At 29.4% G+C, this 72,089-nt stretch overlaps 2 protein-coding genes across 3 annotated transcripts; one reads left to right on the top strand and one right to left on the bottom strand.

Annotated features, from left to right (window-relative positions):
- Nucleotides 1–19,196: 19,196 nt before the first annotated feature.
- LOC113389048 (G-protein coupled receptor moody-like) lies at nucleotides 19,197–58,369 on the top strand. 2 transcript variants are annotated; one of them, XR_003368202.1, is made up of 12 exons: nucleotides 19,197–19,351; nucleotides 30,199–30,300; nucleotides 31,225–31,365; nucleotides 33,308–33,538; nucleotides 35,836–35,938; nucleotides 37,449–37,627; nucleotides 42,590–42,691; nucleotides 43,552–43,694; nucleotides 44,964–45,128; nucleotides 52,858–52,941; nucleotides 57,874–58,024; nucleotides 58,232–58,369. XR_003368202.1 is itself a non-coding variant. In XM_026626097.1 (11 exons), the coding sequence occupies exons 2-11, from the start codon at nucleotides 30,206–30,208 to the stop codon at nucleotides 55,916–55,918; spliced, it is 1,311 nt and encodes a 436-aa protein (XP_026481882.1). In that variant the 5' UTR covers nucleotides 19,197–19,351; nucleotides 30,199–30,205; the 3' UTR covers nucleotides 55,919–56,220. The 2 variants fall into 2 exon arrangements, 1 of the variants encoding a protein (XP_026481882.1); XM_026626097.1 differs by lacking the exons at nucleotides 57,874–58,024; nucleotides 58,232–58,369 and adding an exon at nucleotides 55,851–56,220.
- Nucleotides 58,370–64,004: 5,635 nt separating this feature from the next.
- On the bottom strand, nucleotides 64,005–71,092 carry LOC113389050. Its single transcript, XM_026626099.1, has 7 exons — nucleotides 70,932–71,092; nucleotides 69,606–69,718; nucleotides 68,923–69,126; nucleotides 68,733–68,836; nucleotides 68,308–68,448; nucleotides 67,144–67,291; nucleotides 64,005–64,061 (listed from the first exon to the last, which is right to left on the bottom strand). Exons 1-6 carry the CDS (start codon nucleotides 71,071–71,073, stop codon nucleotides 67,165–67,167), a joined length of 831 nt encoding a protein of 276 aa, XP_026481884.1. The 5' UTR covers nucleotides 71,074–71,092; the 3' UTR covers nucleotides 64,005–64,061; nucleotides 67,144–67,164.
- Between the last annotated feature and the right edge of the window lie 997 nt (nucleotides 71,093–72,089).

Here is a 72,089-nt window from a genome sequence, read left to right as displayed (position 1 = left end):
CTGGAAATAAATTGATTTATGATTTACATTTGATTTGCTCAGATATAACAAGATAGCAAAAATAATGAAAGTTACACTATTTGTAATGATGTATTTGAAAACGTTTAAAATTTCTCGAATATTTCATTACGGTACGGGAAGTTCCAGCAATTTGCCTTAAGGCACGATGCCGTACACCACTAATTTATTTATCAATTCATTAAATATTAATAGATCGTCAGGCGCTAAATGTCCAAATGATATCATCTGGTCGGAATATTTTCCGCCGGCAAAGAGTTTTGCGTGGCTCCGACTTAATAAGGATGTGCCACATATTAATTTGCATACAAGTTCCAGCAAATTAAATCGTTTAAAACAATTGCTCATCATCAACATCACCAACATCAACAAATGCAGATGGAAATTCGGTTCACACATTATTTTGCAACACTTTAAACGGGTCACAAATATGCTTTAGTTTCTTGATTTTATCGAATACTTTCTATTGAAGAATGTACTTTCCATGTGTCTATATTTAATAATATTATTTAGAGTAAGACTTCTTAAACTATGGGTCGCGTGGGAAAATTCTGGCGTCGTTGGAGATTTTTATATCAAATATTTATATCATTTTACAACGTCAGGTCTTGATTTTTGTTATGTTCTCAACGAATTCCTTAACTATATATTTTCATATGTATATTGTTACCAAATAATGAAATTATTTAAAAATATTATTTAATTTTTTAATATTTGTGTGGTCGTCAACAAACTCGCAATCATAAAGGGGGTCGCCAAGAAATTCTCAATCGTAAATGGGGTCGTAAGGACAAAAGTTTAAGAAGCCCTGGTTTAGAAAATGAAATATATGAGATCTGTTATTTAGTATCACGCATACTTTATTAGACTCGCAATCTTCAAGAAGAAGAATAATCATAACATTCTAGATCCTTCCCCCATAAAGTAATGCCTGACGGAGGTTTCTGTGGAAATATGAGACAAGACATGAGCGTAGTTTTTAGTTGCTATTTTACCTAGGCTGTATTTAGCCCGACATATCCAGTCAAAAGACCTAGTTTGATGTGTCTAGCAGTTTCTGTGAGAATATGAGACAAGAGATGAGCATAGTTTATAGTCCGTATCATACCGAGGGGGTGTTGAGTCCGACATACCCAGACAAAAGACCTAGTTTGGTATGTCTAGCAATTTCAGTGGGAATATGAGACAAGAGATGAGCGGAGTTTTTAGTCGGTATTATTATACCCAGGCGATATTGAGCCCGACATACCCAGACAAAAGACCTAGTTTGGCAAGCTTAGTGCTTTCTGTGGGAATATGAGACAAGTGATGACTTGAGTTTTTAGTCGGTATTATACCCAGGCGGTGTGGAACCCGACATACCCAGACAACAAACCTAGTTTGGTATGTCTAGCGGTTTCTATGGGAATATGAGACAAGAGATGAGCGGAGTTTTTAGTCGGTATTATAATCAAGCGGTATTGAGCCCGACATATAGCCAGACAAAAGACCTATTTTGGTATGTTTAGCGTGTTCTGTGAGAATATGGTACGGTATTATACCCAGGCGGTATTGAGCTCGACATACCCAGACAAAAAACCTAGTTTGGTACGTCTAACGGTTTCTGTGGAAACATGAGACAAGAGATGAGCGGAGTTTTTAGTCGGTATTATACCCAGGCGATATTGAGCCCGACATACCCAGACAAAAGACCTAGTTTGGGTCAACTTTTTTTAGGCAAAGGTAACCATAGGAGAAATGTTAAATTTGATAATATTTTGATATCCTTCTCTTGACCTACATGAAAAAATTCGATCCTCAAATTGTGTTTGTGATTGTTTGAATCTCTATATAGGTGTGTACAATATAAAAAAGGTGGGCTTTTAAATTGGTCAAATTAGAATTGAAGGCAATAGCAATAGCTCGCCGGAAATTAACGACACACATTCACACATCTGTACACACGTCGAAACAAATTCATGACAATTGAAAATTATTGCGCAATTCAATTACCTCTACAAATCGTTGTTTACATTCATAAATCGTAGAGACATTATTTACAATTGGAAATGTACTATACTGTTTGAAATATTAACTTCCTTGTAAATTACTGTAGATTTAATCAGAGGTTTCAATTTCGATCAGACAACCTGATGTCAAGCAGTGGTGACATATATTTCTATTTAAAAATTTAGATAGCAATAGGTTTCTAAGTGCAAACAATCTTTGGGGGTATTGCTGCACCAACAAACAAACTCATCAGTATTATAGATATTTTGTATCATATTTTAGAACATATTAGTTGCATAATGATCTTAAATTATCAATAATAATTAGGATATTGCATCGAATTTACTATTTTGATTGAATTGAATTGAGTATTTAATATCAGAAATAATTACCAAAATGTAGAGCATTCAAATTATCATTTACAAGTCATTTTTCGTCGTTTCCAACATCTGGTCCCTAAAAAACTTCAAAGTTCGTATTGTAGCTTTATATTTTGTATCAAAAAACATAACATCCAGACTCATGATGAATATTTAATTCATCATGTTTTATATCTCGCTTTTTTCTTGTTTGTAAGTACTTATGAGAAAAAAACTTCTACATTTTTTGCTGATGCTTCTGTCAAGTAAAGAAATATACTAATACTATAATAATGTGAATTAATTTTTTAAAATTTGTACTGAAAATTTAAATTGTGAATTTATAAATAAAAGAAAACTATGTCTTTCGCTAAAACCAATAATTTTCTCACACTGTCAACAGTAGCAAAATGTTTTTATGAATCGTTCAAATCTTTTGCTGTGTTCTCTCCAAAAATTTCATTTGGAGGTTAGGTTTTATGTGTAGAGCGCCTTATCGCACAGCAAATACATAGCTTTTTGACAGTTTATGGCCACCAACTCATACGAATATAGACCCCTTAACATATCTTTATCATAACCATACATAAGGTTGACTTTTAAGAGTAAAAAATTTTGAAAACAAGGTAACTAAAACACTAGCTTTATATTGAAAAATAATTATCTTTTAACGAAAAATATTAAATCAATATCAATAACCTTTCTCAACTATTATTATTATCATCTGAATCAATTGAAATTAATATCTTCATATCATCAATAATATCAAGTTTTGCCTTCTCATGTAAATCTATTTATGCAGTGGTAATAAAGTGACATTGCAATTTAATGATTGAAGCGAAGTGAGATATTGATTCTAATCATTTTACTTATGATATTTCTGAAGTAAATTTTAAGAACTATTACAAAAAAACAACTAGTTAAACTTTAGGAAAGAATATAAAAGCTTTAAGAAATGAAAAATCATCCTTAAGAGTAAAAAATTGAGAAATAAGAAAACAAGGCAACTAAGAACACCAGCAATAATTCACTTGATATTGAAAAATTATTAACTTATATGACGGAAAATTAAATCAATATCAATAACCTTTCTCAACTACTATTATTATCATCTGAATCAATTAAAATTAATATCTTCATCACAGGATGCCATTACAATACAATATTATCTGTCCTGGCATTATTCATCCATATCCGATATAAAAATGATATTTAATTGCGACATTCAGTCTGTTATTGTCGATCTCATTTTTTTTTACATTTGTATGTAAAGAAAGATATAATTTAATGTCGACCAGAAAGATCAGAGGTCGTTTTCTGGAACATCTTAATGTCGTGTGAGTAATAAATGTTACAATGACTCCAATTGTAGGAAAGGGCCTCGGTCGTTGATTGGCCTGGATGTAATTAAGTCATCAATAAAATGAAATTTATGTTGGATAGAAAAATTGTTTGAAGGAGAGAGATATTGATTGTGGATGCAACTTTGTATAGGATGGATATTTATGATTTATAATTAAGGGGCACAACTAGTGTAACCGCCTTAAAAAAAGTTGATTTTTGGGAATTTATATTAAAAAAAATACTTTATCAATCATTTCAAAATTTTAAGACTATATTTACACATGTTTTAAAAATACATAGAAAAAATTTTGAAGAAAAAAATTATATATTTTTTAAGTTATCGTCGATCTCTAACGGCGCGAAAAAAAGGCTCTTCACTGCTGCAGTGATTCTGGCCTTCTCCGTGGATGAAATTTAAAAAAAAAAAATCTTATTGAACTAGATAATATTCTCTGTAAAATAACCTACGATAAGTAAAAACAATCAAAAATTGACAAAATGGCGGCGTATTAAAAAAAGTCGAATTTTACCCAAAATTTTGGTCGTTTTTGAACTGCCAAAATTCGATTTTTGATCTGATCAAACAATCGATAGTTCATTTTACGAAGAACTACTTATATATAGAACATGTAAAAAATGCACCTATTTGATAGTGATCGGAACATTTGTTTTTGAGTAATCGCTGCAGCAAATTCGGAAAATTCCGTTTCGAGAAAAACGCGTTTAAAGATAAAATGATCGTTATACAATATACTATATATACTTTTTAAATGGCTGTAACTCAAATACTATTTAAGATATCGATTTAAAATTTCGGTATGTTATTTTTATATGTATAACCTATCAAAATATAGAAAAATTTAAAATTCGATTTTTTGAAAATTTCACACTAGTTGTGCCCCTTAACACTGTTTTCCAAAAAAATTAATAAACAATACATGTTTATTAGTGTTTCAAAATATCCAACTAATATTGGCCGATCTTTGTCAAAAACTAATTAGCACGATTTCTAAATGACATTTTTCGGATTTTTCAAAATTTATTCATGATTTTTAGCTAAAAAGTGGACGAAAAATTTTCTGCTTATTAAAAACTGATGAAGGAGAATTCATATCGAATTACATTGTATGCCTTTTAATTTTGTTAAATCTGTGTATTCTGATTGTCTATTAAATAAACAAAAAAAAATGGTTAAATCTATCTAACCGTTTTTGAGAAAACGTCGATGAAAGGTCAACCTACCCTATATAAATAAAATCCTTTATTATTTCCATATCAATTTTTATAGAATTAACAAAAATTATTCGGTTTCCTTGATATACATTTTCTAAGATTTTTCGAAAGAACAAATTTTTATCCCAGTTGGATTTTAAATATTTTTGATTTTCCAATGTGGATCTATGTATTACTAAGGTCGGCCAGTTTGTATAAAATTCAATCGCAAATAATATTTTCTATAGTACTACCCCTACTTCAAAAACATAAATACTAAATAAAACTGTTTTATACACAACATTATTATTTTTTTGGGTTTTTAAGTATGATATTCTGAAAGTGCTCATCAAGACCTTTCATTTGATACCCCTCATCGATTTTGCCCATACAAAAAATTCTTGACCCAAATTAGACAAATTTTCATAATCTATTCAGGATTTTTGGTTCTAAGATGGACGAAAAATTTTGCACTTTTGTGCTTATTCTAAAGAAACTGCTCAGCCGATTGTCTCGAAAAATTCATAAACGAGTTACATCGAAAAGCTTTTAAATTTGTCAAATGTCAATTTGTAAAGGACAACCTACCCTATATAAATAAAATCTCTTATTATTTTGATATTTATTTTCATACAATTAACAAAAATTATTTATTTAGTCTCCTTGATATACATTTTCTAAGATTTTTCGAAAGAACAAATTATTATCTCAATAGGATTCCAATAATTTTCGATTTTCCAATGTGGTTCTAAGTATCATCAAGTATGACCAACCCTGATATATGTGACTAATTGCCCCTTTTAGCACGAGTGCAAATAAACTAATTATTTCATCAAAGTGGCTTAATTAATTAACTCCTAACGAAATAGACTTTAGTTATATTATCATTAATAGTTTTAGTAATTAAAATTAATCTTGTAATCATATTTATTAATAGAATAATTTTAATATTAGAGTAACTTATAATAAAGCGAAGTTTATATGTAATTAAGATAAACAAAAAATCAAAAGTATTATTTGAACTTAAAAAAAAACATTATTACATTTGCTGTGATTGAAATAATTTTGTTTTCAAGCAATTAATATAAAATTTAATGATATAATAATGATGAGAATTTTTTTAAATTCAACTTCATTTTAATTTAAAAAAATAATTCATCTTCCTTTATATCAGTTTTGCATCGCTTTTTTTCAAAGTTAGCCAATATATTTTTTTATTATAACAGAAATTTACATGTGTTAGAAATTAAAATTAAAGAAAAATTTATTATAATGTGTGAGTGTACAAAATGAAAAAAAATTAGGGTGAAAATTATCATAAATATTATTTTTAAAAATACGTTAAGAATTAATTTAAAACGAATTTTGATAGTTCAGCCACTTATAATATTTTATTGTGTTTGTATAGGCTATGATTTTTATCACTGTGCTATGTTTTATTAAAATTGTAAAGCAAAGTTTACAAAAAAAATAATTAAAAATATTCAACCCGTCCAAACTTCACTTTTCATAAAATAATTAAAATTAGAATCATTGAAGTATAAATTAAATAGATGTAAGAAGGATTTTGTAAGTAATTGGCTTAATAGTTCAATTAATTCTCTAAAATTTGCTTAAATTTGCTAAAAATTGTAATTGTTTATTTCGAAAATTAATTAAAAAATAGGGTCGTTTCTCAATCAAAACTAATCATTAAGGAGTTTATTAAAGAGTATTCAAATTTTTAGCATATACACACATACTGTTTTCAATTTTGGTGTCGAAGGATTCAGAATGACTTGAAACGTCGAGAAAACATAAAATATTGCATATTGGATATTAAAATAAGCATATTTTGGATAATTTGGAAAAAAACAACTCTCTTCTTCGAACAACTCATACTTAGAACTAATTTTGAAGTAGTAAATTATTAAGGAATGCTTATAAGTTTTATAAAAGTTTCTACCTTACAATTTGGTACATTTAGGTCATGTCGCCTACATAAATTATTTCTCATATAACCTTTATCATTTATTTCGAAGAAAATAACTTTATATTAATTAACTTCCCGAAGGAGAAGTTTATGTTTTCATCAAAAAATCCGAATGGCTAATTTTATGTTTTCTCGACGTTTCAAGCCATTCTGAATCGAATGAGACCAAATTTGGAAAAAGTGTGTGTGTGTGTGTGTGTGTGTGTGTGTGTGTGTGTGAACAGATTTTTTGCCGTAAATCGACGTTTTCTCCAAAACGGCTGGAGCGATTTCAAAAATTTAAAAGCCATTTGATGTATCTCGATGAGGACTATCGTCTCTGAGTTTTGTGCGGCGATCGGCCGGGCCGTTTCTTTGTAAATTGCAGAAAAGTGAAAAATTTTTCGCCCACGTTTTAGCCCGCAATTCTGAATCGATTCTGAAAATTCAAAAACCATTCGATAGATATTGATTGGGAATCGTGCTGATTAGTTTTTGGTAAAGATCGGCCGGGCCGTTTTCTTGTAATAACGTTTTAAAAAAAAAAAATTTGACGATTTTTATGATTTTTTTTTTTTGACGGTAGATACCATAGTTTTCTAGGTCATACTAAAATATTACAGCCCTACGACAACTCGTTTAGCTTTAAAAATTCGTCAAAGTTTGCAAAAATTGGTATAGTTTTTTTGACATTTGTCAAAATTAGACTTTTGATCGACGTTTTCTCAAAAGCGCCTGAACCGATTTCAGAAATTTAAAAGCCACTTGATGTATTTCGGGGAAGACTATCGTTTGTCAGTTTTGTGCGACTATCAGCCAAGCCGTTTCTTTGTAATTTGAAAAAAAGTGTTAAACTTTTCGTCCACATTTAAGCTCATCCTACCGAACCGATTTTAAAAAATCAAAAACTGTTCGAAAGATATTAGTTGGGGATGATACTGATTAGTTTTAGGTGAAAATCTACCGAGCCGTTTTCTTGTAATTAACCGTTGAAAAAAAAATTTAAGCCGATTTTTATGGATTTTTTTTTAGCGATATATACCATGGTCTTATAGAACTTACTGAAATATTACGGCCTTACGACAAATAGTTTGATTTTAAAAATTTATCAAAGTTGGAGAAAATGAGTAGCTCTTTTGACATTTGTTAAAATTAAAATTAGACTATTTACTTGGTATAATGATAGAGTACTTGGTCTTGAACATAATAAACCAATAAAGTCCTGAAAACTGGTTCAATTATATAAAATTTGCTTTTAGAAAATACTCCGAGTCAAAGTGTTCGTTCGTTTCAATTATGTGTAATAAATCCACTCTTAATACTTTTAATGACTCATAAATTAATTTATTTTTTATTGATTAAGTCGATTATTTAAACATATCGGGAAGTTCATGTAACTTGCCTCAAGGCAAAATACCAAACCAACTAGTATAATCAATTAATAATACAAAATAAACATCTTATACCAGAAGAGACATATTAATCATATTTCTTTAATATATTTTTATACATATCATATTAGGTGACCTACTATTTTCTAACAAGAATCGTAAGATTAGTTTTTCCACATAAAAAATCATTTTTGAAACAATTACTTACAAAGATATAAATTATTAATAGGAGAAATTTATGAGAAGTTTGTTTTCATCAAAAAAAATTCGATTTGCTAATTTTATGTTTTTTCGACGTTTCAAGTCACTCTGAATCGAAAAAGACCAAATTTGAAAAAAGTATGTGTTTAAAGAATTTTAACCTTTCATCGACGTTTTCTCAAAAACGGCTGGACCGATTTCAAAAATTTAAATAATTATTTTATTATTATTTAAATTATTATTTTTATTATTACAAGTAGGAATACAAGACCAAGGTCTTACACATGTCACGGGTCATGTATTAATATGATATATTTCTATTTATATTATTTGACCTACTATTTTCAATTTCCTCGGAACTTGCTGATATTAGTTTTCCCACATAGGAAATTCGAGTTTTGGAAACTTACACAATACACAATACACAATATGACTACGACATCAGTTCGTGTACATTTCCCTTGAAAAGCCACCGGGGTTTGGCTTTTGTAAATAATATATATCATACATGTCTTTCTGGAACATGACGTCGGTTTGGTCATAGGAATTTACAAATATAAATAACATACTTGTAATTAATCCTTGAAAGTGATAATTTTCTACCACTGATATCTCAAAAAATAAGTAAAGTTAAGAATTTTTTAACTACAATATTTATTTATTTATTTATTTATATTTATTTTACAAGCCGTCGGTATAATAATATTATAATAAGGCTCAAGTCAAATATTTTCCAGATTTAATATAACTTAATGAACTATTACCTATTTTATTACTCATTTATTTATTATTTAATTTATTTACTATAAACTTATTTATATTTATTTAATTTCAATTATTTTTAAATATAACAAGTTTGTTTGTTGCAAGACTTAAAAAGTATTTTAATAAGCTTTACAATACTTTTACAATATAATTATTTTGTTTAATGAATTCTAGGTTATTTTATGATATTTTAACAAATTTAAGTATCTTTTATTATTATTATTATTATTAAGTATTTTTACAATATAAGTATTTTCTTTTACAAATTTTTAGGTATTCTAATGAAAGAAATATTTTGTTTCACAATTTTTAAGTGTTTTTAAATTATAAGTTTTAGTTAACTAATTAATAATATTTGAAAGTAGAGGGCAAAAGATGTATAACCAGCCATCACTTTGATTCTTATGACGTTGCTATCGGAAAGGTCTAAAAATCCACAACAAAACAATTTTGCATTTTTTGAAATTTTAATTAATTTTTATAATTAAACCACTTCTCATAAGCCTATAATATTTTATGGTGTTCGGTTTGACTATCAACCTTATTATCATGCGAAGTTTCATCAAAATACCAGAAGAGTAAACCTGAGGGTTCCCACGTTAGTTGTTAGCTTCTTTGGTTGTGAGTACTGTTGTTTAGTTTATGGGACCTTAATATATTTTCAAAACTACATTTTTCAAGTTAGATTCAACAGATTTTTATATAATTTCTGAAAAAGCTTACACGAGGGTGGGTTAAAAAGGACCAACTGAACCTTCACCCAGACAATTAAATAAATAAATTATAAATAATAATAAATAGCAAATAAAATAGTGAGTTAAGTTCAAAAATCAATTTTACAAGAGATAAATTAAACAAATAGTTATTCCAACTATGCTGATGATTATTTCTGACTAAATACTAGATCAAGGTTATATACAGTATTAAAAATGTACCTATAAAATTTATATTTTGCTTTGTTTGAATAATGTAGTTATTATTTCGTAAAATCTCTTTGAAATTAAAAATAAGACATTGGACCTGTTTGCCTCTCAGCCATCCCATTTTACTCCGCATATGGGGTAAAAAGGCCCAGGTGTCAATTTTTTTTTGGAAAACAGCAAAAAAACGTATTTTTACAATGTTGAAATAGCTGGGGGTTTTACTGAACATAATCTGATAGTTGTTATTTGTTGTAAAAAGGACCAACTGAATTTTTACCCTGGCAAAGGTGTAAACAATTAAAAATAGTAAATAAAAAAATTAAAAAAATCAATTCTGCAAGAGATAAATTAAATAAATAGTGATTCCAATTTTGCTGATGAATATTCCTGACGAAATACCAGATCAAGGTTGTATACACTGTTATCTCTGTAAAAAATGTACCCATGAAATTTATATTTTGCATCGGTTGAAAAATGTAGCTATTATTATATAAAATCTCTTTAAAATTAAAATTTAAACATTGAACCAAGGGGTAAATAGGACTAGGTGACTAATTTTTGAAAAACAACAAAAAATACATTTTTACAATGATCAATTGGCTGGGAGTTTTACTGAACATAGTCAGATACTTGTTTATGTGATGTGTTGTTATTTGGAACAAAGTTATTTGGAAAATAATTGCCAAAAATGTTTATGTCTATGTCTGAACTTAGCTAGAGAAATACATTTTTTTTGTTTTTGCTAAATTTTGTTCCAAGTTAATTAATTTTAATAATAGTGATATATTGTTGTAATGCCAATTAAATTGTTTATATAACAATATTTACAGTTAAAATAATTTTAGAATAAAATTACTTAGAAATTAACTCTGAACATGGGCTAAATTACAAGAAAATCGCTTTGAATTTGGGCTAAGAAAGTTACATTTTTTCAGTTTTTGCCAAACTTTGTTCTACGTATTTAAATTTTAAGCAAAGTATTATATATTGCAAGAACCTAATATTTGCTTGACAAGAGCCTGAAATAATATATATTATTATTGATTGAGGCTTGCTTATGAATAAATAAATAAATAAATAAATAAATTAGTTGTGATATAATTGGTTTGGTTTTGCAAAATAATTGCACAAAGTCAAATTGGACCTTTGTGCACCACACTACCCTAATTGTTCACTTCATAAAATTGTCAAATATAATTTATGACGTCACATTCAAAAAATTTGAAGTCTTGGGAAAAACACAATTCTATCACTCATTATTGATTTACCATTTTTTACTTATTGATTTTTTAAATAACATTCGACACACTCGTTCAAAAAATTAAGGAACCATTGTATTAAATTCCATGTACTCTTTACATTTTTTTGTACAAATTTATTTTAACCTCAGATAATCTCATTTCCTAAGAAAGAGTTTTCAAGTAAGATTTTGCTAATCTGCCAAGAGATTAAATCCTGCTTAGAAATTGTCCTCGGACCCCTGACTGTGCTAATACTGGGAGGACGAAATAATCCTTCTTATAATTTATGACACAAAGGATAAGATGATGAAAATTCCTTCAAGCCGAAGTAGATGTTTGATAGTTAATAGTAAAAGAACTAGGTGTAAGTGGCATTTTGGCGTAAAGCAAGTTGCATGAGATCCTTGATACGTGTGAATAATCGACTTAAACAATATGAATTAAGATAGGAATTCAGCTATTTGGGTAAGATGTTCGACTGATTATTTAGAAAACATAGACTAAAAACTCACCAATGTGATATCCAGTTTATAACTTCCAAATAAGATTATAATAAGATTATTCCTCGCGATTTAAGTAAAACTTACTTGCTACTGTACAAGATGGCATTTAAGTAAACATAAATGCATCTTATAACAATTTTGACTAATGTTCGACAGTAATATGGTAACACTCGTGATGCACACATTTTATAGTGTCAACCATTATACACATTTATATAATGATAAATTATATAATATATATTTATAATAGCATTCAAAATATGTATAATATTTAAAAACAATAATGAAATTAAAGTCGTACTTCAAATATGACATGATCGGTTTGTCGTTGTAATTAGCATTTAGAAATAAACCTTCATTAGAGAAATTAAGTAATTGCTGATTAATAAAATCTATAATATTCGTTCACACAGTGGATTATGTTAAACAACGTCTAAACAAATACTGTTTTCTCAACTTCACTTATCATGTAATAATTGTGTTTGAAGAACTTCATGTAATTAAAATTAACATACATTCATTGACTGGGTGACCGTATAAATCTTCTTGAGTTTCAGACATTTTCATTTATTTTTTAATTTAAATATATTGGACGTTTAAATTTCATCAAGATTGTTCAGTTGACTGTTGTCCTTTTATATTACGGATACAGGATTAAATTTAGTAATTACAAAAAATAAATTATCTTAATTGAATTAATTACAGTAGAATACAACTGTAAAACAACATTAGGCCTAACATTAGTATTATCTAATACAATAACTTGAAGAAAAAAAAGTTATAATATTGAAATAGTTTATTTAAGGCTTGTAGATCTTGAGATTCTTCTGGTAAAAAAAATTCCTTTAAATATTCGTTATGCAGTTTTTATTTGAGTCCCATATCTGGAAAATAATAATTGAGAGCAGTATCAAAAAAGGACATAATATAAAAATAATTGTAATGATAAAATACTTAGGGTAGCAAAATGTTAAAATGATTTGGAATAAAAATTAGAAAAAGTATGGAAAAGGGAAAAAATAATTCTAACTGGTGGAAAAGAAGTATCAAATATTATCGGTAGGCATTTCATTATCAAAATAATGTTTGATATCGAAATTAGCAAAGTCGGAAGTATCGTAGACTGTTTGTATTTTTTTTTACTTTTTTGCTGGCGATATAATTTCATTCTGAACAGTTGTAATATCTGTCTTGCCTAAAAAATATTTTCCATTTTAATAACTTCAAAGGTTTATATCAACTACGAATAATATAGAAATAATTTCCAATCAATAAACTTACGTTTAGTACACAGCACAAATGTTTAATTTGTTTTATTATTTTCAAGGAACAGGGTAAAATATTCTTTTGATTCAGGCATTTTTCATTAAATCAAGATTTGTACTACGATGTAACTTTAAAATTAAAGACATTACAATTTTCTTTTTGTATCCTTGCGCATACAACGTTGATGCCGATACGCATACAAGGACAGATCTCTATTCACATACACGACGACTAATCACAATCGACCCGTATAGAAATGATATCATCGAGAACGAATGACGAATCATTGGCACTCGACTTTGCCGTAACGCACTTCCGTTGCATTTGTACGGATTTACACCCTAGTCGCGCCTAAAGATGTTTTACCTCAAAAATGTTTTACCACCCATCTCCTTGATTCTTACAACATTGCTCTCAGGAGAAAAATAATAATGTTAGAAAATCCATAACAAAAGTATATTTTTCGACTGAAAATTTTACTTAAAAAAATTATTTTCACAAATTGCTAAATCTTTTTAATCCGTTATCAGAAAGTTTTTGAAACTTGCCCCAAGGCTCATCACAATAAACATCTAATTCGTCCTTTTATCAACCTTCTTTTAGCTAAATTTTACCTAAAACTTCTATCCTTCATCCAATGTCCTACAAAACTGACCATATGACTGAATATGAGATAATAATATAGAAATATGAGCATAAATTCCTTTATCTATCCATTACTATTGTTGTCGTGGAATTTGTCGTCATATTCGAGAGATATGATATGATCGTGTCGTCGTCGTGGGTTGAATGATCCTTCTTAAAAAATTTTGCAGCACTGTGCTAAAGTTGATAAACGAATAATATAATTTATGGTAACTCATATGTTATCTATTTTTCTGGTCTGTTGCCATCGAGTTTTGCTGTTTTCTGTGTAATCGCGATTTTTGAGGACGGAAGTTTAGGTCATCAGTGGATAGAAGAAAATTGGGCAAAATTGGTGGAATTGGAACTTGATTTTGGTGTATTTATAATATGTTTCGGAAGCAAGAGAAGAAATTTATTGATGGTAGTAAAATAACTTTTTTGTGGGCACAAGAAAACAAAAGTATTAAAACGAAGCTGTTAAAATTTTCCTCCAATTCGGAATGAATTAGGAATATACTAGAGGTAGTATCAGTAATGGTTCTGGCGAGTTATCCAGATTGTAGTTTTTGCATTAGGCACATCTCCAAAAGTTTAATTCCGTATGTTTTTGTATTATTATTAATTGATTTTAAATAGATCCATTACCCTGTAGTGTATTATTTTTTCCAGAAGCAAATATTTTGATCGTGTTATTATCGTTTTAGTTACGCAAATGCTTCGGAACAATAGTGAGGTGTGGCTTTCGTTTCTGTTTTGTTTGAAAACGAGTCCGGAGCAAACAAATGCATTAGATATCCACTGTTAAATTAAACACGTATTACAAATACATACATACTTATATATACTAATACAGGGTGTCCCAGAACTCAACGTCCTGCTGAAACGGGGTGATAGTGAAACTTCATGTAATTAAAATTAACATACATTCATTGACTGTTAGTATTTTTTTTACTTTTTCGCTGGCGATGTAATCTCATTCTTTGAACAGCTGTAATATCTGTCTTGCCTAAAAATACTTTCCACTTTGATAACTTCAAAGATTTATAGATACTACGAATAATATAGAAATTATTTCAATAAACTTACGTTTAGTACACGGTACAAAGGTTTAGATATCCACTGTTAAATTAAACACGTATTGCAAATACATACATACATACACACCCAAATATATATATATATATATATATACTAATACAGGGTATCCCAGAATTCAACGTCAAGCTGAAACGGGGTGATAGAATTGGACGTAACTGTCTAAATAAAAATAAATCATACGTACTAAAAATCGTACCTTTGTTAGTTTTTTTTGACTCGAAATTTACATTTTTTTAAAGGTAGGCCTCTCAAAGTAGACCGTTTTTAAAAATTTGAGGTTTATTGTTTAACATATTAAATACCAAGAAATATCCCAGAACTCAACGTCAAGCTGACACTGGGTGATAGTGTTGACCATAACTATCCCGAAAAAAGATATAAATTAAATTATACGCACTGAAAATCACTTTTTAAAAAAAAAATTGACTTACGGTCAATATTATCGCCTCGTTTCGGCTTGAAGTTGAGTTCTGGGACATCCTGTATATAAGCTAATTCTTTGATTATTTATGTCTGTCTTAGAAGTATTGCTTGCAATTACGGATTCAAAGTTTAAATGAACATAATTAATAAAAATTACCTAAAAATCGGTCACAATTGCACTCAGTTCTGAGTTGCACATAATTTACAGCTCATAATTTACAAACATGAATTTTTTTTAAAAAAAAATCCTGACCGTTACAGTCTACATTATGACCTCATTGACGTTGAGTTCTGGGACACCCTGTATATAAGCTAATTTTTTTATTTATTATGACTGTCTTAGAAGTTGCAATTACGGATCCAAAGTTTAAATGAACAAAATTAATAAAAATTAACCACAACTACCAAAAATGGTCATAATTGCACCAAAGCCTTAAATTGCACTTAAAAGCTCATAATTTACAAATATAAGATTTAAAAAAAAATCCTGACCGTTACTGTCATCCTGTATTTAAGCTAATATTGACGTTGAGTTCTAGGACACCCTATATATAAACTAATATTTTTAGGTTATAATTTGTGTAAAAATGTTTCTTTACCAAAATACCAAAGTACCAAACCTAGATCTTATTTTTACTTTCGGATAGCTAAAAACCTAATAAATTTCTGTTAAATTGATTTATTCGCTAAATTCCTAATTTACTAGAATATTATATAATTTCAATAATAATAATAATAATTAACAATGATAATAATTATATAATTTTTTAGATGATAAAATATTATTAGATACAGTCAACAGTAAATTTTGGCAGATGAAATTATATACATAACTTGAACTGAATTAAATAATTTCATCTGCCAAAAAATTACTGTTGACTGTACCTTATAATATTTTAGTTTCTGGCACATCTCAGCTGCTTAATAATGCAGACATTAATATTTTATTAATATTATCTAGGCTCATAATTTCGGGTAAATTTAAATTTTAAGTGAATTGACATTTATAGCAAATGACAGTTCAATGTCAAACAATGATAAGTGTTTGTTTTGTAATTTTTGCCATTTATCTCTACAATATTACTATATTCTTATGATCATTTACATCATTAAAAAAATCCTTAACAAACTTCAGAAAGATTTATCAAAATCCGAATAACCGTTTAGGAGAAGTATCAAATCATACATCCGTGGGAAGAATTTTTAGATATAAAACATGATTAAAAATTAACTTTTTTAATTTTATCACAAGCAATTTATGAAATTAAAATAACACCCCCAACCCCAACGTTTCCCATTAAAGCCAATTTAAAACAATACCATATAATTACATCATATCATAAAATTACGCAAAATTCGCATAATAACCATCAAATAATAATTTAATTTCTTAACTTGTCATTATACAAATTAACTCTGAGCATTTCATGGTAAGTCGACTGTCCGCAATTTACATCAAGCGGCATTGACGTCATAATATCCCACTTCCGAAATCGGAATTTCAGGCGAAACTTGTAATCGTGTGGCTGAAGTGTTTAAGCATTTCCGATTAATTTTAATATGACACAAAGAGAAGGAGAAGCCCGTTTATTTATCTCGAAAAACACTCCGACGGACACATTTCGGAATTAATGTTCTATGGAGGGGCATAGGAATATTGAATGTTGTACAAATTAAAGGAATAGTGGGAGAGCTGATAGTAGATATTGAAATTTGTGGTAATAGATAATTTGGTTGGAGTTGTTTTAGTACTTAACTTCACGTAGGGTAGTTATAGTACTGAGCCGAAAATCTAAAATGAAAGTTTTTGCATTTCTCGACGTTTTGAAGGTTTCTGAACATTTTGACATACCTCAGACAAAATGGATGTGTGTATGTATGTGTGTGTGGATACAATATTTCGTTCACACTGATCAACCGATTTGAATGGTTAAAAAAAACATTCGATTCCTATTGATAGGGAGATGTGCTGATTAGTTTTTGGCAAAGGCAGGTCGAGCCGTTACGGAGATACGGAGCAAAGAGTGCAGAAAATACAAATCGAGTTTTTAAGAGAACGGAGTATCGGATTTGATTGATCTAAAAAACATTCAATTTGTAATGATTGGGAGAAGAGGTGATTAGTTTTTGGCAAAGACAGGTCCCGCCATTTCGAAGATACAGAGCTAAATGTGCAAAAAATGGCAGTTTTCGAGTGAACTAAGCGTCCGATTTGAATGATCTAAAAAACTTTCTGCTTGTATTGACAAAACCATTGCTTTTGGGGATAAAAAATTATTACATCTTTTTTTATTTTCCATAAAATATTTTTGTAATTTTGGATTAAAAATTCCAAAGATTACGTAGGCTATGCACAGTCTAAGCGCCACTCTGGTACAAATGTTTACCCAAGTGCGTTTAGACTATTTATGTACTGGAGCACTTTTCCAATTTTGTGAAAACTATTGAAAAATGTGAAAATGCCGCCAAGCTAAGCACAGTATAAGTGAAAATGTCGCACAGAATTTTTTTGCAAATGCGTTTAGACTGTGACTATACGGGAGGACTTTTTCAATTTTGTGTACATTAATAGGCAACTATTTTTTTGAAATTGAATTCGAAATGAAATGACGATTGTTAATGTTCTGGAGATTAATTTATGATTAACATTTGATTTGCTCAGATATAACAAGATAGCAAAAATAATTGATAGTTACAGTATTTGTAATAATATATTTGAAAACGTTTCAAATTTCTCGAATATTTCATTACGGTACGGGAAGTTCCAGCAATTTGCCTTAAGACACGATGCCATACACCACTAGTTATTTCAACAATTTGAAAAAAAGAAGCTTAACAATATAGATATATGTATCTGGTGCAATCAAATAGACCAAATGCACCGATTCTCCCGTATAACAATAAAATGTTATAGCAAGGCCATGTTATAAAGAATTTTCAACACTAAATATTGACAAAAGCCATGTGCTTGCTATGCAGTCAGGCATAGCAACCAGTCTCAAATTGTCAGATAGGAAACCTAGCCTAGAAACCGCACAAATGTCAAACAACGATGTTTGATAACATGTTCTTTCTGACTCAGCTTCATAACATACGAGTGACGTTGCAGTTTGTGTGTTAAACGACTGAATGTACAGCAAATACATCACATTTTGACAGTATTCAGTATGATTCAGTAGCATAATGTATGGAAGTTAGAGCGTAACATGGCCTTGCCATAACATTTTTCTGTTGTGCGGCAGAATCGGTCTCTAAATTTACAAAAGTTAAGCAAAAAAGAAGAATCTCATTAAAGATGAACTCCTCAAAGCCATAAAGACTAACACATAGTTTAAAAGGATAAGGTTTATTTTAAAGGATAAGAATCAAATTTGGACTCGAAACGTATGGATATCTATTGAAAATATTTAAAAAAGCATAATTCTGTTTTCTTTTTATTTTCATTATCTCGATAGATGCCTCTTTAAGCAGTATTGTGTGTGTGTACATTCTGACATCATCAGAGTTTATTTCTAAAATTTCAAATATATTTTCTACTTCATCTTTATTTTTTCCACTAGCTGCCACATTAAATACTCACCACAATGTCCACAATATTTGTCATATCAACAATTCAAACACGTTTTCATTCAGTATGGAATTGTCATTCGACAAGAGTGGACTCTTATTTTGAAAAGTTTTTTGGAATCGAAGGATATACGTATTTTAAAAATTATTTTAAATAATCCTTTAAATAATTTTTAGTTAAATATTTTAATAATACTGTAAAATTAATTTGCTATGGATAATCGAAATAACTCCTTAGTAACGTGGAAAAATCTAATAGTTTTGTGTGTTGTGTATTTTGTGTTTTTGAATGTTGGTCGTTATTTATTCTCTTGAACAGTGGTGTTAATAAATTTTACAAATTTTAATTCCAACTAATTAATGAACTAATTTAAATTGTATTAATTGGATAACTAAATACTGGAGTGTTGTGCTAAAACAAAATTGTATATTGAAGATTTAGATTGTTTGGATTTTGGATACACATAATAAATGTAAGTGGATATTTTTCTTAAGAGCTCAAAGTTCGATATAAACTTTGGCCAGCTTGATATCAAATAGTAGTGAATTTAGTGTCCATCAAATCTGTTTTAAATTTTTAAAATCAGTACAGTCGTTTTTGATGGTCGTACATTATTGGATCTTGGATACACATAATAAATGTAATTGAATATTTTTCTTAAGAGGTTTATAAGCACCAAGTTTGGTACACACTTTGGCCAGCTTGATATCAAGCAGTAGTGATATTAGTGTCTATCAAGTATCTTTTAAATTTTTAAAATCGGTAAAGTCGTTTTTGAGAACACGTTGAGGGTCGTCCATTTGAATCTTGGATACTACACATAATAAATGTTATTGAATATTTTTTTAAAAGGTTTATATGTTACAAATTTCATACACACTTTTGTCACCTTGATATCGAACAGTGGTTACATTAGCAGCCATCAAATCTCCTTTATAAATTTTTAAAATTGGTACAGTTGTTTTTGAGAACACTTGGGATTCGTTCATTAATGGATCTTGGATAAACATAATAAATGTAATTGAATATTTTTTTCTTATAAGATTTACAGGTTTCATATTCCATACACACTTTGGCCACCTTGATATCAAGCAGTAGTGATACTAGTGCTTATCAAATATCTTTCAAATTTTTAAAATCGGTACAGTCGTTTTTGAGAACACGTTTGAGACCATCTATTTGGATCTTACATACACTTAATAAATGTAATTGAATTCAATTGCAATATTAATATTTCTCTTAAAAGTTTTATAAGCTCCAAGTTTGGTACACACTTTGGCCAGCTTGATATCAAGAAGTGATATCAGTGGTCATTAAATTCTTTATAATTTTTACAGAAATCGGTTCAGTCGTTTTTGCAATTGAATATTTTTTCTTAAAAGGTTTATAGGTTCCAAATTCGATACATACTTTAGCCAGCTTGACATCAAGCAGTAGTCATAAGAGTTGCAATCAAATTTCTTTTAAATGGATCTTGTATACACATAATAAATGTAATTGAATATTTTTTCTTAAAAGGTTTTTTGGTTCCAAATTCGATACACACTTTTGGCAGCTTGATATCAAGCAGTAGTGATATTAGTGTCCATCATATTTCTTTATTCATTCAAAGAAAATTTCTTCATTTAAAATCTCTTACATTTTTGAAATCGGTACATCCGTTTTTGTGATCACATTGGGGTCCTTTCAGACAAAAAATCATAAGATGTTAAAAGGGGGAGGGTAAGATAAGTAAGATATCATGTTTATTTATTTTGCACCAGAATTTGCAAAAAAAAAAATCCAAAATTTTTCCAACAATTCCTTTGGCTAGCTTGATATCAAGTAGTGACGAGTCAAGTATTTGACGGGTTTTTAATGTGATGTTGGGTTGGGGGAGGGGGTTAATTTTAAATATCACCAAGAGGGAATGAGGGGTCTTAAATTCCTTAAAAATCGATCACGTGATTAATTGGCTAAAAAAGAATTTTCCTTAAAATATACACACATTTTTTTCAATTTTGCTCACGAACGATTCAGAATGACTTGAAACGTCTAGAATACATAAAAGTAGAAAGTCGGATTTTCTGCCCCAAGAATAAACCTCTTCTTCTAGAAGTTAAAAAACTCAAAATAAATTGTTTTTAAGTAACAAATTCATTTTCAGAAGGTACTATAAATATTATAAGTGTATTTATAAATTTTTGTTCTTTCTTCATTGTTTTGCAATCTATTGTAATAGAATGCAAGAAGAATATATTCTTCTGCATTTTTCAATACAAATGTTTTGTTATGAAGTTTTGTATGAAGATAATTAATTGAAATTTGTTTAGTAGATGACCAGAGCAAATATTTAATCTCGTTTCAATTGTATTTCTAACGAACTAAACTATTCTACAATGTGCTCTCATTTTTTGTTTATATAGCGATTGTGTCATTGTTACGATGTTGGAATAATATATTTTTATACTTTATTTGTGTCGAAGATAGAAAATGATAAATGATCAATGATAAATTGAATATATAATAATAACAAAAATATTTTATTCAAACTCCATCCAACTAATTTTTAATAAGTTTATGAAAAACCTTCGGATTTTTTTTTATAAATAAATCTTGTCAAAATTGATCAGAATTGAAAAGCGTGAAGAACTTGTAGAACTTTATTTCGATAATTTACATTTTTGTGTAATTTAATCAAGAAAAAAATACAAAGTAGTATTGTAAAGATTTCGAGATATTTCTAGGCGGCACATTTTTTGTACATGATACTAAGAATAGAAACACTACTAGGTGTAAGTGGCATTTTGTCTTAAGGCTTAAGGCTAATTATATAAACTTACCAACATGTGCAAATAATCGGTTACATGAATAAATATTTGTCTTGTACATAATCGACATGTCTAACTTTTAAGTCTTCTTTTTTTCTGCCTGTTAAAAGAAGCATCTCTAGTCATTGTTTTAATTAAAATCTTAACCATTATACTATATTTTGATATGCCTATAGGTATATTAAAATAGTATAATGGTTCAGATTATAATTAATATAATGACTAGAGATTCTTCTTTTAAAAATTATTGTTGACAATTTAGATCACGAGTCTTTAGTGCGAAAATCGTCACCTCACCAAAATAAGAATGAGATAGTTAAATATAAACAAAACGAGGCTCCAGTTTCTTATTTCTTTGATTTATATATATATATATATATATATATATATATATATATATATTTCAAAGTAACTAGCAGCCCATTCGTCGAAATAAAAAAGGTATAAAGTGTAAATACTTTTTTTTATACGTTTCGACACAAGATGCGTGTCATCATTCAGCAACTACAACAATTTGAAAATTTTATTACTAATATAAACAACAATATAGAATTAATTGTAGCATAGAGAAACATTATACACACCACAGGACAAAAACACTCAACAAAAATTTATTTTAAAAAATTAAACTTAATAACATATTAGAGATCTCTAATATGTTATTAAGTTTAATTTTTTAAAATAAATTTTTGTTGAGTGTTTTTGTCCTGTGGTGTGTATAATGTTTCTCTATGCTACAATTAATTCTTGAATGATGACACGCATCTTGTGTCGAAACGTATAAAAAAAAGTATTTACACTTTATACCTTTTTTATTTCGACGAATGGGCTGCTAGTTACTTTGAAATATGTTTCAACGTCGAAAAAACTATCAAGATATATATATATATATATAAACACAAAATATAAGTTCTTGGATAGTGTTTCAAATTTTCATTTAAAAGCAAATAAATGTAATTCAAAAAGAGACACGCTTTTGCAACAAATGCATATCGTTTATTTGTGCACATGCAATAAAAAATACACTTTAAAAAATGACATCATATAATAATTTGATCACGTTGTAATATTCATATATCATATCATATATCATACTAATATGCATTCTTTTACATCATGCGTTGATGTTTTATTTAAAACTGCAATATATATTTTTTATTTTCTTATAAATTACAATCTGTCTAAATAGAAAGGCATTGAGTAATAAGTTTACCAAATAACATAGAATTTTAAAAGAAAATCCCAGTGATTCACCTTTTATTAATGTACTAAATGATATCTTAATTAAATTTTGGTAAAACTGCAATATGTTATTGAAATTTTGCACTTTCAATGTTAATGTTTTAATGAAATTCTGTATCTTTTCACTGATGATGGCTAGGACCTTAGCTGAAACCTACAAAATTCAAATATAAATCATGTAAAACATTGTGATTTGTTTTTTTTGTTAAAGTCATTCTAAGAATTCTGAAAGGATTTTTTTACCTGATTAGATTTGAGTAATTCGTTTATTGTTACGTACTGTGAAAACCCAATGATTTTCCTTTTATTTGTGTACTACATTTCTGATTTTGTTCTTTTAATACAATATATAGATTTATAAATACATGTACACTTACACCTACAATTCATCAAAATAAGACAACTTTCGGCAAAAAATCTCTTATAAATGCAACATTCTCGATGTAAAATATTCGAATTAAATTATTTTTTTTTATTTTAATTTTACAGAAGGTTAGACAGAGCGTCTTTAAAGAAAATGTTCATGCTGAATAACACTTAGTTCATGTTGTCTCATTATTTTATAAATTGAACTAATATGTTTTTTTTATATTAGTCATAGCAAAATTACGTAATTTTTTTTTAATTTTACAGAAGGCTAAACAAGGGCGTTTTCTTTTAAAAAAAAGTTTATGCTAAACGACACTTAGTCCATGCTGTCTCATTATCTTATAAATTATAATATGTTTTTTTATATTAGTCATACAGATAATTAAGTTTTTCCATTTTTTTTAACTTTATTATTAACCAGTTGACTGTTACTTTGTTATTACTTGACTTGTTAGTTTGACGAATATACTCGTCATGGAAAAGTGGCAGAATTTTGTGTATTGACGAATATATTCGTCATACAAATAGACAAGTGATATTTAGATTGAAATTATCTAAAAGGAAAAAATTAAACATACTCTCAAATTTCAAGATTTAAACGAAACACTAGGCTTCACTCATTGGAGTGAACTCTAGATAATTTTTTTTTTTTTATTATTATTATTATTATTATTATTTTCTTTCGATTCCTCTCGTTTGTGTCACAATAGCTTATAAATTGTATCTTGATTGCTATTAATAAATAAATAAAAAAAAGAATCAAGATATTTTGACGCAATACCAGTATAAAAAAATAGTTGTCAGTAGCATTTGAATTCTAAATAAAATTTTACTTTGACACAAAAATTTTACTGGTTGAACAACTTTTTGTCTATTATATTATATAATTATTTATAATTTTTTATATTATTAATTTTGTTTGTTTATGTTCTAACCAAGATGTCCTAGTACTTTTCGATATTCTGAAGACGAAACGTTCTCAGTTCCAAAATATCACCAAAAATATTTCAACAAAAATTAGTTTCTTCGTTCAAAGCATGTAACTACATATAAAATGTTTATATCATTATAAAAACATTAAGAATAAGTAAAAAAAACTGTCTCAGTAATATGTACATTTCCTACCTCGTTTACTCGTAAGTTAAGGCAGACGACAAAATTGATGTCAAGAGTCGTTTTCATTTTTCAACAGGCGAGGACGAACGGATTTAATGGGACAATAAATTACGGTAACACAATTGCACATATGTTGTACATATTTACACGATCGTATCTCATTTATATTATGGTCGGTGATCATCATCATCAAGTCATCATCATCGTCATAGGAGAATAATCGTGATTTTAACCATATACTTTTGATGTAAGTGATTAAATCAATTGCCAAGGGAATACAAATCAAAAGATATCGTTGAAGAAATGCCTTTTTTATTTGCATTTGTGAATTACAATCTGTCGTTCTTATACAACATTCAGAAATTTTGATGGTTTATTATATAAAGAAAAAAGCTCGAAAGGTCACCCATTGGTGATCCGATTCGATGTTGGTTATGTTTAGCTTATAGGTGTAGTTCTGTCGTGAAAATATTTAATTAAGCCTACAAGTAATTGTACATATTATAGGATTACTAAAGAATATCAAAAAGGGCCGTTTTCTTCTGAGCCGTTCAATGCCATGGTTTTTATTAAGTTTTTGGCCATGATGTTAGGGTGGTTCTGTATTCTATCCTTGTATCTCAGACTGAACTTTTCAATTTCTTCCTTAACAGTGTTAATATTCAAATCTGCATGAACCAATAAATTAGGGACATACTTGGGTGCCTTTATAATTTCTTTCAAAATTTTGTTTTGAAATCTTTGTATTATGGCGATGTTGGATTTGCGTTCGGTTTCCCAGAGCTGTATTCCGTACGTCCAAATTGGTTTCAACATGACTTTGTACAGATGAAGTTTGTTCCATGTGCTCAACTGAGATTTTCGGTTAAACAACCAGTACAGTTTTGTTGAGGAAATGCTTAACATTTTTATTTTTCAGCCAAGTACTTTTGTTATACAAGGCAAATTTATAACTAGCTGTAAGTGGAATTCTGTCTTAAGGCAATTAGGGCATCGTGCCTTAAGGCAAATTGCTGGAACTTCCCGTACTAAAAATTATTATTTTTTTAAAAACGATTAACATTTTTGAAAAAAAATTACTTCGAAAAAATAAGATTTTTGAGAAGTTATAAATTTGACAAAAAATTACTTTTTTTTGAAAAAAAAAAATTTAATTTTTTTTTTGAAAAAAAAAATGTTTTCTTTATTTTGACATATGTTGGAAGATCTGAATTTTTTTTAAAGCAATCATACTGCTTTAACTGCATAGAGACAAAATATGAAGCGCGTAAGCGCCGCGCCGCCGTCTAACGCATAAACATTGGTACGGAACCCATAGGAATGGAAACAAAATTTATACTTATTGTTAAAATCTCTATAAAATATCTGATAATTTGATGTGCATATGTCTAATGATCATTTTTGACCGCCAAATGGCTTTTTTTTACTTTTTTTACTAGATCTCTGAAACCGCTAGACCTGCCTTCATGAAAATTTGATCAGTTCTCTGTTAATACAAGTAAAATGTTTTTTAAATTATTCAAATCGGACGCTCCGTTCTCTTAAAAACTTAGTTACCGTTTTTGGCACTTTTTTCCTCATATCTTCGGAACGGCTAGACCTGCCTTCGCCAAAAACTAATCAGCACGTCTCCTTATCAATACGAATCAAATGTTTTGTGAATTATTTTAATCGCTTCATCCGTGTTCCCGAAATCGTCGACGAAAATTTGTATCCGAACACACATACACATACGCAAACACACACACATACATCGATTTTTTCTAAAGTATGCCAAAATGTTCAGAAACCTTTGAAACGTAAAGATATATAAAAAATTTTATTTTCGATTTTTTTTCGATTACTATAACTTGCTCTACGGAAAGTTAAAAAGTTCCTTACTCTTGAAATTGTCTACTCACTGAATGATTTGAAATAAAGTCTACAACTGGTAATTAAAAACCGTGTTCTTCATAATTAATTATTTAATAATATATTATTAACTTTACAATTATATCATTTTTTAAATCAGTTACATCCACGTGCGTCCACATTTTACCAAGAATTCAATGATTTACATAAAGTAGTTTGTATATGAATCATCTCTTCAACTCTGGAAATCCGTCTGTAGATCACAAATGTCCACATAATTTATTTACGACTCATTCATGAGTCGCTCACGAAATTGTTTTGAGTCATACTAATCGAAAAGATTTATTAAATTGAAACAGTTATTAACAGATTGCATTTTTGAGGACCAGAAATTGATTGATGAATGGAAAAGATATAGAAAAGATAGAAATTAGTGGAAATTAGTTAGATAATATTCTGTTGATCAATTGGAAGTTGCATTATGCCAGTTACACGTAGTTTGATATAATTATCTGCAAATACCATCATGCGGTGTGTAATGCAAACACTAAACATAATTTATCAATACCTTTACCTTATATAAATAAAAGATACTGTACAACTTGATACAGTACCCGCCGTTTCATATTTATTATTACTCAATGCAAGACTATATCGTAATGTATAATATGCATTCGAAATTATTACAATATTTATTTAACGAATAACTCATTTCGGTCTCTTATCGCAAACATTAAAAAACTTTTGCCTGATAACGATATTAATATATGAAAACAGTATTCGATATTTGCATTCGGTTTGCAATCAGGTTGGAAGGAATGGAATAATTGAGTTTGATAAGGTTTAATAATCAGGGGATGCCGATTGAATTAATTAGAGGATACCGATGGATAGATATTAACTAGATTGGTGTATTAATTTATAAAATGATACTTCAGTATATTAAAATAATTTTTTAATAAATTATTTTGTGAAATTTTAAGCATATGCTACATGAAAATATTGACACGATTAAGTATGGGACTGTGCTCTCGATATTATTTAATCATTTAAATTATTGGTTACATTTTGTAAAAAAAATAGAGATATTTTTTAGACTGCTCCTTAAATAAATAATTTCTGTGAACAATGCATAAAACCATAAACTTAAGATAACAAGGTTTTTACGGAAACGGGCACAAAAAAGAACCTTTTGCTGGATTTTAAATTTGTGAAATCTAGTCGAGATTTTGAGAAAACGTTGACCACTCGTCGTGGAGCAGTAAATTTTTAGTATGTTTAGTACTTCCATTGAAACATCATAAAAAAAATTCATGATCATTGTCAATTTTTTTTCCGACACCCTATGGGCTGATTTTGCCGCACAACAGACCATTATTATGACAAGGATATGTTATTAAGAACTTTCCATACTAAATATTGACAAGAGCCATATGGTTGCTGTGCAGTCAGACGTTTTTCTCAGGTTGTCAGATAGAAAACCTAACCTAGAAACCGCACAATGTCAAAAAAACGATGTTACATAACAGGGTCTTTTTGACCCAGCTTCCTAACATACGAGTGACGTTGCAGTTTATGTGTAAAACGCCTGAATGCATAGCAAATAAATGACATTTTGACAGTATTCAGTGTGATTTATTAGCATTAGTATAAGCAGAATCGGTCCATTAATTACGAAGAAACGGCCCGGCCGATCTTTACCAAATACGCGGTTCCCAATCAATATCTTTTGATCAGAATATTTGACTTTTCTGTTAATTACAAAGAAATGGTTGATCAATCAATGCGAGTTCTTATTAAGATTCATCAAACGACTTTTAATTTTTTTAATTGGTCCTGCAAGCCAATATAATAACTATTTTCAGAGAAATAGTTAATACTACAACTGAAGACATTTTTTTTGAAATTGGGATGACAGATATATCCTGGACGTTTTGGAATAAAATACGTGTTATCATTCAACTGTCCATAGTAAATATTATTTTTAATCATGAATCCATTTTACTTTCACTTTCATATTTCAAAATCTAAGAACGATTAGTCTGTTTATCAAACTATTTAGTTGCGCAAAAATAAGAATCGTTCTCGATTTTATCTGTCAATTTGTGTCCTGGTACATTTGATTAAGTTCTGTGTTTTATGGTCGTTTTAATTCGTAAATTATCTGTGTTTTTTCTCCATTCGAAGGGAGCGTTCGGTTCAATTAGTCTTAATTGATTCATTAAAAATAACCGAAGCGTTTTATTCTGTCAGAGTCTCAACCCGAACAGAAATATATGCGGGCACTCTGTCTATTTACTCGGATTAATGTTTTATAAATTAATATAATATGATACATGAATACATCTTGTATCATAAACTAAAAGATAGAGGAGTTTTAAACCGAAAATCAAAAGAGGAGAAATTCAATCATTATAAAATATTTCCAATAGTACCACATCGATTCCGCAGATTGTCGACGAACATCTTGTTTTATTATTAGAAAAATGTTATGTTAGATATCTAGATTGTATATATATATATATATATATATATATATATATATATATATATTATATATATAAAATATATATATATATACTAGGGTGGTCCTTAATATGGGCATTTTCGAATTTTCTTGCTCCCAAGGGCTCAAAAGGTTCCAAATTGATAAAAAACAATTCTCTGAAAGTTTTTGCTCTTAATATTGTCTTTTAGATAGAGCGCAATTCAAAGTTTTGTATGGAAATAGCATGAAAAAATTTACAAAAATTTTGAAAATGTTTTTAGATATAATTTAGCGAACAAATGAATGAGTTTTATTCAAAAATTTTGTCGCTAAGTTATACCTAAAAAATTTTTTTTTAATTTTCAAAATTTTTTCTATGCTATTTCCATACGAAGTTTGATTGAACTGCGCTCTATCTAAAAGTTAAAATTAAGAGCTAAAACTTTCAGAGAATTGTTTTTGATCAATTTGGAATCATTTGAGCCCTTGGAGGCAAGGAAAATTCGAAAATGTCCATATTAAGGACCACCCTAATATAAATATATATGCAGGGTATCCCAGAACTCAATGTAAATCGCTAGTATTGATCGTAATTGTCCTGAAAAAAAAAATAAAATTAAAATATCTCACGTTCCTTGGAATTTTCTAGCTTTCCAGCACAAACTTGAGCTCTGGCGAAATTATGACTATTTTTCGGTTTTTGTGGTTAATATTTATTACTTTTGTTGATTTAAACTTTCGAACCGTAACCCTGAGTAACATTTCTAGGACCCACAGTCCAAAATAATGACAATTGAATTAAAACTTTTTGTTGAACTGTGAATTTAAGTTTTTTAAAATAGGTCGACTTTGAGAGGCCCTCAATGACAATTTTAACCAAAAGTTGGCGCATTTAATTAAAATGTAACATGGGTAAATAAATAATGGTAAATGAGTAAAATTAAAATTCGAAAATTAATTCCAAAATTGCTGATGCACTCAAATGTTTTTGTTTCGCATAAGCTCTTGGGGGTTTCCTAATTTTACTGTGAAAAGGTGATAGATAGATATTGAATATAATTGGATATGTTTTCTGTAAAATACCACTTTTGATTATAATAAGTATTTAAATTGTTTCCCAACTGCGAAAATTAATGCCTTATATCATCTTACTAAAGATGTATTTATCATCTGGGCTCATTCTTAAGAGTTGATCCCTTCAGCAGTTTTTTAGATTATATTATCTAAAAACTGTTTTTGTAATTTTTTTGGATAACATTTAGTGCGTTTATAAATAAATTTTAAAACAAAAGACCAGCTGCTCTTATTTGATTAAATTTGATCTAATGGACAACTCTTAACCTTAATGCTTTAGAGCCCTACCCGTGGCGTTATTATTATATATTATATATTGTCAGTATTATTATTATTTTTATTAAGTATATTAATTTTTTTTATTTTCAGAATCAAAATGTCTGCAGTAAGTTATTGGGAAAATGATACAAATATGACACTGCCTCTTATTCACGAATCCGAACTGCAAAATGATTATCAAGAATTATCAAGGTAAATTATAAATAGTTCATAATATTAAAATTAGCAGAATATTATTATTGTTATTAAAATGCAAATCAAATTAAATATAATCAATCCCTAAGTTACCTAACCTTACAAGAAGCATGCAATTAATAATAATAACAAGCAAGCAAATAGTTAACACAATGTTTTTAAAAAATAATTTAACACATTTTTTTACTTGCATTGTATTATCATGATATTTATAAACCTGATGAAAACAAAACAATATTGTTGAAAATAATTTTGTAAAAATTAGCTTTTTGTTATATCAATTAAACAATAAGCCAACTAACAATTCCCATGATCTTCTGCTAAAATCCTCGGTAAATTTCCATGAACTTTGAACCTCTGACTTTAATCAGCGGTTTCGTTTAAATATATACATATACATATATATATATATATATATATATATATATATATATATTGTATGTATATGTCGTCTTAATTGCCTTCATAAACGAAACTAAATCATCCCTCATCCAGCAAACACATTTTAATTGGAACTGCCAAAGACCAGCCAAGGTCTCCTCCGAATTTTACGAGATGCACTAAAGACACAGCTTTTACGCTTTTACAGCACAACAAAGTCTTATTTTATTTACTAAAATAGAATTACGTCTTGGAAAACACTTTTACATTGTGGAAGATAGTCTAAGTTAACAATATTGTTGTTCAAAAATATAAATGACATATTATAAATGCAGGATGTCCCAGAACTCAACGTCAAATTTTCTTTCCTCTTTTTTTGTCACAGAATTATGTCACAACCTGTATATCTGAAATACTTATTATTGTATTGATAGAACAAATATGAGGGATGATATACCTACGGGTAAAAATTCGAAATAAGAAATATTATGTACACATATATATTTACTGAAATATATTTATTTATTTATTATTTATTAGGTTTTCCAGACCATTGTTGACATTTGCAGCAACTGCCACTATCACAATTATGATAGTTGGGATTTTGGGCAATTCTTTAACTGTGGTCGCACTTTTGAGGTGTCCTAAGGTCAGGAATGTAGCTGCTGCTTTCATAATTAGGTAAAAATAGTAATAATTAAGTAGAAAACAAAGATACAAAATTATAAACTTAGATTTATTTTTTATTTTTTTCTTCTAAATTACAATCTGTCTAAATAGAAAGACATTGAGTAATTAGTTTGACAAATAACATTGAGTTTCAAAATGAAATCCCAGTGGTTCACCTTTTATTAATGTATTATATCTTAATTAAATTTTGGTATTATAAAGAAAAAAAAAATATATACATACAATTATAAACAAAATACATTTAGATTTATGATTTTTATATATTCTATATCATCTTTATATACTCTACAGTGTAGAGTAATACTGTGTAGAGTACAGTGTAGAGAATATATATGTGCAAGATAGTGTAGAGTCTACACTATCTTGCACATATATATTCTATACAATCTTTTTTTTATTTATATCCTATACTATCTTAATGTTTTTCCAACTGATGACTTCATTCATCCATAAGTTTCTTCTAAATCTGATCTTCTTGAATTCTAATCTTGCTTACTTTTTCTTCTTTCTTCTAAGTTTTTATTCAAATTCAACTCAACTTAATTCTGATCTTCTCCAATACAATCTTCTCTTGATTTTTTCTTACTTATAATTTTATTCAAATTTAATTCAACAAGTCTAATTATATTCAATCTATAATATATATCTAGATCATATAATCTATAATATATTATCTATAGATAACTAGTGGTGTATGGCATCGTGCCTTAAGGCAAATTGCTGGAACTTCCCGTACCGTAATGAAATATTCGAGAAATTTTAAACGTTTTCAACTATATTATTACAAATACTGTAACTTTCATTATTTTTGCATTATCTTGTTATATCTGAGCAAATTAAATGTAAATCATAAATCAATTTATCTCCAGGACAATAACAATCGTCATTTCATTTCAAATTCAATTTAAAAAAAAAAATAGTTACACAAAATTGAAAAAATGCTCTCTTATAGTTAACCGCACTTATACTGTGCTTAGCTTGGCGGCATTTCGAATTCAATTTCAAAAAAATAGTTGCCGATTAATTTACACAAAATTGAAAAAGTGCTCCCTTATAGTCACAGTCTAAACGCATTTGCAAATAATTCTGTGCAACATTTTCACTTATACTGTGCTTAGCTTGGCGGCATTCTCATATTTTTCAATAGTTTTCACAAAATTGGAAAAGTGCTCCAGTGCATATACAGTCTAAACGCACTCGGGTAAACATTTGTACTAGAGTGGTGCTTAGACTATGCTTAGCCTGGGTCATTTTTTGAATTTTTAATCCAAAATTACAAGAATATTTTATGAAAAATAAAAAAAGATGTAACAATTTTTTATCCTCAATGTTTTGTCAATACAAGCAGAAAGTTTTTTAGATCATTCAAATAGGACGCTTAGTTCACTCAAAAACTGCGATTTTTTGCACATTTAGCTCTGTATCTTCGAAATGGCGGGACCTGCCTTTGCCAAAAACTAATCACCTCTTCTACCAATCATTACAAATTGAATGTTTATCAGATCATTCAAATCCGATACTCCGTGCTCTCGAAAACTCTATTTGTATTTTCTGCATTCTTTGCCCCGTATCTCTGTAACGGCTGGACCTGCCTCTGCCAAAAACTAGTCAGCACGTCTCCCTAACAATAGGGATCGAATGTTTTTTAAACCATTCAAATCGGTTGATCCGTGAAGGAAAAAATGCGGATACACAAAACACACACACACACATTTTTTCTGAGGTATGCCAAAATGTTCAGAATCCTTCAAAACGTCGAGAAATGCAAAAATTTTCAATTTCGATTTTCGGCTCATTACTATAAATACTCTACGGGAAGTTAATAAAGAAAAAATCCATTAATTATTCATTTTGCCCTTTGATCAATTTCAACTTCATTTTGTATTGCCTTTATAATTCACTTACATATTTATTTCTATATTATTTTTTCCAGTTTATGTTTCGCCGACCTGGTCTTCTGTTCCATCGTCCTGCCCTTCAGCGCGGCCAGGTTCGTCCAGGGAACCTGGTCAGGCGGAACGACTGATTCGTCAGGTAGAAGCCTGATCAGCTCTGAAAATGAAGGCGTCATGGGTAACGTCACGTTGTGCAAACTGGTGCCTTTTATGCGTTACGGAAGTGTCGGAGTGTCTTTGCTGTCCATTGCCATGATCACTGTCAATAGGTAGGAATAGTAATAAAAAGATATATATATATATATATATATATATATATATATATATAGGGTGGTCCTTAAAATGGTCATTTTCGAATTTCCTTGTTCCCAGGGGCTCAAATGGTTCCAAATTGATAAAAAAACAATTCTCTGAAAGTTTTAGCTCTTAATATTAACTTTTAGATAGTTCAATCAAACTTCGTATGGAAAGAGCATGGAAAAATTTTCAATAATTTTAAAAATGTTTTTTATATGTAATTTAGCGAACAAATGAATGAATAAAACTCATTCATTTGTTGCTAAGTTATACCTAAAACATTTGTTTTAAATTTTCAAAAATTTTTTCATGCTTTTTCTATACAAACTTTGATTGAATTGCGCTCTATCTAAACGTTAATAATAAGAGCTAAAACTTTCAGAGAATTGTTTTTTATCAATTTGAAACCATTTGAGCCCCTGGGAGCAGGGAAATTCGAAAATGACCATTTTAAGGACCACCCTAATATATATATATATATATATATATATATATATATATATATGCTAGCTGACCCGGCAAACGTTGTTTTGCTAAGTAAGGTATACTCTAGACAATTTCTAGAGAATCAAATAAATTAATACTTTTAGTATATAATTATGTGTTGTTTGAATGCTATGTACAATGAGGTATTATAGAAACAATTGTTTCTATATTTGGTTTATATTGGGTTTATTAATAAACCCCATTAGTTGGTCTATATCTTGTCAATACAATCAAAACTGAAAGTTTTATACACTTTCTATAGAAAACATGGTATAATCCAATCCAAGTCTTTTTTGGTCTTTCGACTTATTGATTACGTTTCAAGTTTCTCAAATTCTTTTTGGATTCTGGATTTTGAGTATAATTCTAAATAATAGTACTGAGCTTATACAAAATTTTCAAGTTTCTGCGAAGAGAGATAGTAAATAAATATTTCTTCTTTGACCTGCTTTTTGAAAGGTTTTAAGTAACATTCGATGAATTAAAGTAAATTTAATAAAAAGTATATATGTAGAGCAGGGCGAGGCACAAAGGTCGAATTTGACTTTGATAAAATATTAGGTTGTCAAATATCTCCCTTCCGCCTTTTTGTATTATAAACCAATAGCAAAAAAGCGGAAGGGGGATATTTGACAACCTAATATTAATTATATTGTGAAAACCAAAACAATTATATCACAACAAATAACACATATCGAAAGAACAATTATCTGACTACGTTCAGTAAAACTGCCAGCTACTTCATCATTGTAGAAATGTGCTTTTTTTGCTGTGTTTCAAAAATACGTTATCTAGATCTTTTTACTCTATAGGGTTAATGTCTTATTTTAATTTAAAAAGTATTTTCCAAAATAATTACATTTTTAACTAATGCTAAAAAACTACCAACGGAAGAAAATACTTTTATTATGGATTTTCAAAGATTACCCTTTATCGCCCGATAGCAAAGTCATAAGAATCAAGGTGATAGCTGGCTATACATCTTTTTCCCTCTACTTTCAAATATTGTTGTTAAACAATGCTTAACTTTACTGGTTTTTGACACATCGGTGATGAACCTTTTTAACCCCAGACCTTCATATATTACTATCTATTCTTCGATAAATTCTGGGAAATTATAACTGGGAAAATGCTTTTCGACAAAATGTCCATTTGATCGATACCAAATTTAGGTTCTGAATTTAAATAACATAAATAAAAAATAATGTAACCTAGAAAATGTTTTATAAATACCAATGAGTATATAATTATACAAATGAGATCTTTCAGAGCACCGTGTTTAAGAAAAATATGATTTGCAAAAAAAGAGTGCAGCATTTCAAAAAAGTTGATATTTCTTTCGTTTCTAGTAGCACTTGTGATCCGTTTAATAACGTTTTTGTGTACAAATAAAACTACAAACAAAACTACTTACTACAATTTAATCGTAATTAAATAATATTCACGTAAAACATTCTATTAAACGTAATTGAACATTATCTGTAAAAAACTTTTGACATTTGACGTAATAGCCACCGTCCATTGTTTTATTCAAATTGCGCTTCTACAAAAATTTTCAAATTAAACATGTAAAGTTTCTACGCTATTTTGAAATAATATCTCGGCTTTCCGACAACCTACTGATTAGCACGAATTTTTCAAGACTAAGACTGGCCAAATCGGTCTAGCCGTTTTCGAATTTTAGCGGATCATTTTATCGACAGCTCCATTTTTATATATAAGAAGATATGAAGAATCAAATGAATATGTTTTTTTATTAATTTTGGTTTTTGTTCAATTTTAGATATATAATGATAACTCATTCTGGAATATATGCTCGAGTTTACAGAAAAAGATATATTGCAGCAATGCTCATAGGAGCTTGGATCTTCAGTTATGGATTTCAGGTAAATAATTTAAATTTTAACTACGATTATTAGTTAAGTAATCCACAAATACTGATATTTATAAAAGTGATAGTTTCATGGCATAGGTTAGTCAGTAGCATGCTCGACTCACACGCCAGAGATACTCGGTTCGAATCCTGGCAACATCAATAATGAATTGTGAGACTGAATAAAAATATGCCTATGTATACTTTAAAATGAATTAAATAAACAATTTGATTTGCAATTTATTTTGCAAATATGCAAATTTGATTAAAAAACAATATGTTGAAGTTGGAATTTGAGTTATTGAGCTGACATTGAATAGAATTAGAAATATGAAGGAAAAACAGATAAATTTAGAAGAAATAAGAAACAGGACTTTGTAGAAAACTACAGCTAAATATATTGTAAATTTTGGGATTTTTCCTTCGAATTGACCTTTCATATATCCAATCCTATTAAACTTTTATGTTACTAAATTAGATATTTATTTTTAACTTCGCATAGGGCAAGTTATAGTAATCGCAAAAAAATCGAAAATGAAAATTTTTATATATCTTTACGTTTCAAAACCTTCTGAACATTTTGGCATATCTTAGAAAAAATGGATGTATGTGTGTGTGAGTGTGTATGTGTGTGTGTGCGTGTGTGCGTGTATGCGTGTATGTGTGTGCGTGAGGATACAAATTTTCGTCGACGATTTTGGGAACACGGATGAGGCGATTTGAATAATTTAAAAAACATTCAATTCGTATTGATAAGGAGACGTGCTGATTAGTTTTTGGCGGAGGCAGGTCTAGCCATTCCGAAGATACGGGGCAAAAAGTGCCAAAAACTGTAACTCAGTTTTTCAAAAAACATTTTACTTGTATTGACAAGATGAAGAACAGATTTAATTTTTGGGAAGGCAGGTCCAGTGGTTATGGACTCTCATTGAAAATAAGTTAAAAAAATGTCATTTGGCGGTCAAAAATGTTTATTGGACATGTATACATCAAATTATCAGATATTTTATAGAGATTTTAATAATGTGTACACATTTTGTGTAATTTTTTGGGGTTCCAGATTTTTAATTACGATACGGGAAGTTCCAGCAATTTGCCTTAAGGCACGATGCCATGCGCCCCACTAGTTAATCAATTAATCCACAATTACTGATATCTTTAATTGTTAAGTGCTATATGACGTAGGTCAATATGCTTGACTCACACACCAGAGATCCTTGGATCGAGTCCTGGCAGTGTCTTAACAATAATGTATGAATTATAAAGTCTGCAAATATGTTGAAGTTGATTAATTGTATAACAGTTAATTAACAACATGTTACAGCTGAAATTGTATAGAATTTGAATGATTCAGTTGAAAATTGAATAGAATTAGAAGAATGAAGAAAAAAAGATGGATTGAGAATGGTAAATTTTGGAATGTGTCCTTTGAATCAACGTTTTATTTCTAATCCTATTAAATGTTCATGTTATTAAATAAGTTAGATATTATTATTTTAATTAAATATTTATTTTTATCCCAGGTTCCCACCCTGTTGGGTGTATGGGGCGCTTTCGCCTACGACCCTCGCCTTGGCACTTGCAGTGTTACCAAAGATTCTAGGGGAGCATCGAGTAAAACGGCCTTGTTCGTCGTTGGATTCGTCACTCCTTGCATTGTTATCATCGCTTGCTATGCCCGAATTTTCTGGGTGGTACACAGGTAAAAAAATACATAGTTATTTTAAATTTTAAGTTTACTTAAAGCTCAAATTTGGTGAAAATATAGGTCTATGCGTGCTTATTGATATTTGTATGAAGTCCTAAAATTATTTATTTACTTTGAAAAAATAAATTCAAAATAAGTTTTTAACTATTTTAAAGTAAGATGGGATATTTTGCTCAATGCGCCAATTAAAAATGCCTAGTATATAAAATATATTTATATACATCGTATTTCCCAGGAATTAAATTCAGTAGACGACATTTTACATTCATTCATATTTTACTCACGTCATAGTTCATTTATGTTATTATTTTTGTATTACTGTTTTTATTTTAATTTATTTTATTTTAACATTTTAACTTACCGTATTTTGCATTTTCGACGTTTTGAAGGTTTCTGAACATTTTACTGGCATACCTCAGAAACTAAATGGATGTGTGTGTGTGTTTTGTATGTCCGCATTTTTTCGACAACGTTTTCGGGCGCACGGATCAACCGATTTGAATGGTTTAAAAAACATTCGATCCCTATTGACAGGGAGATGTGCTGATTAGTTTTTGGCAAAAGCAGGTCCTGCCGTTACGGAGATACGGAGCAAAGAGTGCAGAAAATAGAAATCGAGTTTTTGAGAGAACGGATCATCCGATTTGTATGATCCAAAAACATTCAGTTTGTAATGACGCGGAAAAGTGGTTATTAGTTTTTAGCAAAGGTAGCCCCAGCGGTTTCGGAGATACAGAGCTAAATGTTAAAAAAATGGCAGTCTAAGCCACTCTGGTACAAATGTTTATCAAAGTGCGTTTAGACTGGAGCACTTTTCCAATTTTGTGTAAATGAGGCAACTATTTTTTTGAAATTGAGTTCGAAATGAAATGACGATTGTTAATGTTCTGGAGATAAATTGATTGATTTATGATTTACATTTGATTTGCTCAGATATAAAAAGATAGCAAATATAATGAAAGTTACAGTATTTTTAATAATGTAAGTATTTGAAAACGTTTAAAATTTCTCGAATATTTTATTACGGTACGGGAAGTTCCAGCAATTTGCCTTAAGGCACGATGCCATACACCACTAGTTTTATTTTAACTTTTTTCATTTTATATTCAATTTATTGTATTTTTTGTATTTTTTCTTTTTTTGCACATATCAATTTTGTAAATAAGACATTAAAGTCTTGATTAACAAAAAAAAACTAATTTTTAGTGGCTTGGCCGATCTTTTATCAAACCTTTCTTATCGAATTTATTCCAGTGGGTTTTAAATTTGCAAAATTCAAATTTTGACTTATCACAAAAGCAGAAGCTAGATAAAATTTACTATAATTCTATGCCAACAGTTGCACATGATCCGATACAAATGTTTTGAATAAAACGACTTTGAAATCCATTTTTCATTTTTTAGCTGCAAATAGAAAATTCTGGACATTTTTTTGATTTTTGTCAAATAGCTCACAAATGTTATATGGGGGCACACTTTTTTTTGTTAGATGGGGTGAAACTAGATAAAATTTGCTACATTTCCTTGGGAACACCTTTATACTACGAAATAAAAGTTTAGAATAAAACGAATTTGAATTTGATATTTCATTCTTTAGCAATGTGAATAGAAAATTCGGGACATTTTTTTGGTTTTTGTCAAATAACTCAAAAATATTATATGGAACCACCACTTTTCAGTTTGAAACTAGATAAAATTCACTACAATTCCATGCCAAATAATCATATTATTGTCAAACTTTGATGAATTTTTAAAATTAAACTACTTGTAGGGTCGCTAGAATATTTCAGTATGTTCTATAAGACCATGGTATCTATAGTGAAATTAAGTTTCATAAAAATCGGCAAAAAAATTTTCAACAGAAAACGGCTCGATCGATCTTTACCATAAACTAATCTGTATCATTCCCAACAAATATCTTTTGAATTGTTTTTATTCAAAATTTGCATGCATATATATATATATATATATATATATATATTTGAAATCTATTATCTTAAATAAAAATCTGACACTGCTTGATATCAAGCTGGAATCGAATCCACAACCAGTGGTTGCGGAAAATATAAAATGATATTATGTAATAATTGCTTTGATTATCAATGAATGAATGCATATTATTTAATGCTTACTGTATATTTCGTACTATTTATACATTCTATTATATGTAAGGTTTATAACATGTTTACAAATATTTAAATTCAATTTAACAATATGTTTAGATTCATTGTTTTTCTTCACTCTTCCGACTATGACGTGTCATGTGTCTCTTCAAATCGATTAATTGTTTAAATGCTTTATTGCATATTTCACATTTGAAAGGAAGCTCTCCTGTATGAATCCGCATGTGATTTTTCAGATGACTTGATTGTCTGAATGTCTTGTTGCAAATAGTGCATTCGTGGGGGCGCTCATCACTGTGAATGAGCATGTGTTTTTTCAGATTATTTGATTGTGTGAATCCCTTATCGCATATATTGCATTTGTGGGGGCGCACATCACTGTGAATGAGCATGTGTTGTTTCAGATTATTTGATTTTGAGAATGTCTTATTGCATATATTGCATGCATGGGGACGTATCTCTTCGTGTACCAGCATGTGATTCTTCATGTTTCTTAATTGCGTGAATGTCCTATTGCATATGTTGCATTCAAAGGGGCGCTCCCCTTTGTGTAGCAGCATGTGTTTTTTCAGATTACCCGATTCTGTAAAGGTCTTCTTGCATATATTACACTGATGTGGACGCTCACCACTGTGAACGACCATGTGATTATTCAGATTGTATGAAAGTGTAAATGCCTTATTACAAATATCGCATTTGTGGGGGCGCTCACCACTGTGAAAGCTCATGTGTCTGTTCAAATTAGTTAAATGTCTGAACGTCTTATTGCATACATTGCATTCATGAGGACGCCCTTCATTGTGTATCAGCATATGACTTCTCAGAGCACGTGATTGTTTGAAAGTCTTATTGCACATTACACACTTATGAGGTTGCTCACTGTTATGAATCACCATGTGTTTCTTCAGATAATTTGAGCTTGCAAATGTCTTATTGCATATACTGCATTCATAGGGTCGCTCATCACTGTGACTAACCATGTGATGTCTCAGACTAGATGATTGTGTAAATGTCATCTTGCATATACTGCACCCATGGGGACGTACTCCTTTGTGTATCAGCATGTGCACATTCATATTACTTGAATTTCTGAATGTCTTATGGCATATATTGCACTTATGGGGACGCTCACCACTATGAATGAGGATGTGAATTCTCAGACTAGATTTTAGTGTGAACGTCTTCTTGCATATACTGCACTCATAGGGACGCTCACCACTATGAATGAACATATGAGTTTTCAGATTACTTAATTGTATGAATGACTTATTGCATTCATTGCATTTATGCGGACGCTCACCCGTGTGAATGGCAATGTGAGTTTTCAAAACACTTGATTGTTTGAAAGTCTTTTGACAGATTTCACATTCGTAAGGGCGTTCTTTGCTATGACTAGGCTTGTGATCGACCATGTGTTTTGTTAGATTATGGGAATCTGCGAATGATTGATTACAAATGTCACAATCAAAAGACTCCTGTTTGACTTCATCTTCAATTGTCACCTCGGAGTTCATGAATCTTTCTAAACATGCATCATTATCCTTAGAACACGATTCAGATTTAACAATAGCATCAAGATCATGAAATTCATCATCATTTTCGCCTTCAATGTCTTCTGCTGAATATTCTGTTGGTTCAATTTTAATTGCCTGATTATTCATGGACGTAATTGCTTCGTCTGACATTTTTAAATGTTTTTAATGCCTATTCTCACTAAATATTTACAAAATTATTCTTACGAAATAATAATCTAATTTAATCAACAATGCTTTAAATGATTTCAACTAAAATTTAATTCATTATTTGACATCTAAAGCATAGAGTAATGCTTTGAAAAAGATGAGACATTTACCAAAGCGCGTTGATATTTAGCAAGTGGCGCCTTTTTTCAAATGCATTATCGTTCTCTATGTTTGAGCTGGCAACAAACGTCTTTATTATTATTAAAAAATAATTATTACCTAGACAATAAATTAATAATAAATGATTTAGAAGAGAATTTATTAATTCCATGTCTTACATAAGAAATCAGCTTTGTTTGTTTATTTCTAATCAAGATCATGTTCAAAAGCTGAAGATGGAACGTACATAGATCCGAAACGTCGACAACAAATAATTTTTTGAAAAACTTTTGGATTTTTTTCTTACTATTCGATTCCTTGTTTGAAACTCAGCACATATACTCGTATACAGGTCAAAGAGTTAGGACATTTTTATTAGAATAAATTTAAAATTGGTTCAGTAGTTTAGGATCACATTTTGACTACTTGTTGTAAGGCCGTAATATTACGGTAAGTTCTATAAGAATTGTTCCATAAAATTTGGCTTAAATTTTTTTTCAACAGTTAATTACAAGAAAATGGCTCGGTAGATTTTCACCTAAAACTAATCAGTATCATTCCCAACTAATATCTTTCAAACAATTTTTGATTTTTTAAAATCGATTTGGTAGAATGAGCTTAAATGTGGAAGAAAAGTTTAACAGTTTTTTTCCAAATTACAAAGAAACGGCTCGGCCGATCGCTACACGAAACTGAGAAAAGATAATCTACATCAAAATACATTGATTGGCTTTTAAATTTTTGAAATTAGTTCAGGCGTTTTGGAGCAAACGTTAAGTCTTGATTAGCAAAAATGAATTATAAAAAAAATGTATGACAACATTTATTCTCACTTTATTAAAATTTTTTTTATTTGAATTTTAATTTAAATTTTATACATCTCAAACAGACGGAAAGTACCTGGTATGAGAGATTGTACAAAATATCTATACGATAGTATATATTTATTCAGTTGCTTAATAATAAATTATTTGATTAATTTTTTTTTCCAGTTCGGAAGTGAGAATGCGCCAACATGCTGCCAAAGCTAATAATAAGCCCCAAAACAACGGCAGTTCGGCTACTCCTGCAAAAAGTGGACCACAAATTGCAAGGTAATAAAAAAATTATAAATAAATAAATAATATAAAATTATAAATTCGATCGACACCTCCAATAATCCGACACCCTCAGCAAACTAAACATTGTTTTGGAAATAATAAACAATATCCTTTGACTTTTTACTATAATTCCACTCGGATTCCGCCACTTCGGCGACAAAAATCTCACAATTCACGAGTGGAAAGAGTTTATAATGCCGGATTAGAGAGATTTTTCTAATCATAACTTACTTAGATCAAGATTGTGACCACCATTCTTCAAAGGAAAAATAGAAGGTCTAAAAGGACTAGTAAGAAGAAAATTTAAAATATGTATTAGAAAACGTTTTAAAAATTTCACTGGATAAACACTTTTTTATCAGAATTGAACTAATTGTTTAGGAGGAGTTCAATACAAATATGTAGAGAAGATCAATTAGAATCGATTTTACTGATGTATATAATGACATCAAACTTCTCTACATAAGTTTCATATTGAACTCCTCTTAAACAGCTGGTCCAAATCTGATAAAAAAATTGTGTTCATCTAATGGAAATCGCCAAGCATTTGTAATTTTCTTTCAACTAGTTCTTTCAAATCTTCTTTTTTTTCTTTAAAGAAGGGTCACAAAATTGGTCTCATGGTTTTATTTTCATGACCATGCCTAATTTGAACATATTTTTTTCTATTCTTTTTGAAGCACTCTTGATGTTGACGTCTTATTAACATATATTTATCTTCTTAAAAACCATCCTCCTTTTCTCAATCTTCCTTTAAATCCATGTCTCTGATTTCTAAAGAACTATGTTCCAAAGGTAGTATTTTTCAAATGACAAAATTATATATCCTTAATTATAATTAATTTTAATTAAAGGACCCCAGAAAGCAGTGGAGCCCGTATGAAACGCAACGAGTGGCGAATCACGAAAATGGTTTTGGCGATATTTTTGTCTTTTTGTGGTTGCTATCTGCCTATAACTATTGCCAAAGTTGCAGATCCAGAAGTCAAATATCCAGGTAAAGGGAAAATGATAATTTAAGTAATAAATAATACAGTATTTCAAAATAGAAAACTCTCAAGTTGATGCCTCCAAAACGACTAAAACATACATAGGATACTAGTGGTGTATGGCATCGTGCCTTAAGGCACACTGCTCGAACTTCCCGTACCGTAAGGAAATATTCGAGAATTTTTAAATGTTTTCAATTATATTATTACAAATACTGTAACTTTCATTATTTTTGCTATCTCATTGTTATATCTGAGCAAATCAAATGTATATCATAAATCAATTTATCTCCAGAACATTAACAATTGTCATTTCATTTCGAATTCAATTTCAAAAAATAGTTGCCTAATTTACACAAAATTGAAAAAGTGCTACCGTATAGTCACAGTCTAAACGCATTTGCAAATAATTCTGTGCGACATTTTCACTTATACTGTGCTTAGCTTGGCTATTTTCTCATATCTTTCAATAGTTTTACACAAAATTGGAAAAGCGCTAAACAGTCTGAACGCACTTGGGTACACATTTCTACCAGGGCGGCGCTTAGACTGTGCTTAGCTTGGGTAATTTTTTGAATTTTTAATCCAAAATTACAAAAATATTTTATGGAAAATAAAAAAAGATGTAATAATTTTTACCCTCAAAAGCAATATTGTTTTGTCAATACAAGCAGAAAGTTTTTTAGATCATTCAAATCGGACGCTTATTACTTCACTCAAAACTGCCGTTTTTTGCACATTTAGCTCTATATCTTCTAAATGGCGGGACCTGTCTTTGCCAAAAAATTAATCTCCTCTTCTCCCAATCATTACAAATTGAATGTTTTTTAGATCATTCAAATCCGATATTCCGTTCTCTCAAAAACTCGATTTGTATTTTCTGCACTCTTTGCTCTGTATCTTCGTAACGGCTAGACCTGCCTTTGCCAAAAACTAATAAGCACATCTCCCTATCAGTAGGAATCGAATGTTTTTTAAACCATTCAAATCGGTTGAACCATGCGCCCGAAAACGTGGACGAAAAAATGCGGACATACAAAACACATACACAAACACATCCATTTTTTCTGAGGTATGTCAAAATGTTCAGAAACCTTCAAAACGTCGAGAAATGCAAAAATTTTCATTTTCGATTTTTTGGCGCATTACTAACTACCCTACGGGAAGTTAAAAATATCCATCAAACATCTGAAAATGATTCACCTTAGTTCATAGCATATTTAAATATTTGTTCAATATTGTACTAATGCATCTATTAATAATTTTTATTTTTTCAGGGCTCCACATAATGGGCTACATTCTACTATACCTATCAGCCTGTATTAATCCAATTATTTATGTGATAATGAACAAACAATATCGCCAGGCCTACAAAACAGTATTACTTTGCGAAAGGCCGCGAATATTAAACTTCACAGCAGGAGGAAACAGCAGTGCTCAAGGTAATTATTGAATCTTATTTAAAACTAATTAATAATGACGAGAAATGTAGTAGAACCCGCTTAAGACGATTCGTAAGGGAATAGTATAGTCAGTCTCTATGTACTTAAATATCATCACAAGTTGATAATGGAAATATAGATTTATCAGGCATCAATTTAAAAACTAAAGCGTTAAAAATTTATTCACTAATCAAGTTATATATAAAGAACATTTTTTAAATTTTTGAAAATTTTCCTGTGCTATTTCCATACAAAACTTTGATTGAATTGCGCACTTTCTAAAAGACAATATTAAGAGCTAAAACTTAGAGAATTTTATTTTATCACTTTGGAAACATTTGAGCTTCTGGGAGCAAGGAAATTCGAAAATGTCCATATTAAGGACCACCCTAATTTATATATATATATATATATATATATATATATATATATCTTAGTTTTTTCGACGTTGAAACATATTTCAAATTAACTAGCAGCCCATTCGTCGAAATAAAAAATGTAAAAAAGTATTTAAAACCTTTTATTTATACGTTTCGACACCAGATGCGTGTCATCATTCAGCAACTACAATAAATTTGAAACAATATATACTAATAATAACAAAACAAATATAAAATTATTATAAATATAGAGAAACATTTTACATACCACCAGGACAAAGACAATAAAAAAAAAAAAAAATAAAATAAAAATTTAAATTGTAATAATATTAGAGGACATTTTTTGGAAAAATAATGATAAATAACCACAAAATTAAAACCATTTGAAAGAAGTTTTAAACTGTAACACATTATGACGCATGAAACACGCACATATCAAGCTTTTTTTTGAGTGTCTTTGTCCTGGTGGCATGTATAATGTTTCTCTATATTTATAATAATTTTATATTTGTTTTGTTATTATTAGTATATATTGTTTCAAATTTATTGTAGTTGCTGAATGATGACATGCATCTGGTGTCGAAACATATAAATAAAAGGTTAATAACTTTTTTACATTTTTTAATTTTGATGAATGAGCTGCTAGTTACTTTGAAATATATATATATATATATATATATATATATATATATATATATATTGAATACATAACACAGTTATGTACATTAATAGAATATACATTGACTTTATAATACAGTTAAATAATTTCCAATAGTTTTTAATAAGTATTATAAAAAAAATGAATATATATTGTTTCTATGCAATTGAACCCTTTGCTCAAAGATAAGGAAAGCTACAAATGTTTTCTGTTATAGAAAGTTCTTATTACAAAATTATTTGTTACATTACAAGCATTATATAATACCTAATTTGATTTGTGATACCATTTGTGTATCATTAAACATAACAATATAAAACAATAACATTTGTATTACTATTTCATTGATTTTCATCACTCTTCCCACTATGAAGTGCCATGTGTTTCCCCAAATTGTCCGATTGAGTAAATTCCTCATCGCATATATCACATTTATAAAGACGCTCTCTATTATGAATCAGCATGTGATCTTTTAGATGACTTGATCTTGTGAATGTCTTATTACATTTATTACATTCATACGGGCGTACTCCACTGTGCATCAACATGTGACTTTTCATATTGCTTGAATGTTTGAATGTCTTGTTACAAATACTGCATTCGTGGGGACGCTCATCACTGTGAATGAGCATGTGACTTTTCAGATTACTTAATTGTATGAATGTTTTATCGCATAAACTGCACTCAAAGGGGCGTTCATCACTGTGGAGGAGCATGTGATTTTTTAAATGACCGGATTGTGTGAATGTCTTATTGCATATATTGCATTCATACTGAGGCCGTACTTCTTTGTGAATCACCATGTGTCTTTGGAGACTACGTAGTTTAGTGTATGTCTTATTACAAATTGTGCATTCATGAGTGCTTGCGCCATTATGTATTAGCATGTGTTTTTTTAAATTAATTGGTCGTGTAAATGTCCTATTACAAACATTGCATTCATGGGTGCGTAGTCCAGTATGTATCAGCATGTGTTTTTTCATATTGCTTAAATGTCCGAATGTCTTGTTACAGATACTGCATTCGTGGGAGCGCTCACCACTGTGAACTTTCATGTGACTTTTCAGATTACTTGATTGTATGAATGTCTTATTGCATAAACTGCACTCAAAGGGGCGTTCATCACTGTGAATGAGCATGTGACTTTTCAAATGACCAGATTGTGTGAATGTCTTATTGCATATATTGCATTCATGAGACCGTACTTCTTCATGAATCAACTTGTGTCTTTGGAGACTACCTAGTTTTGTGAATGTCTTATTACAAATTGTGCATTCATAGGTGCTCGTCGCCCCATTATGTATCAGCATGTGAGTCTTTAGATTACTTAATTGTGTGAATGTCTTATTACAAATATTGCATTCATGCAAGCGTAATCCACTGTGTATCAGCATGTGCTTTTTCATATTGCTTAAATGTCTGAATGTCTTGTTACAAATACTGCATTCGTGGGGACGCTCATTACTGTGAATGAGCATGTGACTGGTCAGAGTACCTAATTCTGTGAATGTCTTATTGCATTCTTTGCATTCATGAGGGCGCTCACCACTGTGAGTGAGCATGTGATTTTTGAGACTACTTGAATGTGTGAATGTCTTCTTGCATATGCTGCATTCATGGGGACGTATCCCTTTGTGTGTAAGCATGTGTACTTTCATATTACTTGAACTTCTGAATGTCTTTTTGCATACATTGCATTCATGGGGGCGTACCCCTTTGTGTATCAGCATGTGACTTTTTAGATTACTTAAATGTCTGAATGTCTTATTACATTCCTGGCATACATGTGACGTGTGAGGCTTATCATTGTGAATGTGCATGTGATTTTTCAAAAAAACTGATTGTTTGAAAGTCGTTTGACAGATTTCACATTTGTAAGAGTGTTCTTCACTATGACTAGGTTTGTGATCGTCCATATGCTCTTTCAATTGATGCGATTCTGCAAATGATTGATTACAAATGTCACAATCAAAAGACTCCTGTTTGACTTCTTCAATTGACACCTCGGATTTCATTAAATTTCCTAAACTCGTTTCATCATCCTCAGAATACGATTCTGATTTAACAGTAACATCAAGGGCATCTAATTCATCTTCAATTTCGAGTTTAATGTCCTCTGTTGAATATTCTGGTGGTTCAATTTTAATAATTGCCTGATCATTCATAGACTTAAATGTTTCTTCTGACATTTTGGAATATTTTCACTGCTTGCATTCACTAAATATTTAAAAACTATTCGTATTTTAATTAATAATCTACTTTAATCAACAAGCTTTTACAAAATGATTCATTTCAACTAAAATTTAATCTTTGACGTTTGAAGCATAGAGTATGTTTATAGAAAGATGAGACATTTATCAAATCAAATCTTTGATATTTAACAAGTAGCACGTCTTTTCTTTTCAACACTCTATGCTCGAACTGTCAAATAATGTCGAAACGTTTGGAATTAAAAATTAATTTATAAATCTTTGCTTTTTATTCTTCGATGCATCGCCCTACAAGAACTTACTCATATATCTCAACATCAAAAATAACTACTAAATATATATATATATATATATATATATATATATATATATATATGTGTGTGTGTGTGTGTGTATATAATTACTATGCCAGAAATCTATTCACAAAAGTTATAAGAATCATGAATATAAGTATGAAGTCAAATGAAACATCTGAGTGCCATAATGGAAATCTTTGTGAAAAATTTGCACTAAGTATATCAATATTGCTTGATATCAAGCCGTTGGAGGTGGATATCGAATCTAAAACCAGTGGTTTAATCTACTTAACTAATAAAAATTAAAATATGAAAAAAATTATAAACTAATAAATAACAAATGCTTTGTTTATCAAGAAATACATATTTAATTTTTACTGTATATTTTATACTATTTATACATTCCATTACAATCAAGAATATTTTATAACACGTTTCCAAATATTAAAATTCAACAGATATGTTTAGATTTCATTGATTTTCATCACTCTTCCGACTATGAAGTGCCATGTGTTTATTTAAATTGCCTGATTGATTAAATTCCTTATTGCATATTTCATATTCATAAGGATGCTCTCTGTTATGGATCAGCATATGTTTTTTTAGACTACTTAATTCTGTGAATGTCTTCTTGCATACATTGCACTTATGTGGACGTTCACCGCTATGAATGACCATGTGACTTTTCAGATTGCTTAATCGTAGGAAAGTCTTATTGCATTCATTGCACTTATGGGGGCGCTCACCGCTGTGAATGAGCATGTGAGATTTCAGAGTACTTGAATGTGTGAATGTCTTCTTGCATATACTGCATTCATAAGGACGCTCACCACTGTGAACAGGCATGTGACTTTTCAAATGTGATGCTTGTGTAAACGACTTCTTGCACACACTGCACTCATGGGGCTGCAATCCTTTGTGAATCAGCACGTGCATTTTCAAACTACTTAATTGTGTAAATCTCTTATTGCATATATGGCATTCATAGGGGCGCTCACCACTGTGAACGAGCATGTGAGATTTCAGAGTACTTGAATGTGTGAATGTCTTCTTGCATATACTGCATTCATATGGACGCTCACCACTGTGAATGAGCATGTGAGATTTCAAACTAGTTATAGTAATGAACGCCTTATTGCATTCATTGCATTTATGTGGACGTGTACCACTGTGAATGAGCATGTGTCTTGTCAGAGCCCCCATTAGTGTGAATGTCTTCTTGCATATACTGCACTCATGAGAGCGCTTACCACTGTGAATGAGCATGTGAGATTTCAGATTAGTTGAATGTGTGAATGTCTTCTTGCATATACTGCATTCATAGGGACGCTCACCACTGTGAACGAGCATGTGAGTTTTCAGAATACTTGAATATGTGAACGTCTTTTTGCATATAATGCACTTATTGGGACACTTATCACTGTGAATGAGCATGTGTCTTTTCAGAGTCCTCAATTGTATGAATGTCTTTTTGCATATACTGCACTCATGAGAGCGCTTATCACTGTGAATGAGCAAGTGTGCTTTCAACACTTTTGATTGTTTGAAAGTCTTTTCACAGTTTTCACATTTAAAAGGACGTACTTCTCTATGGTTAGGCATGTGATCGATCATATGCTTTGTTAGATGATGTGATTCTGCAAATGATTGATTACAAATATTACAATCAAAAGACTCCTGTTTGACTTCATCTTCAATTGTCACCTCGGAATTCATGAATCTTTCTAAACACGTATCATCATCCTCAGTAAACGATTCAGATTTAACAGTAACATCAAAAGCGTCAAATTCATCTTCAATTTCGCATTTAATGTCTTCCGGTGAATATTCTGGTGGTTCAATTTTGATAATTGCCTGATCATTCTCTGACATAAATGTTTCGTCTGACATTTTGGAATATTTTCACTGCTTGCACTTACTAAATATTTAAAAACTATTCGTATTTTAATTAATAATCTACTTTAATCAACAAGCTTTTACAAAATGATTCATTTCAACTAAAATTTAATCTTTGACGTTTGAAGCATAGAGTATGTTTATAGAAAGATGAGACATTTGTCAAAACGAATCTTTGATATTTAAAAGTGGCGCGTCTTTTCTTTTCAACACTCTATGCTCGAACTGTCAAATAATCAATATAATTTTACTTGATATCATTTGTCATATTTTAAAAGATTGTTTATTAAAGTAGATTATTATTTAAAATACGAATAGTTTTTGAATATTTAGTGAGTATAAGCAGTGATAATATTAAAAAATGTCAGAAAAAACAATTACGTCTATGGATCAGGAAATTAAAATTGAGCCACCAGAATATTATCCAGTAGAAGACATTAAATGCGAAAATGGGGAGAATTTTGATGTTCTTGATCCTCCTGTCAAATTTGAATCGTGTTCTAAAGATGATAAAACGTGTTTAGAAGGGTTTATGAATTCTGAAGTGACAATAGAAGAAGTCAAACAGGAGTCTTATGAATGTGACACACAATCACATCATTTAAAAGAGCATTATATGGTTGATCATATGCCTGGTTATAGTAAAGAACGCCCCTTCAAATGCGAAACCTGTCATAAGTCTTTCAAACTATTGCTTACTTTGAAAAATCACAAGCTCATTCACACTGGTGAGCGTCCCCATAAATGCAGTATATGCAATAAAGCATTCAGAAGTTCAAGTAATATGAAAGTACACATGCTGATACACAAAGGTATACGCCCCCATGAATGCAGCATATGCAAGAAGACATTCACACATGCAAGTAGTCTGAAAAATCACATTCTCACTCATAATAGTAAGCGTCCCTATGAATGCAATGTATGCGATAAGTCATTCACACAATCAGTTAGTCTGAAAAATCACATGCTCATTCACAGTGGTAAGCGCCCCCATGAATGCACTATATGCAATAAAGCATTCGTACAATTAAGTAATCTGAAAAGTCACATGCTAATTCACAGTGATGAGCGTCCCCACGAATGCACTATTTGTAATAAGACATTCAGACAATCCAGTAATCTGAAAAACCACATGCTGCTACACAAAGGGGCACGCTCCTATGAATGTAAGATATGCCATAAGACATTCAAACCATTAAGTCATCTGAAAAGTCATATGCTGATACACAGTGGAGTACATCCCCATGAATGTAGTGTATGCAATGAGACATTCACGCAATCAAGTGATCTGAAAAAGCACATGCGTATCCACAATGGTTTGCGTCCATATCGATGCAAAATATGCAATAAAACATTCACACAATCAAGTAGTGTAAAAAATCACATGCTCATTCACAGTGGTGAGCGCCCCTTTGAATGCAGTTTATGTGATAAGACATTTATACAATTAAGTAATCTGAAGACTCATATGTTTATTCATAGTGGTGAGCGACTGCATAAATGCACTATATGTGATAAGTCATTCATACAATTAAATAGTCTGCAAATTCACATGGTCATTCATAGTGGTGAGCGCCCTTATGAATGCAGTATTTGTAATAAGACATTTACACATTCGAGTAATCTGAACAAACACATGCTGCTTCATAACAGAGATGATCCTTATAAATGTGAAATATGCAATGAGGAATTTACTCAATCGGACGATTTGGGGAAACACATGGCACTTCATAGTGGGAAGAGTGATGAAAATCAATGAAATAGTAATCCAAATATTATTGTTTCAAAATAATAGAATAGAATAATCAAATCAGGTATTACTTATTTATTGTAAAATTTCTGATACGAGCTTTTTATAATAGAACATGATCAGAAAGCATTTGCAGTTTTCCTTATATATGAGCAAAGGGTCTGATTAAATAGAAGTAAGACATACTAAAAATTATTTAGAACAGTAAATAATTTCAGTCAATTATTGTTTTCAATTATCCGAAATCATAAGTTAATTTTTTTGTTTGAGTTAAAGAATTTCAGCAAATTATTGTTTTAGAAAAACTTGGATCCGATTTTTTGTGAAAATTGCTATTTAAATAAAAACCAGTTTTCTCGTGGTTTCAAATTGCAGAGACTGGTATAAAGTGGTAAATTTACATAAGAAATTCCATCCAGCGTGATAGTCTTTAAACAGGTTCTGCTGTATAATTTTGATTGGTTAAAATTGGTTATAGTTTATTTCATATTAGTATTGTAGTTAAATATGGTTGCTACAGTGTTTGCGCTTGGTTTTAGAGAAATCGAAGGAGCGACTCGCCTGCAGCTACAACCACAGTCGAACGTTCCTCTCAATAGTCTCCATTGCGGATCCGCCAACAGGTAGAGATTATAAACAATTTATTTATTTATTCATTTGTAATTGATCATTTAATCCTGTGGTTTCCAACCTGTGGGTCGCGACCCCTCCGTTGCAAAGCTGCTTCCAACCAAAAACTTTGAAATGGTGTGAAAAACCGAATGAATAAACATTTTTATGCATGCGTTTTTTAAGGTCGTTCTTAATATGGATGCGTTTGAATTGCCTTGCTCCCAGGGGCTCAAATGCTTCGAAATTGATGAAAAACAAGAGTGCGCGTAAGGTTCAAACGCGATTGAAGTAAAACTTATTTGCTACTGTACAAGATGGCATTTAAGTAAAAATAAATACATCATATAACAATTTTGAATAAAGTTTCTTATTATTATGAAGATTATGAGCATCTCTAAATTGTCAATAAAATACTAAATCATAAATTATATATCATTATATCATTTGAGATGATAAATTTTAATTTTTACGCTATTTAAATCTCATTATCCCTTTGTTATTTTGCGAAAATTTATATTTATTTATATACATACTTATATTATTAATTTAATATAAATAAGCAATAAAAGTTTGTATATAAATAAATATAAAATGTCTTACATATCTGTTACTTACTTGATTAAAATTATCATCTAAAATAAGCGAATTTTTTACTTACATACATTTCATCAAAGGTTTATGAATAAATGCTTGTCGATTTTGTGTTATTTTTTCTGCTTATTATATGACAAAAAGAAAACCATGTCAATTTTTTTACAAATTCCTAGTTTTTAATGAGATGTCAATATAAATCTAAATTTCGAATTAAGTTATTTAAAAATGATGAATGGTTTAAGATTTGATGTGATTCTCGTATAATAAAAATCATTGAAGTTTACTATAAAAGCAGTAAACTTTTAGCAATGAATTGCTTGAAAAATTAATGTAACCTATTACAAAATTGTAAAAAGTCAATATTTCTATCAAATTGAAATTACTAAATTTCTTAAGAACTAGAGCCCCTTACAAACGAATGCATTGTGAGCCTCTGAGAACAAAGAAATTCGAAAATATCCATATAAAGGACCACCCTAATGTTTATATAATATTTTATATTGTCTAATTATATCAGTTGACTATTTATTAAATTAGATCCTTAAAAAAAAAATTAAGGGGCGGCGAAGCATTATTTTTTTCATAATCCGGGTCTTGCGGTACGAAAAGGTTGGAAACCACTGATTTAATCAGTTAACTGTGATTGATGAAAGACTCGTCATGAGGAAATGGCATAATTTTGTATATTGACGAGTATATTCGTCATGGTTATAAAAGTCTAATTTTTGGCTATTTAAATTGCAATTTTTGGAAAAAGAAAAAAATCAAGTACTTATCGAACTTTTTGTTTAAATAGTTGTAAGTGAAATTTTACCTTACAACAATATTTTACCTTGACAGTTTAATGAGCACGTCACAGTTAACTGGTTAATATTTATTTATATATAATTTATTATGCATGCACTTATGCTTATTTATTTATATATAATTTATTATGCATGCGCTTATGCTTATTCATTTATTCATTTAGTAAATAAGAATGCTTTTATGGTTATGCTTTTTTCCAAAAAATCCTAAAAATTGATCACGTGATAAATGTACACCTCTTAGGACATGCACGTATATAAATATATATATATATATATATATATATATATATATATATATCCAACGCGTGTTCGATTTTTTCACTATAACTACTTATATGACAAATAATACTTATGCTTACAATTTGTAAATTTGTACGAAATATGAATAATGATTATTATAATTTCTAACATATAATACTCTACAACAACTTGGTGTACTTATATGTTAATTGTTTATTGATTAAGTTGATTAATTGCTTATAACGGAGAAGATCATGCAACTCGCCTTAAGGCAAAACGGTTTAGTTTATATTATTCACTAGCGATAGGTTTAATAATTGTGTGTATAAATAAACTACTTGCTACAGTTAAATTATATTCATCTAAAACGTTCTATTAAATTTGATTGAACATAATCTGTTCAAACCATTTGATATTTGACGTATGAGCCGCCCTTCACTACTTCATTGTAAATTAGGTTTACACAAAAAAAAATTGAATTGAAAATGTAAAGTTTCTACGCAGTTTTGAAGCAATTTCTCTTTTTTCTCACAACCTCTGGATTAGCACAAATATCTCAAGACTAAAACTGGTCAAATCCGTTCAGCCATTTCAAGCTCCATTTTTATATATAAGAAGATTTAGTCATTTAAATAAATTTACTTTAGTTTTTTAAAAAGGAAAGGTTTGGAATTGGGGGGTAAACTTAGAACAAATACGTTCAGGATCAGTAAAATGAAATTGTAAGCTGAACGAGAGCAGTTGTTTCACTTGTCATGTAATTAAAACTAACATACATTCATTGACTGTTTTTTTTTTTACTATTTCGCTGGCGATACAGTCTCATTCTTTGAGCAGCTGTAGTTTGTGTCGTGCCTATAAAAATAATTTCTAAAATTATGTAGTAACCACGAATAATACAACATATTTCATTCGTTTTTTACAGGGCACAGTTTTTACATTTGTTTTATTTTTTCCACTATACAATCTCACGCGACGCGACGACCAATCACAATCGACCCATATAGAGATGATATCGTCGAGAGCGAATGACGAATCATTGGCACTCTTCCGTTGCATTTTCACAGATTTACTCTCTAGTCGCGCCTAAAGAAGTTAAACTTCAAATATCATTAGTATCATTAGTAGATATTATCGCTTTATATTTTTGCTTTACATTATTCCTTTATATTATTGCTTTACATTATCGTTTCAAAATCTGCATATACATTTTGCTTTGCGCTTTTTGCTCAAAAAAAAATATTCAAAAATTTTATATTTCTTTTTTTTCTATCCAGGAGTATCTACGGTACAACCAGATCAAACGTGTACTAACCAGACAACAAAAGACAAAAACGTGACTTGATATTATTATTTAAGAGATCCTATATTTTTATACACAATTTTAGAATTAGGAAAAGTTATTAGTTAGATAAATAATTTAATTTATTTATTGTCTTGTACCAAATATTAATTTATACTAAGTCATTAGTTGGATAAGATTTCATGAATGAATTGTTGATGTGTATGAGTTGTTAGTGGGGAATGCAATACCGATAAAAAAAGAGAAAAAAATATAATCAAAATTGGAAGCTACTTATAAATGAAAAATTAAAATTAAAAATCTAGAGATGAAAAATACAACTTGTACAAATATACACACAACTACTGAGCAATAAAACGTGTGTTTTCAAAACCAAATGAACAAAATTGTCTTCAACTTAATATCATATGATAATAAGAATATATATATATATATATATATATATATATATATATATATATATATATATACATATATCCAGTTTGTGTTGTGATAATATTTTGACACTTGTTTATACAATAGAACGACTTAAAGAGACATCTGTTTCATTATCTGTTTCGTTATTGCATTCCCTAGTTGAGAGAATGATTTATCGATTTATTTTGTATATAGAAATCACCTTAGTCTTCCATCACATAATTTAGAAAAAAAATAGTAAAAAAGATATTTAATTCCATATTAGGATAAAAGTCGCATTTAAATTAAATAATTTAATGTATAAATAGTTGTAAGATTCATAAAGACATTATATTGATAGACTTATGTTTAAGTTAAATTAGATCTAACTAGATTTCACTGGTCAACTTTTATTGTCACATGAAAAGGGGTCACTTTTCTTCGGCACCAAAATTGGAGACACCTTTTTTTGGGTGTCTCCAATTTTTTAAAAATAGTAATATGATTGAAATTTGATGGAGATGACAGTAGTATATACTCGAGAGAAGTCTATAAAGAAGATTCTCTGAATATTTAAACTTGAAAGAAAAGGACCAATTTTCTTACCTTTTTTTTTTGAGTTTCTCCAATTTTTAAAAAATAGTAATATGATTGAAATTTGAGGATGAGGCTAGTATATACTCTACAGAAGTCGATAAAGAAATTTTTCTGAAAGTTTTAACTATGCGTAGAAATTTGAAAAAAGTACCACTTTCCATACCTTTTTTTTAAATTTATCGTTTATCGTTTATCAAATAATTTTTATCAATGATACTATAAAATCAAATGTCATATAAAAAAATTATTTCTACATAGCATTAGTTATTTATAATATTTTTATTATAAGTGTTGCTTAGTTAAGTATTTATTGATAAGCATTAAAAATAAAACTTGAGAACATTTCGATCACATTGTTTACTTTTTCATTAACATTCAATTTTTCAGAATAATATAATATGATGAGTACACAAACTATATACAATCGTTTGAATATAAATATATAGATTTATTTATATATCCAATTCCCATACAAACTAAGGCGGTTAGGCCATATATAATCATGTATATATCAATATATACATTTATATATCCAATTCACATACAAACTAAGGCGGTTAGGCCATATATAATCATGTATAAATCAATATATACATTTATATATCCAATTCCCATACAAACTAAGGCAGCTAGGCTATATATAATCATGTATAACTCGATATATACATTTATATATCCAATTCCCATACAAACTAAGGCAGTTAGGCCATATATAATTATGTATAAAACAATATATACATTTATATACCCAATTCACATACAAACTAAGGCAGTCAGGCCGTATATAATCATGTATAAATGGATATATACATTTATATATCCAGTTCCCATACAAACTAAGGCAATTAGGCCATATATAATCATGTATAAATTGATATATACATTTATATATCCAACTCCCATACAATAAGCTCAAATAAATGTGTCCACTTGTTCTAAATAATTTTAAGTAAATAAATGCCACTAAAAGTTATGATTTTGTTAACTTCTATTTTGCTTATTAGGACTGAAAAGATATTGAAATGATTCTTTGGAAAGAAAAACTACGGATGAAGTCACTAAATGAGATAAAGCACATATATAGGAAGATAAAATTAGACTTAGTATCAGAAAAAGAAGATTAGTTGATGCCAAACACTTACATGGATCTCAAAGGTATAATTTATATGACTATTTTAAAATTTTGATCAATATTGCATATTTTGCATCTAATGATATATTGCATCGTACAATTATACCTTTTCTATCATATATAGTTATTCTTCATTATATTGTTATCTCATCATATTGTTTTTTCATTATATTTATCAGAGTAATACTAAAATTAATTTATTATTAAAACTCAATTTCTTTTTGTTATAGAAAGCTTTAAGACAAGAATCCATGGCAATAGACAATCCTGACTCCGGAGTATCTTCTGAGTTTAGAACCTTATAGTAGACCACTTTCAATGCAGACTTTTGTGATGTCTCTCAGTTTCACACAGACCCCGGAGCACCCTTTCTGTGTTGCATATAAATATTAAAATGTTACACTTCGAGAAGAAGTGTGTAAGAAAAAGAATCTCTTATGAACTGTTAGAAGCTGTTCAAAACAAAATTTTATACAATTTGTGATATTTAATACACAATTGCATTGTTGAGATTTAAATCATAATTGAGTGTAATTAAATTATAATATATATATATATATATATATATATATATATATATATAATATTATTTGTTAAGTTCAAATTGACGTGAAGTTAATTATTTCTATTTTATATTTAGAATATGTGTGTGATTGAACAGTGCTTGATAACGATAATTTATGCAATAATTTAAAAACAAGTGTACATAAATAACATTTTTTTTTTAATTTTTACTCATTCATGTTCTACTATTAATTAACAGTAGATTTTTAGTAATAAATTATTAATGTAAATGATAGAAAAGATATAATTTTAATATGCATTTTACAATTGCACAAATAATACAATCAACTGTGATATTATAACAAGAAGAAAATTTGATCCTTCAGATGTATAGGATAACTTATCTAGTATTTATAATATTAGAAGTAACAGGACAGTGTAAATGTTTAAAAGGCTAGGTTTAGTTATATATGGTAATCTTTATATTGACTTTGTATTAATTCAAGTCAAGTATTTTTTATAAATGATCTTTTTATAGACTGTTTGAAACTGTTTACAATATATAAGTGCATTATTGAGCTTTAAATTTTAATTTACAGTAATTAAATTAATAAGACAGCCAAATCTAATCATAACTTTCTTATTTCTAAAATTTTATCTTAGGATGTGTGTGTTTAATAAGCTTTATTTTTATATTTTTAATTTATAATTTAAAATTGTATAATATTAGTTATAAAATTTTGCTTGTTTCTGTTAGATACTGTTACTTGTTTATTATTATTATCAAAGCCATGAAAAGTGTGTTCAAATTACTGTTTTTTAAGTTAAAATTTTTATTTCTCAGTAGTTTTTTATTTGATATAAGACAAATTATATATTATAGTTTTAAAGAAATATATTATTTGCTAGTAATAATATATATATATATATATATATATATATATATATATGTACATTAATGTAATCTCGCTTTTGCCTAAAGAACAATAAAATTTTGTGAATTGATAAATTGGGTTTGTTTTGTCATATTTATATGTGAATAAACGGTTCTTTTCTTTCAGTTGAGAATATTTAATAACATTTAAATGTTTATTTAAAATAATATTTGTTTAATAGACATCTTCCACAGGTAATACAATCTACTGTGATTGCACTAATTATAAATAAGTATGTTTGTAAATGTATATTCTAATTTCAGTTTTAATAATCTATGTATTACTATTCATGCTTTAATTCTCAATAAGTGTAAAACACGCAGTAATGTATAAAACGATGTATAAATGTATATATTGATTTATATATGATTATATATGGCCTAACTGCCTCTGTTTGTATGGGAATTGGATATATAAATGTATATATTGATTTATACATGATTATATATATACTAGCTGCCTCGGTTTGTATGGGATTTGAATATATAAATGTATATATTGATTTATACATGATTATATATATACTAGCTGCCTCAGTTTGTATGGGAATTGGATATATAAATGTATATATTGATTTATACATGACTATATATGGCCTAACTACCTTAGTTTGTATGAGAAATGGATATATAAATGTATATATTGATATTTCTTCAAAACCGTTACCATAATTATATATCTAATAGCATATAAAAGAATCCAATGCGAATCCACTAAGATTCTTATGTACTTAAGACGATTGCATGCAGCGCCTCTATGTAAAATTGTTCCCAGTTCTCCGGGAACTACGTAGTGACTACCGGGTTCATATGGTTCTGTGTTAGATGTCGCCACCGTCGGCAAACATTTGACAGTTCTCAACGACACATATATATATACTAGCTGTCCCAGATTGTATGAGAATTGGATATATAAATGTATATATTGATTTATACATGATTATATATATACTAGCTGTCTCAGTTTGTATGGGAATTGGATATATAAATGTATATATTGATTTATACATGATTATATATATACTAGCTGGCCCAGTTTGTATAAGAATTGGATATATAAATGTATATATTGATATATACATGATTATAAATATACTAGCTGTTTTAGATTGTATGGAAATTGAATATATAAATTTCTATATTGCTTTTTGCATCATTATAAAGACCAAATTCGGTGCATGTCATTTTGCCTTAAGGCAAATTGCTGGAAATTTTCACCATAATGAAATGTATTAAATGGAATTTTAAATGGTTTCAAATGGATTATTATAATTTTGGGAGATGTAGAGAAGAAAGTAAGTAAAACAGGAAGAAGTTTAAATGTTTATTTAAAATGTATTGAAAAAATAAAACAAAATACTTAATAAATTTGCTTGGGGATTCGAACTCGAAACCTATAGAACAAGAACGATTGCCATTGCAGCCGAGGCGATTTAACGATCTCGTCCACGAGTGTAATACATGATTTGAAAATGCATTTTAGATATTTTAGCACAGTTTATAACTATTATTTATATATTATGAGTAGTATGTGCATATAGCACACGCTTTGAAATACTGCTTTTGTAATATTTCTGTCAGGTATATCGCAACCTCATTGGTCGTATCAGTTCTTGGTGTAGTGGTTACAGTGGCCTCATTGGTCGTCGCATCTTCATTCTTGTGATTGCGGACTATCGGAAGTGGAAGGAAGGTAAGTTATATAATATACGTCAAAAGCATGATGTTTTTTGTGTGTTGTCTTTTTAGAAACTATTTTTTGTATACCTCCCAAATTTATAATAATCTGTTTGAAAACATTTAAAATTCCACTTAATATATTTTATTGCGGTGAGAAGTTCCAGCAATTTGTCTTAAAGCAAGATTCCATGCACCGAATTTAATAATGATGGGAAAGCATATAAATTTATGTATCCAATTCTAATACAAACTAGGACAGCTAGTATATATATATATATGTAATCATGTATAAATCAATATATACATTTATATATTCAGTTTCCATACAAACTAGGCCAGCTAGTATATATATAATCATGTATAAATCAATATATACATTTATATATCCAATTTCCATACAAACTGAGGCAGTTAGGCCATATATAATCATGTATAAATCAATATATACATTTATATATCCAATTTCCATACAAACTGAGGCAGTTAGGCCATATATAATCATGTATAAATCAATATATACATTTATATATCCAATTTCCATACAAACTGAGGCAGCTAGGCCATATATAATCATGTATAAATCAATATATACATTTATATATCCAATTCCCATACAAACTAAGGCAGTTAGGCCATATATAATCATGTATGAATCAATATATACATTTATATATCCAATTTCCATACAAACTGAGGCAGTTAGGCCATAAATAATCATGTATAAATCAATATATACATTTATATATCCAATTCCCATACAAACTAAGGCAGTTAGGCCATATATAATCATGTATAAATCAATATATACATTTATATATCCAATTCCCATACAAACTAGGCCAGCTAGTATATATATAATCATGTATAAATCGATATATACATTTATATATCCAATTCCCATACAAACTGAGGCAGCTAGTATATATATATATAATCATGTATAAATCGATATATACATTTATATATCCGATTCCCATAAGAACTGGGACAGCTAGTATATATATAAATTCAAATCGCTACGTAGTTCTTTAAGAACTGGGAACAATTTAACATAGAGGCGCTGCATGCAATCGTCTCAGGAACATAGGAATCTTAGTGGATTCCCATTGGATTCTTTTATACGCTATTAGATATATATAAATTCAAAGTCGTTTTATTCAAAACTTTTATATGGGAGTGTATATAAGTGTTTACAAGAATTTGTAGTAAATTTTATCTAGTTTCTCCTTATCTAACTTAAAAAGAATACTTTTATATGAAATTTGTGAGTTATATGACAAAAACCATAGTTCAAACTTGATTTCATATTCAAGTAAAATGTGTTTAAAAAAACGTGAATAGTAAACTTGATATCATATTCAAATTGATTAAAATATGTTTGAAAAGAATGGTGTTAATTAACAATTAGTTATCCTAAGACTATTATGTATATATATATATATATATATATATATATATATATATATATATATATAGTCTAGTCTTAGGATAACTAATTGTTAATTAGTTAGAATTAAAAATAAAACTTGAACACTTCGATCATAATGTTTATTTTTCATGGATAAAGACATACATTTATTTAATTTTTTAGAATAATATTATATAATGAATACACAAACTATATACAATCGTTAGCATATAAATATAAAGATATGTATCTATACAAATACAAATTAAAATGAATAATGAATCATTAAATATTTACATAATTATTAATTACCAACAAAAAAATACACATTCACATTAAACATAGTTGCCGACTTATTATTAATTTGAGTCACAAAGTGCGTTTTTAAAATTTAAAGTTCCACGGAAAGAAAATACATTTATATAAAAATTTATGGATGTGAAGTGAAACTTCTAATGCGGAAAAAGACAAGTTTAGGAATAGTCTGAAAATTCCGTAAATTTAAGAAAATATTATAAATTGGGTACACCTAAGTCTGTTTGTACACGGTTTTGATATAACACGGTTTGAAAATTGAATATTTTTAATTTTTTTACACGATTTTATTCCATTTAGCACGATTTGAAATTTCATGTACTTAATTTTTTTTTGTCAAATTTAATTTTTGCGAAGTATGTTCATATCACAAAAAAGTATTTATGAAAGAAAAAAGTCTGAAACCATCGATAGTATAGTATCAATAGTTTGCGAACACTAGCTTAGATTTAAGTGAATTTTATTTTTTACCTTAAAAATTGAATAACCTATTCTTTTCATTCACAATTCAAATTTAATTTATATTACTTTTAAGATTAGAGTGCATATCTTTTTTATCATTAATTACTATGCTTGTGAAAATAAGCATTATATATTTGATTTAATAAAATAACATGAATTCTTGTTCTTAAAAATTCTTGTTTTTCACTAATTTCAATAGGTTTTAGAGATTAGGAACAAATCACCCATTTTTGTATAAGATCAATGCCTTTTTTTACACATTTTTTTTTTACACGGCTTCTTCTGGAATCAATCTACCATGTAAAAACAGACTTAGGTGTACTTCTCTATTCGATTAAAATATTTAATAAAAAATTTAATAAATAATAACTACCTATTTTTGTATTTAAGTCCGCTTTACAAAGTTTCACCTCATTCATTATTTTTTATTCAAAAATTGATATAGATTTAAAAACAATCTACTTCTTCATATAAACATGTGTATAAACATTCAAAGACGCTTGATTGTTAAAATGCACACTAACTTATTATCATTAGTAAAGAATTATTAATAAATTCTATCTGGTATGTACAAAAAAAAATCTCAAGCTGCATTATAAACAGCTTATACATATATAGGTATATATATATATATATATATATATATATATATATATAATTATAATAATAATTTTATATACGAACAACCGCAATTTCAAAACTCCGTTTTATAAATGAGACCAGTGTGAAGAGTCTTCTTCAGTCAAAGAGATCAATTCTGAAAAATAATAAATAAATAGATATTAGTAATTAATAAATTGAATACACTGGGGCCTCGCTTTACGGCCTAGATACGTTCCGCAAAACTTGGCCGTAAAGCGAAAAGCCGTATAACGAATCAATTATTCTAATACGTATTCATACAAATTCAATGGGATCGGTTCCAAATTTAATAAATATATAATATGGTTTATCATTCAAAATGCATTTTATTTTTTTATTTTGTTTAAATTATAAACATATTTAACAAAAACATAAATTTTACATAAAATAAAAAACTTCAAAAACATTCCATAATTTTTAAATACAGACCACTGTCACCATCATTTTGCGCTGGTGGTTTGAAAAATTTAGATGATGTGATTGATTTGTGATTTATAACAGCTAATGGCTGAGTTAATTCCTCGAGAGACATTAGCGGTACGTTCGACGTCAGGATCGTTTTCAAGGAAGATGTTATTCCTTGTTCAAAATATGAAAAAGCGCTCGACATGATTTTTGATGTTAGCTGTTTGGATTTGGACAACACGTTCTGTATCTTCATCAATTGCCGGCTCTGCTTGCAACTGATTAGCTGCAAGTAGATCCAGCACATCAGATTCGTTTAAATCTTCAAAACCGAGATCATGTGCTAAATCCAAAATGTTTTGTCTAACTTCAGGAAGGAAATTAACTTCTGCATCGGTAGTTTTTATACATTCTGGCCATATTTCTTTTCCAAACATGATTCATTGTTGTCGATTTCAATTCCTTCCAGGATTCACTAATGTTCTCAACAGCATCCTTGATATTATAGTTTTTCCAAAACGTTTGAACCTTTGAAACGTAAAGATATATAAAAATTTTCATTTTCGATTTTTTTGCGATTACTGTAACTTGCCCTACGCGAATTTAAAAAAGCCGTTATAGCAAAACATTTTAGGCCGTATATCGAAAACGTTCCTTAATTAAAGAGGGCCGTTATAGCGAAAGGCCGTATAAAGAGCGGCCGTATAGCGAGGCCTGGGTGTAATTGTAAAAAAGCAATGGTAGGCAATTTGTGACCCATGGGTCAACTTTGGCAATTTCAAGTGACCTACTTTTTTATTAACTTTCCGTAGGTCACAAATTCCATCCGAAACAAAAAAAAAATCAAAACAAATATATAATTTCAATGGTATAGATTCTAGTTGAACCTAAAAAATCCAGAAAAATTAATTCACCAAACTTGGAAACAAACTAGTGGGGTGGGTGGCATCGTGCCTTAAGGCAAATTGCTGGAACTTCCCGTACCGTAACAAAATGTTCGAGGAGTACTGAATGTTTTTGAATAGATTATTATTAATATTGTAACATTGTCGAATATTTATAAGTATTATATAAGCTGAATTGCAAATTTAAAATTATTTGTTAAGTTATATTAGAACTTTAGTCAGAATTAAAAATAAAATCTGAATTATTTTCGATATACAAGAAAAACTAAAAAAAAAAAAACTATACAATTTTTTTTCCGAAATCAATTATTTTGTTAAGACAAGCAGAAAGTTCTTTGAATCATTTAAATTGGACGCTTAGTTCTCTCAAAAACTGCCATTTCTTACATATTTAGCTCCGTATCTTTGAAATGGCTGGGCCTGCCTTTGCCAAAAACTAATAGACGCTTCTCTCAATCATTACTAATTGAATGTTTTTCAGATCATTCAAATCGGATATTCCGTTCTCTCAAAAAGTCGATTTCTATTTTCTGCACTCGTTGCTCCGTATCTCCGAAACGGCTGGACCTGCCTTTGCCAAAAACTAATCAGCTCTTTTCCCTATCAATAGGAATCGAATGTTTTTTGAACCATTCAAATCGGTTGATCCGTGCGCCCGGAAATGTGACTGGAAATTTGTATCCACACATACATACACACACACACACACACACATTCATTTTTTCTGAGGTATGCCAAAACGTTCAGAAACTTCAAAACGTCGAGAAATGTAAAAATTTTCAATTCCGATTTTCGGCCCATTACAATAACTTACCCTACGGGAAGTTAATAATGTTTTTTCATACAAAATTTCACTTTTGGTTGCTTAATAAAAAGTAGGTTAATTTTAATAAAAAGTAGGTTTCTTTTGAGGTTCAACTAGGATAGAATTTTATCCTGAATACAATGAATTCTATCTCGTTTCGATAGGACGTTCAGTTTTATTTTTGATATCTTTCCCGCTAATTAGGAAGGAATTAGGAATCTAAAAAATTAAAACTATTGCTCACTATTTCTTCTGTAATTCCAAAAATAATTTGAATTTGTTTCTTAAATTTTAGGGATATATTCTTGGCTAGTTTTGGAACACATTTTTGCAAAAAAAAAATCGTTTTTTTAAGCCTCTAAAGCAGACTTCCACCTTAAGTTCTGATCGCTGTTAAAATAAACTAGTGGGGTGCAAGGCATCGTGCCTTAAGGCAAATTGCAGGAACTTCCCGTACCGTAATTAAAAATCTTGGTACGGAACCCAAAAAAATTTACACAGAATGTGTACACATTATTAAAATCTCTATAAAATATCTGATAATTTGGTGTGCATAAGTCCAATAAACATTGTTCACCGCCAAATGACATCTTTTTAACTTTTTTTTTTGAGAGTCCATAACCGCTGGACCTGCCTTCCCAAAAATTTAAACAGTTCTTCATCTTGTCAATACAAGTAAAATGTTTTTTGAATTATTAAAATCGGACGCTCCGTTCTCTTAAAAACTGAGTTACCGTTTTTGGCACTTTTTGCCCCGTATCTTCGAAACGGCTAGATCTGCCTTCGATAAAAACTGATCAGAACGTCTCCTTATCAATACGAATCGAATGTTTTTTGAATTATTCAAATCGGTTTATCGGTGTTCCCGAAATCGTCGACAAAAATTTGTATTCGCACACATACACATACACACACACACATACATCCATGTTTTCTAAGGTATGCCAAAATATTCAGAAACCTCTGAAACGTAAAGATATATAAAAATCTTCATTTTCGATTTTTTTGCGATTACTATAACTTGCCCTACGGGAAGTTAATGATGATATATAAATAATAAATAATTCAAATTCTTTCCTCACCTAATATTTATATCAGAAAGTTCAGTTGTTATCAGAATCTGGCTGGTTATGCTTGTGTCCAGGACTCGAGTAACATCTTCGTTTGAAATCTGTTAACAACCTTTGAGACAAGTTGGTCTGCTCCACCTTCACGGCTTGCATGGTGTTACTGTTACAATAAAAATACATTAGGTCCAGAATAGAAATGTAACTTAATCTAAAAAATAAATCTTAACCAAATCTACAATAAACTAGTTGGTATTGGTATTTAGCCTTGAGACAAGTTACTTGAACTTCCTGATATGTGTAAATAAACGACTTAATCAATAAAAAATCAATTAATTTATGAGTGAAAACAAACAAACATGTTAACTCGGAGTATTTTCTAGAAGCAAATTTTCAAAAGTCAATAATTTTTGTAATTGAACCAGTTTCCGTAGGACTTTAACGGTTTAGTATGTTCATTAAGACCAAGTACTCTATCGTTATACCAAGTAAATCGTCTAATTTTAATTTTAACAAATAACAAAAAAAACTACTCATTTTCTCAAACTTTGATGAATTTTTAAAATTGAACTATTTGTCGTAAGGCCGTAATATTTCAGTAAGTTCTATAAGACCATGATATATATCGCAAAAAAAAGTTCCATAAAAATCGGCTTAACATTTTTTTTTCAACAGTTAATTACAAGAAAACGGCTCGGTAGATTTTCACCTAAAGCTAATCAGTATTATTCCCAACTAATATCTTTCGAACAATTTTTGATTTTTTAAAATCGGTTCGGTAGTATGAGCTTAAATGTAGATGGAAAGTTTAACACTCTTTTTCCAATTACAAAGAAACGGCTCGGCCGATTCTCGCACAAAACTGACAAACGATAGTCCTCATCGAGATAAATCAAATGGCTTTTAAGGTTTTGAAATCGGTTCAGTCGTTTTTGAGAAAACGTCGATTTACGGCAAAAAAATCTGTTCACATACACACACACACATACATACTTTTTCCATGATGGTCTCATTCGATTCAGAACTGCTTGAAACGTCGAGAAAACATAAAACTAGCGAATCGGATTTATTGGTGAAAACATAAACTTCGCCTTCGGGAAGTTAATAAATTGAACTCTTTCGTACCAAGATATGATCGTACTTAAAACGTAATATTTATAAATGAAATATATTATTTACCTAGTCTTTGTTAGTATTGTCCTCTCTGGTGTCGTAGTCATGTCCAGCGAGTACATGGCTGCAAGTGACCGAAGTTTTTCAATCTCTGCAGCGTCCAGGGCTCCAAGACGTAATTCAGTCTGGTGCCGGTCTTGCAAAAATCTATAAAAGATAAAACAATGTTAAAATTCGTTCAGTTCATTTTATTATAACAATTGCATAAAATAGCAATTGATACAATGAACAAAAATGTTTGAACTATTTGTAAACTATTTTCAAAGTCTTAATAAATACTTGGATATGTTAACACTAGACACTAGAGAACACATTTGTGTCAAGTATTATGTTACAAAGTTGTCAAGTGGATTTAACTCCTCTCTGAAGCGGAGTCAAATCCTAACCGATCCGGCTTCGGATATGATAAGCCCATCTCTATATCTACTTACCTTGATAATAGTTCATTAGCTGATGTCAACACTGTAAACCCCGGCCTTTCTTCTCTAATCCGCCTACAGCCGGCTCTTATTTCACGAACATCCAAACCAGAAACCTACCAAAAATAAACTCATTTTTATCCAATTCTTTATCTCATGTACAATAATAAAAATCCTCTATTCTTTATCCTTTATCACTTACTGGATCAGAACTGACGTCCCCCAAACTTCCGTCGCCCCCTGAACAACTGCCGGCACCAGCTCCTGCCCCCCACATGATGTCGTCGTCCATGGGACAAGTTGCAACCAGAGCAGTTCTAACGGGTGATGTAACATGTACTGGCGATGATACTTGTGCCGATGGTAATATTTGTCCTAGTTGAATGTGTTGGTTGTGCATACCACTCTATAAGAAAATAATAAATCAAAGATAACAGACCTATGTTATGTTATCACATGTTTCCGATAAGAGTATGTTGAAGATTTAGTATTCTCGGTGAATTTATTTTATCATGTTTTCTTCATATTGGCGCTCAATGTATTGGTAGTTAATAAAATTGTTATAGGCTTTACCTATGACATTTATACGAATGTTTATTTGAATTTTTGATACTGCCATTGGCTGAAAACTAACCTACAAATAGCACAAAAGCTATGAGTGCAACTAAAACCGAGTATAGTTACTATACCTATAGTAAGTTTTTGAATAAAATAAATGTGACTTTATAATATATAATAGTTTATAATATATAATAGTTACAATACCTAAAGTAACTTTTTGAACAAAATAAGTGTGACTACCATAAAATGTGCAACCGAGTTTTTCATAAGTTTCTGGTGGTTAAAAATAATAAAAATAAATATTAATGATTTTCTTAAACTCACTAATAATAATTTTGTCCTGTGCTGCTTCTCATGTCCTGAGTTTGTGCGTACTTGATGCTGCTGTATAGATGCCATCGTTTCATTTCCAGGAAAATCTGTCAGCTCATCATCACCTATTAAAATAAAATTAAATATTTTAGAAAACTATCAAAATCAATTTAAGTAGGTGTATGTAAGCGGTTTTTTGCCTTAATCTCGCATCAATAAAAATTGACATTTAGCTGTTCAAAACTTTAAACTGTTTATTTCCAAGATAAAGTTTTTCCTTTCACTAAAAAAATTAATCAAGTTTGATTTCCAAATTAAAGCAAATTTAAAATATCTTTAATTGTGATAGTTATGATGTCTGTTAAAACCAAAACTATAAACTAGTGGTGTGTATGGCATCGTGCCTTAAGGCAAATTGCTGGAACTTCCCGTATCGTAACGAAATGTTCGAGGAATACTGAATGTTTTCAAATAGATTATTATTAATTTTGTAACATTGTCTAATATTTATAAGAATTATATAAACTGAAATGCAAATTTAAAATAATTTGTTTAAGTTATATTAGAACTTTAGTCAGAATAAAAATAAAATCTGAATTATTTTCGATACACAAAAAAAAAATTGTACAATTTTTTTTTCCAAAATCAATTATATTGTTAAGACAAGCAGAAAGTTCTTTGAATCATTTAAATCGGACGCTTAGTTCTCTCAAAAACTGCCATTTTTACATATTTAGCTCCGTATCTTCGAAATGGCTGGGACTGCCTTTGCCAAAAACTAATCAACACTTCTCCCAATCATTACAAATTGAATGTTTTTTAGATCATTCCAATCGGATACTCCGTTCTCTCAAAAAATCGATTTCTATTTTCTGCACTCTTTGCTCCGTATCTCCGAAACGGCTTGACCTGTCTTCGCCAAAAACTAATCAGCTCTTTTCCCTATCAATAGGAATCGAGTATTTTTTGAACCATTCAAATCGGTTGAACCGTGCGCCCGAAAACGTGACTGGAAATTTGTATCCATCCATACATACACACACACACACACACACACATCCATTTTTTCTGAGGTATGCCAAAACGTTCAGAAACCTTCAAAACGTCGAGAAATGTAAAAATTTTGAATTTCGATTTTCAGCCCATTACAATAACTTACCCTACGGGAAGTTGAAAAAAATTCAACAATTACCAAGAAATTGTCCGGCCGATCTATATAAAAAATTGATCAACATGATTCCCAACTGATATTTGATACAGTTTTTGAATGTTTAAAAATGGGTTTAGGAATTTTGTCAAAAATGTCTTTAATACAAGTAAAAATAAGATTATATTTACCTTCTCTGTCACTTTCATTAGTAAGAACGGCCTCAGAATCACTTGAACTTAACGAACTGGAACTAACAAATCCACCCGTAGTATTCGAACAATCCATCACACCTTCATCTTCATCCATATGTTGGTGATGGCCACCAGCCATCGCAGGAGCATAAGGATTCCTAGATAAAGACAAACGAATAATTAACTAGTTGAATGTGGCATTTTGCCTAAAGGCAAGTATCAAAATCTTCCCGATAGATGCAATAAATGACCTAATCAATTCAAATTGAGTTTTAGACATTTAAAATGAGACATTTCAAATATCTCGAAAACGGTTGCATGCACCAACTCAAAATTTTTGTCACAATTTTGGTAAAGTCCAATTATAATTTGAGCCAAGTTTCATAAAATTCGCACAATCCGCTTTTGAGAAGATACGATCTGTTTTAATATTAGTCATATATTAGTACATATCATAGTACATAGCCAACCATCAGTATCTCAAATATCTCGAAGGAAATCAACACAGATAAATAAACTTTTTAAAGTTACATCGTAGTACTAATTTCGATTTAATAAAAAATGCCTGAATCAGAAGAATATTTTACCTTGTTCCTTGAAAATAATAAAACAAATTAAACATTTGTGCCATTGAGCGTGTACTAAACGTAAGTTTATTGATTAGAAATTATTTCTATATTATTCGTAGTTTTTATAAATTCTTGAAGTTATTAAAATGGAAAATATTTTTTAGGCAAGACAGATATTACAGCTGGTCAAAGAATGAGATTATATCGCCAGCGGAAAAGTAAAAAAAATACTATCAATCAATGAAAGTATGTTCTTTTTAATTACATGAAGTTCTTCAAACACAATTATTACATGATGAGCGAAATAGTGAAAACAATATTTGTTTAGGCGTTGTTTAACATAATCCACTGAATATTATAGATTTTTTAATCAACAATTACTTAATTTCTCTAATGAAGGCCCATTTCTAAATGCTAATTACAATGACAAACCGATCATGTCATATTCAAAGTATGACTTTAATTACATTATTGTTTTTAATATTTATATAATTATATATTTATATTTTAACTTCCCGTAGGGTTTTGAAGGTTTCTGAACATTTTGGCATATCTCAGAAAAAAAGGATGTGTGTGTATATGTGTA

Source organism: Ctenocephalides felis, unplaced genomic scaffold, assembly GCF_003426905.1.
Source record: "Ctenocephalides felis isolate EL2017-DRISC unplaced genomic scaffold, ASM342690v1 CF-g0.4_SCAFFOLD_03573, whole genome shotgun sequence".
Classification (NCBI taxonomy): domain Eukaryota; kingdom Metazoa; phylum Arthropoda; class Insecta; order Siphonaptera; family Pulicidae; genus Ctenocephalides; species Ctenocephalides felis.
This window is presented reverse-complemented; position numbering and strand designations above follow the sequence as displayed.

Excerpts from the sequence above, each read along its gene's own strand:
- LOC113389048 (XM_026626097.1), top strand. The coding sequence starts at position 30,206 with ATGTCTGCAGTAAGTTATTGGGAAAATGATACAAATATGACACTGCCT. Across the intron at positions 37,628-42,589 it reads ATTTTCTGGGTGGTACACAG|TTCGGAAGTGAGAATGCGCC; the intron begins GTAAAAAAATAC and ends TTTTTTTTCCAG. Across the intron at positions 45,129-52,857 it reads AGGAAACAGCAGTGCTCAAG|AGAAATCGAAGGAGCGACTC; the intron begins GTAATTATTGAA and ends GCTTGGTTTTAG.
- LOC113389050 (XM_026626099.1), bottom strand. The coding sequence starts at position 71,073 with ATGGCTGGTGGCCATCACCAACATATGGATGAAGATGAAGGTGTGATG. Across the intron at positions 69,719-70,931 it reads TAATGAAAGTGACAGAGAAG|GTGATGATGAGCTGACAGAT; the intron begins GTAAATATAATC and ends TTATTTTAATAG. Across the intron at positions 67,292-68,307 it reads ACAATACTAACAAAGACTAG|TAACACCATGCAAGCCGTGA; the intron begins GTAAATAATATA and ends TTATTGTAACAG.